At 38.9% G+C, this 72089-nt stretch overlaps 1 protein-coding gene and 1 non-coding gene across 2 annotated transcripts in view; one reads left to right on the top strand and one right to left on the bottom strand.

The window, feature by feature from the left end:
* Positions 1 to 36251: 36251 nt before the first annotated feature.
* On the bottom strand, positions 36252 to 36358 carry LOC121483755. Its single transcript, XR_005985845.1, has one exon. It is a non-coding gene; the product is annotated as a U6 spliceosomal RNA (small nuclear RNA).
* Positions 36359 to 58106: 21748 nt separating this feature from the next.
* Positions 58107 to 72089, top strand: part of LOC121482551 (ras-related protein R-Ras2-like) — a 14263-nt gene continuing 280 nt past the window's right edge. The window contains 3 exon segments of the mRNA XM_041740430.1: positions 58107 to 58117; positions 71132 to 71573; positions 71575 to 72089. The exon segment at positions 71575 to 72089 is cut by the window's right edge and continues 280 nt beyond it. Coding sequence (XP_041596364.1) covers positions 58107 to 58117; positions 71132 to 71573; positions 71575 to 71841 — 720 coding nt within the window. The 3' untranslated portion in view covers positions 71842 to 72089.

The raw sequence follows: 72089 nt of genomic DNA, 5'->3' as shown, positions 1-72089 counted from the left end.
TAACTAAGAAATGAAACAACTGGAGAAGGACAATGTAAAGATGCTTAGTACAATGCTTAAGGTGTGAATGAGGCTTTTAAAATCAGTATCTAGGTAAGTAGAAAAGAAACATTCAACATTGAATGGAAAGGATGTCTGGTCCACCTATCAGATTCAGTGGTTTCTGAATCTAAGACATCCCTTTCAGAAAGGAGAAAGATGTTTAAATCACCCTGCTTCTTTCAAAGATACCTGGTTTTACAGCACATAAGATAAGGCTTAGAATGAAAATTAGAAGAGGCCTTTTGTTTTTGACTCCCAGTGAGGAGGGTTGAAAGCTTAAAATGCTCTACTTGGATACCTGTAGCACTGACTAGAGTTTGCTGCCTACAGTTTTGAATGTACTAGTCCTTAATTTAATTTCCATAAAACTGAATGCACCTCTTTAGTAAATTACTGATTTATGGTGCTAAAGAAACTATTATCTCCATTGTTCTCCTCTCCCAAGCCCTTTAAACATTTAAGAAAATTTAAAATAAACATGTTAGAGGCCCTTTTTATGAATGTAACCTAAGTTTCTGTTTGACATATGACACTGCAACTTTAAAATGTTAGGAAATTGTTTGCCTTTTTTCTTTCAGAGTTAAGCTTTATAAATAACCTGTAGAGTCAATTGAAGTATAAAGCTTAAGGATCACTCTTAAGACGCCTACAAAATCTTGTATATTTTTAAGTGTGCCAATTTGTAACATATTTTGTAAGTGTATATTTTTCTTAGAAAAGTGCTGTGAAGTGTCTGTATGTGAGAGTTTTCCTTTTTCTGCACCACTGGGTGCTAATAAAAGGATATTTACTTCAAAGTTTCTGGTTTTAGAAACCATAATACAAAGAAAAAATACACTTTTGTTGGGAATTTTGTAACACAAAACATGTTGTGAAAGAGTGTAGTGATCTTGTGCAAATGAAAATGAACATTTGTGAGCTTCTTGCTGTTTTATAGATTTTCTTGTAAATTATTCTTGTAACACCTCTGGTTTTGTTGTTCTTGTTGCAAAAGTTTTAAATATTTGTGACTGAGTGTATGGTGAAACTGTCATAATGTACCTAGCTGAGTTTTGTTATTGTTTATGGAATAAATAAAAAGAAAAGCTTAAAAACACTGCTTTGGAATCATATGTAACAGAAATCAAAACATTTCTAAATAAATTCTATGTCCCAAATAAAAAGTTTTGTCTAGAAATTGATGGAGCTAGACACTATTATGCTACATGAAATCAGTCAGCCAGAGAAAGACAAATACCACTCATAGGTGGAATTTAAGGTGCAAAACCAATGAGCAATGGGGGAAAAAAGAGAGAAAGAGAGAGGCAAACTAAGAAACAGACTCTTAACTATAGAGAACAAACTGATGTTTACCAGAGGTTAGGTGGGTGGGGAGATGGGTTAAATAGGTGATGTGGATTAGGGAGTTCACTTGTGATGAGCACTGGGTGATGATGGAAGTGTTGAATCACTATATTGTACACCGGAAACTAATATTACACTGTATGTTAACTGACTGGAATTGAAATAAAAACTTTTAAAAAGTTCCTTGTTGTCTAGAGCAGTGTTTCTCAAACTATCTGTGGTGAGGGACCAATTTTTTTTCTGTACAGCACAAATAGGATATTCCTAAAACACAACAAGTATGAATTTCTTTAAAATTGAATGGAAAAAGATATACAAAATAAAAGCCCTAATGTTTTTTACTCAATATGTAAAATTACATTTCATAAAAAAAAAAAAAACAGGGAAAAAGGAAAGAATTGCAAACACTTGGTACTCTCTTTGAAACAAGTCCATTGATCAATATTAAATTGCCATAGAAAGTTCTAACTGTGCTTTGAGTAACACTTTGAGTAGGAGCAACAGCATTACTATCATCTGGAAACTTGTTAGGAATGCTGTATGTCAGGCCCTACACAAATTCTACTGAATCAGAATCTGAATTTTAACCAGCCTTCTAGATGATTTGTGTGCATGTTAAAGTTTGAGAAACACTGGACTAGAGTTTTTGCAGGGGATTCTTCTGCCCCTCAAATTGGGAAATCATTTTCTAGTATGTCCCATCTTCAAAGACCTTAGAAAAAGGGATGTCTTTGTTTTGTGGTCCAGATGGGTTCTGCAGAGATGTAGTCCTCTCAAAGTGTTAAAGTTGTTTATTGAAAGTCATAAATGCTAATTTGCTTGGTAACCACAAAATGTCAGATTTTCCATAATTCCCTACAATTGCTACATCATTTTACTTACCACTCACCCAAAGACCCTGTCTCCTTTAATATGGACTTTTCCAAGCTCTATCCCCACTATGCTCAGTATTTTAAAATTAGCTATGTATAGAAAAACTGGGCTTTGCTCCCAAGTGCCCAGATCATGGGAGCCATCCATCAGAGATCATTGTGGCATACACCAACCAATAGCCCCTTCCTTGGTTTTAAATATCATTACCAAAAGAAATTGAAAATTTTGTAAGGGAGAGTAGCCCTCTAGTCTCACTAAATGATCTCATTCAGAGATCATTTCTGAATACTACCACTGCAACTACCATCTAGATTTTTGCAAATCTCTCCTGAGCCCCTAGCCTATATTGCCAGTTATTGGCTGGCTATCTCCACTTGGACATTCTAAAGTTCCTCAGACTTACCTATTCAAGATCATTTCATAATCCTTTTACCCTGAGTGTGCTTTAACTCAGTGAATGATGCTGCCATTCATCCAATCAGTGATCCAAACCAGAGAACAAGGTTTACCAGCAACTCCTTTTTCTCCCATCCTCTCATTCAATTGGTAACTCTCAACTCTCCTGCCTTTCTATCCCCATTGGCAGTGCCTTAATGTAACCTTTCATAGTATTTCACCTGGACTATTACAACATTATCCTAATTCAGCAATTTCCAGACTTGGATTTCACATCCTGGAAATTTTCCATAAGGAGAAAGAAATGGAGAAGGAAGTCTCAGTAGAATTGTCAACTTTTTATTTTGCACAATAAAGCCTTTTAAAAAACTATGAAAAAAACTATTATCAATTTACAGAATATCATTTTAATACCAAAATACAATGAGATAGTACTATATTAAATATGCTCTATGTTGTCTTTTTTTCTTCATCATGGACCATAAGAGGCTGAACCCAAGCTTCCAAACTCCTACTTTAAGCGGTAAAAAGAAGTTTTGAATTTTAGGGCTAAAGGAGTGGAAGAGGACAAAGAATAAAGGGAAAAGCAGTTAAAGCCTCCAGGATTGGACCCCTCTAATGTTCTTAGGTGTTATTTCCCCCAATTTCAGTGAGTTCCCTATGTGATGGAGCCCAGAGTCCTTGTGATGGGCCAATCATGGAGGTCAGCTCTGGTGAAGGCCTTTGAAAACTAATAGTGGTGTGTTCTTGAGAAAATTTATTTCACCTGTGTCTCAATTTACTTAAATGTAGAATAGAGAAAGTACCTCCCTTGCAGGGTTATTGTGAGTAATGATAATTCATGTAAAGTGCCTGATACATAGTAGACAATAAATAAATGATAGTATTATCTTGGGTCAGTGGAGAAGAGGAGATAGACTAAGAAACTCCATTATGATGTGGGGAAGATTTTTTTGGGAAATTGATGCCCTTCATGCAGAAATTCCTAATCTGTGAATCTTCTGAAAAAATTTTTAAAATATTTTATTTATTTATTCTTGAGAGACACACAGAGAGAGGCAGAGACATAGGCAGAGGGAGAAGCAGACTCCCTGTGAAGAGCCTGATGCAGGACTTGATCCCAGAACCCCAGAATCATGACCTGAGCTAAAGGCAGACACTCAACCATTGAGACATTCAGGTACCCCACTCCCATAGTCTTATTTTGAAGATCACACTTGTGAACTCAGCACCAAGTGAGCAGTTGGGTGAAACCTAGCACTTGCTATTGCTTAACAGAAGTGAACAGCATTTTCCTAATAGCTCTTGTTTTGATTCCCTGGAAATCACGCCAGCTCCCTACCCTCAAGTATTTGATTTTTTATTAGACTACAAACTTAAAATGAGTAAGCTCATAGCTCAAAGAGTCTTTGATCTTTATTTGGAGAAAGATGTCATTTTAAAGATAAAATTTAGAGTCATATTTAACATAATATGTTTAATATTGCATATAATACATATAATGATATGCATAATGGTTTCATTAATAGACTTATTATCAGTGGCAGAGTGAGGTAGTTAAGGTTATAAATTATTAATCAAGATACCTGGGTTCTATTCCTGGCTTTGCCACTAAATTGTTTATAAGAACTTGGACAAGTCATTTCCTTTTTGGGCCTCAATTTCCTCATCTGGAAAACAGCTCAGCATTTAAGAGCATGGAGTGTGAACTAGACCACCTGTGACTAAATCCAAGCTTCTCCTCCTGCTCACAATAAGACCTATCTCAATTTCTCCATCAATAAAATGAGAAAAATTATGGTACCATTCTCATAGGACTTCAGGTAAAATTAAATGAGATGATGCATATAAAACATTTAAAATAGTGGCTGGTATATATACAAATGCTCAATAAATGTTAGCTATTATTATATTGGAAGGCCATTCTTTTTAATTTAAAACCCATGATTCAATATATCATCTGTGTTGCTGTACCAAGATTAGAAATTACTGAATTAACTATGGACATTTGTTCATGAATCAATTCATTAAATCAACAAACAATTTTTCAGTACCTACTATGTGTCAGGAACTATGTTAGGTACTGAGAATGTCATAGTGAGCAAAATAGGACTTTGGCTTTCTCCTCATGAAACTTATAGTACTCAGTAAAGCACTTTGATTATGAACATATATTTTAAAACTGAAATAAGAACTCTGAAAGACAGGAATATACTTTTTTGTGAGAACCACTGACAAAGAAACTTTACTCAATACTGGGGCTGGCACCCTAAGGATGAGTTAGATTTACCTAGTTAAAAAGGAAGACGGGGGGAAGAGGGGCAAGATGGCTAAAGAGTAGGGTCCCCAAATCACCTGTCCCCACCAAATTACCTAGATAACCTTCAAATCATCCTGAAAATCTACGAATTCGGCCTCAGATTTAAAGAGAGACCAGCTGGAATGCTACAGTGAGAAGAGTTCGTGTTTCTATCAAGGTAGGAAGACGGGGGAAAAAGAAATAAAGAAACAAAAGGCATCCAAGGGGGTGGGGCCCCGCGAGGAGCCGGGCTAAGGGCGGGGCGAGTGTCCCCAGGACAGGAAAGCTCCGTCCTGGAGAAGCAGGAGCTGCACCAATCTTCCCGGGCAGAAAGGGGCCCCCAGGGAGATAGAGCAGGACCCCAGGAGGGGCGGGGATGCCCTCAGGCTCCCTGGGACACTAACAGACACCTGCGCACCCAGGAGAGTGCGCCATACCCCGCGGCCAAGCTCCCTAAAAGACTGAAGTGCACACGGCTGGACCCGGAGCAGCTCGGAGCGGCTCAGGCGGTGGATCCGTGGAGGGGGCTGCGTGGCCGGGAGCCCGAATCCAACAGCGCAGGCCCCGGAGCACAGGGCGCCGGGACACAGCCCAGGATCCGGCCTCCCCCCGGGACAGGCAGAGGCCGGGAGGGCCCAGGACAGCAAGGACGCTCCTGCCCCAAGCTGAGCAGATCAGCGGCCCCGCCCCGGAGCCTCCAGGCCCTGCAGACGGAGAGCCCTGGAGTTACTGCGGGAGCTGAATCAAAGGCTCCAGAGCTGGCCGCCGCCACTACGGTTGTTCCTCCAGGGACCTCACGGGGTAAACAACTCTCACTGAGCCCTGCACCAGACAGGGGGCAGAGCAGCTCCCCCAAATGCTAACACCTGAAAATCAGCACAACAGGCCCCTCCCCCAGAAGACTAGCTAGACTGACACGTTCCAGGGCAAGTCAAGGGACTTAATGTATACAGAATCAGAAGATACTCCCCCGTGTTTTTTTTTTTCTTTTTGATTTCTGTTTGCTTCCCCCACCCTTTTATTTTTGCTTTCTTTCTTTTTCTTTCTCTTTTTCTCCTCTTTTTTTTCTTTTTTTCTTCCTTTTTTCTTTTTTCTTTTTCTCTTTTCTTTCTTTCTTTCTCTCCTCTCTTTTTCTCTTTTTCCCAATACAACTTGTTTTTAGCCACTCTGCACTGAGCAAAATGACTAGAAGGAAAACCTCACCTCAAAAGAAAGAATCAGAAACAGTCCTCTCTCCCACAGAGTTGCAAAATCTGTATTACAATTCAATGTCAGAAAGCCAATTCAGAAGCACTATTATACAGCTACTGGTGGCTCTAGAAGAAAGCATAAAGGACTCAAGAGACTTCATGACTGCAGAATTTAGATCCAATCAGCCAGAAATTAAAAATCAATTGAATGAGATGCAATCCAAACTAGAAGTCCTAACGACGAGGGTTAACGAGGTGGAAGAACGAGTGAGTGACATAGAAGACAAGTTGATGGCAAAGAGGGAAACTGAGGAAAAAAGAGACAAACAATTAAAAGACCATGAGGATAGATAAAGGGAAATAAACAACAGCCTGAGGAAGAAAAACCTACGTTTACTTGAGTTCCCAAGGGCGCCGAAAGGGCCAGAGGGCCAGAATATGTATTTGAACAAATCCTAGCTGAAAATTTTCCTAATCTGGGAAGGGAAACAGACATTCAGATCCAGGAAATAGAGAGATCCCCCCCCTAAAATCAATAAAAACCGTTCAACACCTCGACATCTAATAGTTAAGCTTGCAAATTCCAAAGATAAAGAGAAGATCCTTAAGGCAGAAAGAGACAAGGGATCCCTGACTTTTATGGGGGAGGAGTATTAGGGTAATAGCAGACCTCTCCACAGACACCTGGCAGGCCAGAAAGGGCTGGCAGGATATATTCAGGGTCCTAAATGAGAAGAACATGCAACCAGGAATACTTTATCCAGCAAGGCTCTCATTCAAAATGGAAGGAGAGATAAAGAGCTTCCAAGACAGGCAGGAACTGAAAAAATATGTGACCTCCAAACCAGCTCTGCAAGAAATTTTAAGGGGGACTCTTAAAATTCCCCTTTAAGAAGAAGTTCAATGGAACAATCCACAAAAACAAGGACTGAATAGATATCATGATGACACTAAACTCATATCTTTCAATAGTAACTCTGAACGTGAACGGGCTTAATGACCCCATCAAAAGGCGCAGGGTTTCAGAATGGATAAAAAAGCAGGACCCATCTATTTGCTGTCTACAAGAGACTCATTTTAGACAGAAGGACACCTACAGCCTGAAAATAAAAGGTTGGAGAACCATTTACCATTCAAATGGTCCTCAAAAGAAAGCACAGGTAGCCATCCTCATATGAGGTAAACTAAAATTTACCCCGAAAACTGTAGTGAGAGATGAAGAAGGACACTATATCATACTTAAAGGATCTATCCAACAAGAGGTCTTAACAATCCTCAATATATATGCCCCGAATGTGGGAGCTCCCAAATATTTAAATCAATTAAAAATAATACACTAATACTTGGTGACTTCAATCTAGCTCTTTCTACCCTCGATAGGTCTTCTAAGCACAACATCTCCAAAGAAACGAGAGCTTTAAATGATACACTGGACCAGATGGATTTCACAGATATCTACAGAACTTTACATCCAAACTCAACTGAATACACATTCTTCTCAAGTGCACATGGAGCTTTCTCCAGAATAGACCACATACTGGGTCACAAATCGGGTCTGAACCGATACCAAAAGATTGGGATTGTCCCCTGCATATTCTCAGACCATAATGCCTTGAAATTAGAACTAAATCACAACAAGAAGTTTGGAAGGACTTCAAACACGTGGAGGTTAAGGACCATCCTGCTAAAAGATGAAAAGGTCAACCAGGAAATTAAGGAAGAATTAAACAGATTCATGGAAACTAATGAGAATGAAGACACAACCGTTCAAAATCTTTGCGATGCAGCAAAAGCAGTCCTAAGGGGGAAATATATCACAATACAAGCATCCATTCAAAAACTGGAAAGAACTCAAATACAGAAGCTAACCTTACACCTAAAGGAGCTAGAGAAAAAACAGCAAATGGATCCTACACCCAGCAGAAGAAGAGAGTTAATAAAGATTTGAGCAGAACTCAACTAAATAGAGACCAGAAGAACTGTGGAACAGATCAACAAAACCAGGAGTTGGTTCTTTGAAAGAATTAATAAGATAGATGAACCATTAGCCAGCCTTATTAAAAAGAAGAGAGAGAAGACTCAAATTAATAAAATCGTGAATGAGAAAGGAGAGATCACTACCAACACCAAGGAAACACAAACCATTTTAAGAACATATTATGAACAGCTATACGCCAATAAATTAGGCAATCTAGAAGAAATGGACGCATTCCTGGAAAGCCACAAACTACCAAAACTGGAACAGGAAGAAATAGAAAACCTGAACAGGCCACTAACTAGGGAGGAAATTGAATCAGTCATCAAAAACCTCCCAAGGCACAAGAGTACAGGGCCAGATGGCTTCCCAGGGGAATTCTATCAAACGTTTAAAGAAGAAACCATACCTATTCTACTAAGCTGTTTGGAAAGATAGAAAGAGATGGAGTACTTCCAAATTTGTTCTATGAGGCCAGCATCACCTTAATTCCAAAACCAGACAATGACCCCACCAAAAAGGAGAATTATAGACCAATATCCCTGATGAACATGGATGCAAAAATTCTCAACAAGATACTAGCCAATAGGATCCAACAATACATTAAGAAAATTATTCACCATGACCAAGCAGGATTTATCCCCGCGTCACAAGGCTGGTTCAACACTCGTAAAACTATCAATGTGATTCATCATACCACCAAGAGAAAAACCAAGAACCATATGATCCTCTCATTAGATGCAGAGAAAGCATTTGACAAAATACAGCATCCATTCCTGATCAAAACCCTTCAGAGTGTAGGGATAGAGGGAACATTCCTCAACATCTTAAAAGCCATCTACAAAAAGCCCACAGCAAATATCATTCTCAATGGGGAAGCACTGGGAGCCTTTCCCCTAATATCAGGAACAAGACAGGGATGTCCACTGTCACCACTGCTAGTCAACATAATACTGGAAGTCCTAGCCTCAGCAATCAGACAACAAAAAGATATTAAAGGTATTCAAATTGGCAAAGAAGAAGTCAAATCTCCCTCTTCGCCGATGACATGATACTCTACATAGAAAACCCAAAAGCCTCCTCCCCAAGATTGCTAGAACTCATACAGCAATTTGGTAGCATGGCAGGATACAAAATCAATGCCCAGAAATCAGTGGCATTTCTATACACTAACAATGAGACTGAAGAAAGGGAAACTAAGGAGTCAATCCCATTTACAATTGCACCCAAAAGCATAAGATACCTAGGAATAAACCTCACCAACGAGGTAAAGGATCTATACCCTAAAAACTACAGAACACTTCTGAAAGAAATTGAGGAAGACACAAAGAGATGGAAAAATATTCCATGCTCATGGATGGGCAGAATTAATATTGTGAAAATGTCCATGTTACCCAGGGCAATTTACACGTTTAATGCAATCCCTATCAAAATACCACAGACTTTCTTCAGAGAGTTAGAACAAATTATTTTAAGATTTGTGTGGAATCAGAAAAGGCCCCGAATAGCCAGGGGAATTTTACAAAAGAAAACCATAGCTGGGGGCATCACAATGCCAGATTTCAGGTTGTACTACAAAGCTGTGGTCATCAAGGCAGTGTGGTACTGTCACAAAAACAGACACATAGATCAATGGAACAGAATAGAGAACCCAGAAGTGGACCCTGAACTTTATGGTCAACTAATAGTCGATAAAGGAGGAAAGACTATCCATTGGAAGAAAGACAGTCTCTTCAATAAATGGTGCTGGGCAAATTGGACATCCACCTCCAGAAGAATGAAACTGGACCACTCTCTTTCACCATACACAAAGATAAACTCAAAATGGATGAAAGATCTAAATGTGAGACAAGATTCCATCAAAATCCTAGGGGAGAACACAGGCAACACCCTTTATGAACTCAGCCACAGTAACTTCTTGCAAGATACATCCACGAAGGCAAAAGAAACAAAAGCAAAAATGAACTATTGGGACTTCATCAAGATAAGAAGCTTTTGCACAGCAAAAGAAACAGTCAACAAAACTAAAAGACAACCTACAGAGTGGGAGAAGATATTTGCAAATGACGTATCAGATAAAGGGCTAGCTTCCAAGGTCTAAAAAGAACTTATTAAATGCAACACCAAAGAAACAAACAATCCAATCATGAAATGGGCAAAAGACATCAATTGAAATCTCACAGAGGAAGACATAGACATGGCCAACATGCACATGAGAAAATGCTCCTCATCACTTGCCATCAGGGAAATACAAATCACAACCACAATGAGATACCACCTCACACCAGTGAGAATGGGGAAAATTAACAAGGCAGGAAACCACAAATGTTGGAGAGGATGCGGAGAAAAGGGAACCCTCTTACACTGTTGGTGGGAATGTGAACTGGTGCAGCCACTCTGGAAAACTGTGTGGTGGTTCCTCAGAGAGTTAAAAATAGACCTGCCCTACGACCCAGCAATTGCACTGCTGGGGATTTACCCCAAAGATACAGATGCAATGATATGCCAGGACACCTGCACCCCGATGTTTATAGCAGCAATGTCCACAATAGCCAAACTGTGGAAGGAGCCTCGGTGTCCATTGAAAGATGAATGGATAAAGAAGATGTGGTTTATGTATACAATGGAATATTATTCGGCCATTAGAAATGACCAATACCCACCATTTGCTTCAACGTGGATGGAACTGGAGGGTATTATGCTGAGTGAAATAAGTCAATCGGAGAAGGACAAACATTGTATGTTCTCATTCATTTAGGGAATATAAATAATAGTGAAAGGGAATATAAGGGAAGGGAGAAGAATTGTGTGGGAAATATCTGAAAGGGAGACAGAACATAAAGACTCCTAACTCTGGGAAACGAACTAGTGGTGGTGGAAGGGGAGGAGGGCAGGGGGGTTGGGGTGAATGGGTGACTGGCACTGAGGATGGCACTTGATGGGATGAGCAGTGGGTGTTATTCTGTATGTTAGTAAATTGAACACCAATAAAAAATAAATTTATTATAAAAAATTGGGAGCTTGGCTATGTGAAACTTTTTAAATAGTTCAAATAAAAAATTCGTTAGAAAGACCATAATTAATTTCAAAATGGACAGATTTGTGAAGAATAGGCTCTTATGTTATTGCCAACTTTCAGTATCATTTTCGCTGTCAAATGGAAATGCCTTCCATCTTTATCTGTATTATACCAACTTTGAATTATGCTAAGCCCCTCACAAACATACTCATAAAATGCATCTCACTTGCCTTTGGCTTTGAGTTAATCTCACTGGGCCTAATTTACATATTCTCCAATTTGGCCCCCCACGTGCCCACCTAGCTCAGGAATTGTTTCTAACTTTGAAATGCATAGAAGTTTATGTACAATAACATATCAATCTAACTTATTATATCAAGATATCCTGAACCTTACAATATTTAAAGCATACATTTGTTTCTCAAGCTTATAGAAAAAAAGAATGAAACTATCACTTTGCATTTTACAAGAGAATTACTCAACAACTTGATGCCCATTTCTTTTTTGATGTTCGTTTGCCTGATAAATGTTTCTCCATCACCTCACTTTCAATCTACAGGTGTCTTTAGATCTAAAATGAGTCTCTTTTAGGTAGCATATAGACGGATCTTGTATTTTTTTAAGATTTTATTTGTTTATTCATGAGAGACACAGAGAAAGAGAGAGAGAGGCAGAGACACAGAGGGAGAAGCAGGCCCCATCAGGGACCCCGATGTGGGACTCGATCCTGGGGCCTTCAGGATCATGCCCTGGGCAGAAGGCAGGTGCTAAACCGCTGAGCCACCTAGGGATCCCTGGATCTTGTATTTTTTATGTATTATAACATCCTATCTCTTTTGATTGGAGCATTTAGTCCAGTTACATTCAGTGTAATTGCTGATAGATATGTATTTAGTGCCATATTATTACTTGTTTTATCATTTTTTCTGGAGATTTTGTCTATTCCTTTCTAGCCTTTGTCACTTTTGGTGTTTCCTTCCCACTCAAGGATTACCCTTTAATATTTCTTGCAGGATTAGTTTAGTGCTCACAGACTCCTTTAGTTTTTGTTTATCTGGGAAACTCTTTATCTCTCCTTCTATTCCGAATGATAGTCTTGCTGAATAGAATATTCTTGACCATAGATTTTTCCCACTAAGCCCACTGAGTTTATCATGCCACTCTCTTCTGGATTGTTAAGTTTCTGTTGAGAGATCTGCAGCTAGTCTTATGAGTCTTTCCTTGTAAGAAGACTTCTTTTGTCTTGCTGCTTTTTAGATTTTTCTTTGTCACTGTATTTTGCAAATTTAATTACAACATGTCTTTGTGTTGGCTTGCTTTTGCTGGTTTTGATGGGAGTTCTCTGTGCCTCCTGAGTCTAGATACCTGTTTCCTTCACCAGATTAGGGAAGATTTCAGTTATTATTCTCTCAAGTAAGACTTCTGCCCCCTTTTCTCTCTTTTCTTCTGGGATTCCTATGATATGAATCTTATTATATTTGATGGAGTCACTGAACTTCTTAAATCTATTCTCATAATCCATATTCTTTGCTCTCTCTTTTGTTCAGCTTCATTATTTTTTCTATTATTCTATTTTCTATTACATGTTTGTTCTCTGCTTCCCCCACCCCCCCTTTTTTCTTTTTCTCCTTTCTTTCTTTTTCTTTCTTTTTCTTCTCTTTTTCCCCTATTTTTTTCTTCTTTCTCTTTTTCTTTTTCTCTTTTCTTTCCTTCTCTCTCTTTTTCTCCTTTTCCCAATACAACTTGTTTTTGGCCACTCTGCACTGAGCAAAATGACTAGAAGGAAAACCCCTCAAAAAAAAGAATCAGAAACAGCCCACTCTCCCACAGAGTTACAAAATATGGATTACAATTCAATGTCAGAAAGCCAATTCAGAGGCACTATTTTACAGCTACTGGTGGCTCTAGAAAAAACCATAAAGGACTCAAGAGACTTCATGACTGCAGAATGTAGATCTAATCAGGCAGAAATTAAAAATCAATTAAATGAGATGCAATCCAAGCTAGAAGTCCTAACGACGAGGCTTGACGAGGTGGAAGAACGAGTGAGTGACATAGAAGACAAGTTGATGGCAAAGAGGGAAACTGAGGAAAAAAGAGACAGGCAATTAAAAGACCATGAGGATAGATTAAGGGAAATAAATGATAGCCTGAGGAAGAAAAACCTACGTTTAATTGGGGTTCCCGAAGGCGCCGAAAGGGACAGAGGGCCAGAATATGTATTTGAACAAATCCTAGCTGAAAACTTTCCGAATCTGGGAAGGGAAACAGGCATTCAGATCCAGGAAATAGAGAGATCCCCCCCTAAAATCAACAAAAACCGTTCAACACCTCGACACTTAATAGTGAAGCTTGCAAATTCCAAAGATAAGGAGATGATCCTTAAAGCAGCAAGAGAAAAAAAGTCCCTGACTTTTATGGGGAGGAATATTAGGGTAACAGCAGACCTCTCCACAGAGACCTGGCAGGCCAGAAAGGGCTGGCAGGATATATTCAGGGTCCTAAATGAAAAGAACATGCAACCAAGAATACTTTACCCCGCAAGGCTTTCATTCAAAATGGAAGGAGAGATAAAGAGCTTCCAAGACAGGCAGGAACTGAAAGAATATGTAACCTCCAAACCAGCTCTGCAAGAAATTTTAAGGGGGACTCTTAAAATTCCCCTTTAAGAAGAAGTTCAGTGGAACAATCCACAAAAACAAGGACTGAATAGATATGATGACACTAAACTCATATCTATCAATAGTAACTCTGAATGTGAACGGGCTTAATGACCCCATCAAAAGGCGCAGGGTTTCAGACTGGATAAAAAAGCAGGACCCATCTATTTGCTGTCTACAAGAGACTCATTTTAGACAGAAGGACACCTACAACCTGAAAATAAAAGGTTGGAGAACCATTTACCATTCAAATGGTCCTCAAAAGAAAGCAGGGGTTGCCATCCTTATATCAGATAAATTAAAATTTACCCCGAAGACTATAGTGAGAGATGAAGAGGGACACTATCTCATACTCAAAGGATCTATCCAACAAGAGGACTTAACACTCCTCAATATATATGCCCCGAATGTGGGAGCTGCCAAATATTTAAACCAATTAATAACCAAACTCAAGAAATACCTTGATAATAATACACTTATACTTGGTGACTTCAATCTAGCTCTTTCTACCCTGGATAGGTCTTCTAAGCACAACATCTCCAAAGAAACGAGAGCTTTAAATGATACACTGGACCAGATGGATTTCACAGATATCTACAGAACTTTACATCCAAACTCAACTGAATACACATTCTTCTCAAGTGCACATGGAACTTTCTCCAGAATAGACCACATACTGGGTCACAAATCGGGTCTGAACCGATACCAAAAGATCGGGATAGTCCCCTGTATATTCTCAGACCATAATGCCTTGAAATTAGAACTTAATCACAACAAGAAATATGGAAGGACCACAAACACGTGGAGGTTAAGGACCATCCTGCTAAAAGATGAAAAGGTCAACCAGGAAATTAAGGAAGAATTAAAAAGATTCATGGAAACTAATGAAAATGAAGATACAACCGTTCAAAATCTTTGGGATGCAGCAAAAGCAGTCCTGAGGGGGAAATACATCGCAATACAAGCATCCATTCAAAAACTGGAAAGATCTCAAATTCAAAAGCTCACCTTACACATAAAGGAACTAGACAAAAAAGCAACGAATAGACCCCACCCCCAGCAGAAGAAGAGAGTTAATTAAAATTCGAGCAGAACTCAATGATATCGAGACCAAAAGAACTGTGGAACAGATCAACAGAACCAGGAGTTGGTTCTTTGAAAGAATTAATAAGATAGATAAACCATTAGCCAACCTTATTAAAAAGAAGAGAGAGAAGACTCAAATTAATAAAATCATGAATGAGAAAGGGGACATCACTACCAACACCAAGGAAATACAAACGATTTTAAAAACATATTATGAACAGCTGTACGCCAATAAATTAGGCAATCTAGAAGAAATGGACGCATTCCTGGAAAGCCACAAACTACCAAAACTGGAGCAGGAAGAAATAGAAAACCTGAACAGGCCCAATAACCAGGGAGGAAATTGAAGCAGTCATCAAAAACCTCCCAAGACACAAGAGTCCAGGGCCAGATGGCTTCCCAGGGGAATTCTATCAAACGTTTAAAGAAGAAATCATACCTATTCTACTAAAGCTGTTTGGAAAGATAGAAAGAGATGGAGTACTTCCAAATTCGTTCTATGAGGCCAGCATCACCTTAATTCCGAAACCAGACAAAGACCCCACCAAAAAGGAGAATTACAGACCAATATCCCTGATGAACATGGATGCAAAAATTCTCAACAAGATACTAGCCAATAGGATCCAACAACACATTAAGAAAATTATTCACCATGACCAAGTAGGATTTATCCCTGGGACACAAGGCTGGTTCAACACTCGTAAAACCATCAATGTGATTCATCATATCAGCAAGAGAAAAACCAAGAACCATATGATACTCTCATTAGATGCAGAGAAAGCATTTGACAAAATACAGCATCCATTCCTGATCAAAACCCTTCAGAGTGTTGGGATAGAGGGAACTTTCCTCGACATCTTAAAAGCCATCTACGAAAAGCCCACAGCAAATATCATTCTCAATGGGGAAGCACTGGGAGCCTTTCCCCTAAGATCAGGAACAAGACAGGGATGTCCACTCTCACCACTGCTGTTCAACATAGTTCTGGAAGTCCTCGCCTCAGCAATCAGACAACAAAAAGACATTAAAGGCATTCAAATTGGCAAAGAAGAAGTCAAACTCTCCCTCTTCGCCGATGACATGATACTCTACATAGAAAACCCAAAAGCCTCCACGCCCAGATTGCTAGAACTCATACAGCAATTTGGTAGCGTGGCAGGATACAAAATCAATGCCCAGAAATCAATGGCATTTCTATACACTAACAATGAGACTGAAGAAAGAGAAATTAAGGAGTCCATCCCATTTACAATTGCACCCAAAAGCATAAGATACCTAGGAATAAACCTAACCAAAGAGGTAAAAGATCTATACCCTAAAAACTATAGAACACTTCTGAAAGAAATTGAGGAAGACACAAAGAGATGGAAAAATATTCCATGCTCATGGATTGGCAGAATTAATATTGTAAAAATGTCAATGTTACCCAGGGCAATTTATACGTTTAATGCAATCCCTATCAAAATACCATGGACTTTCTTCAGAGAGTTAGAACAAATTATTTTAAGATTTGTGTGGAATCAGAAAAGACCCCGAATAGCCAGGGGAATTTTAAAAAAGAAAACCTTAGCTGGGGGCATCACAATGCCAGATTTCAGGTTGTATTACAAAGCTGTGGTCATCAAGACAGTGTGGTACTGGCACAAAAACAGACACATAGATCAATGGAACAGAATAGAGAACCCAGAAGTGGACCCTGAAATGTACGGCCATCTAATATTCGATAAAGGAGGAAAGACTACCCATTGGAAGAAAGACAGTCTCTTCAATAAATGGTGCTGGGAAAATTGGACATCCACATGCAGAAGAATGAAACTGGACCACTCTCTTTCACCATACACAAAGATAAACTCAAAATGGATGAGAGATCTAAGTGTGAGACAAGATTCCATCAAAATCCTAGAGGAGAACACAGGCAACACCCTTTTTGAACTTGGCCACAGTAACTTCTTGCAAGATACATCCACGAAGGCAAAAGAAACAAAAGCAAAAATGAACTATTGGGACTTCATCAAGATAAGAAGCTTTTGCACAGCAAAGGATACAGTCAACAAAACTAAAAGACAACCTACAGAATGGGAGAAGATATTTGCAAATGACATATCAGATAAAGGGCTAGTTTCCAAAATCTATAAAGAACTTATTAAACTCAACACCAAAGAAACAAACAATCCAATCATGAAATGGGCAAAAGACATGAAGAGAAATCTCACAGAGGAAGACATGGACATGGCCAACATGCACATGAGAAAATGCTCTGCATCACTTGCCATCAGGGAAATACAAATCAAAACCACAATGAGATACCACCTCACAACAGTGAGAATGGGGAAAATTAACAAGGCAGGAAACCACAAATGTTGGAGAGGATGCGGAGAAAAGGGAACCCTCTTACACTGTTGGTGGGAATGTGAACTGGTGCAGCCACTCTGGAAAACTGTGTGGAGGTTCCTCAAAGAGTTAAAAATAGACCTGCCCTACGACCCAGCAATTGCACTGTTGCGGATTTACCCCAAAGATTCAGATGCAATGAAACGTCGGGACACCTGCACCCCGATGTTTCTATCAGCAATGGCCACAATAGCCAAACTGTGGAAGGAGCCTCGGTGTCCATTGAAAGATGAATGGATAAAGAAGATGTGGTTTATGTATACAATGGAATATTACTCAGCAATTAGAAACGACAAATACCCACCATTTGCTTCAACGTGGATGGAACTGGAGGGTATTATGCTGAGTGAAATAAGTCAATCGGAGAAGGACAAACAGTGTATGTTCTCATTCATTTGGGGAATATGAATAATAGTGAAAGGGAATATAAAGGAAGGGAAAAGAAATGTTGGGAAATATCAGGAAGGGAGACAGAACATAAAGACTCCTAACTCGGGGAAACGAACTAGGGGTGGTGGAAGGGGAGGAGGGCGGGTGTTGGAGGGGAATGGGTGACGGGCACTGAGGTGGACACTTGACGGGATGAGCACTGGGTGTTTTTCTGTATGTTGGTAAATTAAACACCAATAAAAGTTAATTAAAGAAAAAAAAAAAAAAGAAAGAAAACCAGAGCTGGAGGCATCACAATTCCAGACTTTAAATTATATTACAAAGCTGTAGTGATCAAAACAGTATGATACTGGTACAAAAACAGAAACAGATCAGTGAAACAGGATAGAGAACCCAGAAGTGGACCCATATCTATAAGGTCAACTAATCTTTGACAAAGCAGGAAAGAATATCCAGTGGAAAAAAGACAGTCTCTTAAATAAATGGTGGTGAGAAAATTGTACAGTAACATTCAAAAGAAGGAAATTGGGCTACTCTTTAACACCATACACAAAAATAAATTTGAAATGGATGAAAGACCTAAAAGTGAAACAGGAAACCATCAAAATCCTAGAGAAGAACACAGGCAGCAACCCCTTTGACCTTGGCCTTAGCAACTTCTTAATAGATATGTCTTTGGAGGCATGGGAAGCAAAAGCAAAACTGAACTATTGGACTTCATCAAGACAAAAAGCTTTTGCACAGCAAAGGAAACAGTCAACAAAACTAAAAGGCAGCCTTCAGAATGGGAGAAGATAGTTGCAAGTGACATATCTAATAAAGGGTTAGTATCTAAAATATATAAAGAACTTATCAAAACTCAACACCAAAATGACAGTTAATCCAGTTATAAAATGGATAAAAGGCATGAATAGACATATTTCCAAAGAAGACATCCAGATGGCTAACAGACACATGAAAAGATGCTCAACAACACTCACCATCAGAGAAATACAAATTAAAACTACAATGAGATATCACCTCAAACCTGTCAGAATGGCTAAAATTAACAACATAGTAAACAACCTGTGTTGGCAAGGATGCAGAGAAAGGGGAACCCTCTTCCTCTGTTGGTGAGAATGAAAACTGGTCCAGCCCCTCTGGGATACAGAATGGAGGTTCCTCAAAAAGTTAAAATTTGAGCTACCCTATGACCCAACAATCACACTACTAGGTATTTACACTAAGGATACAAAAATCCTGACTTGAAGGGATACATGCACCCTGATGTTTATAGCAGCATTATCAACAATAGCCAAATTATAGGAAGAGCCCAAATGTCCATCAACTGGTGAATGGGTAAGAAAAGTTGTGGTGTATATATATGATAGAATACTAGCCATAAGAAGGAATGAAATCTTGTCATTTGCAATGACATAGATGGAGCTAGAGGGCATTACATTAAGCAAAATAAGTCAGTCAGAGAAAGACATATACCATATGATTTCAAGCATATGGGGAATTTAAGAAACAAAACAGATGAACATGGCGGGTGGGGGAAGAGAGGCAAACCAGGAAACAGACTCTTACCTGTGGATAACAGGTAAGAGTGAGGGGCACTAGAGGGGAGGTGGGGGGGATGGGTTAAGTGTGTGATGGGTAACAAGGAGGGCACTAGTTGTGATGAACACTGAGTGTTGTTTGTAAGTGATAAATAAGTTCTAATATCAGACTGTATTAATTACTGGTATTTAAATAACTGTTTAAAAGTAAAAATAATATAAAAATTAAATCAAATTGCTGAACAAACCAAATTTAGCTTTGTTTATGTTGACGTCTAATAAATTTGTTTGAAAATTTTTAAAATCACATATTAAAATTACCAAAAGGAGAAAAAATTCTAATGGATCAAAGTAATTACAAAGCAGCACCTATTCTGCAAATCTGTAACTCTGCATTTACTTACTCTTTCCAGGTATGTCTTATCGGCCAGTTAAAAGACCTGACCATTTTAGCCTTTCTTATTGATGGAGTAAAAATAATAAATAAATAAATAAATAAATAAATAAATAAATACATAAATTTCAAAAAGTTTCCTCTTCTACACTTACACTTGAAAATAAATTGAAAATGACACAAAGTAGTGGAAAAGTATTGCATGCTCATGGGTTGGAAGAACAAATACTGTTAAAATTTTTGCATTATCCAAAGCAATCTACACATTTAATGAAATCTCTATCAAAATACCACCAGTGGGGATCCCTGGGTGGCTCAGTGGTTTAGCACCTGCCTTCGCCTCAGGGCATGATCCTGGAATCCCAGGATCAAGTCCCACATCAGGCTCCCTGCATGGAGCCTGCTTCTCCCTCTGCCTGTGTCTCTACTTCTCTCTGTGTGTCTCTCATGAATAAATAAATAAAATCTTTTAAAAAAAATACCACCAGCATTTTTCACAGAGCTGGGAAAAAAATCCTAAAATTTGTATGGAACCACAAAAGACTCTGAATAGTCAAAGCAATTTTGAAAAAGAAAACCAGGGATCCCTGGGTGGCGCAGCGGTTTGACGCCTGCCTTTGGCCCAGGGCACGATCCTGGAGACCCGGGATCGAATCCCACGTCGGGCTCCCGGGGCATGGAGCCTGCTTCTCCCTCTGCCTATGTCTCTGCCTCTCTCTCACTCTTTCTGTGACTATCATAAATAAAAAAAATTAAAAAAAAAAAAAAAGTTGAAAAAAAAAAAAAAAAAAAAAAAAAAAGAAAAAGAAAACCAGGGGGAGGGGCAAGATGGCGGAGGAGTAGGGTCTCCAGGTCACCTGGTCCTCAGCAAATTACCTAGAAAACCATCCAATCATTCTGAAAACCTACGAATTCGGCCTGAGATTTAAAGAGAGACCAGCTGGAACGCTACAGTGAGAAGAGTTCGCGCTTCTATCAGGTAGGAAGACGGGGAAAAAGGAATAAAGGAACAAAAGGCCTCCAAGGGGGAGGGGCCCCGCGAGGAGCCGGGCTGAGGCCGGGGCGAGTTGTCCCCAGGACAGGAGAGCCCCGTCCCGGAGGAGCAGGAGCTGCACCGACCTTCCCCGCGGAAAGGCCTCCCGGGGAATTGGAGCAGGATCCCCAGAAAGGCGGGGACGCCCTCGGACTCCCTGGGACAGTAACAGAGGAACTGCGCCCCGGAGAGTGCGCCGAGCTCCCTAAGGGCTGCAGCGCTCGGCGGGACCCGGAGCAGCTCGGAGGGGCTCGGGCGGCGGCTCCGCGGAGGGGGCTGCGGGGCTCCGGGAACAGCTCAGCGGCGGCGGCTCGGGCGGAGGAAGAAGCTCCGCGCGGAGGGGGCTGCGCGGCTCCGGGAACAGCTCAGCGGCGGCCGCTCGCGCAGAGGAAGAAGCTCCGCGCGGAGGGGGCTGCGCGGCTCCGGGAACAGCTCGGAGAGGCTCGGGCGGAGGCTCCGCGGAGGGGGCTGCACCGCCGGGAGCGCGAATCCAACAGCGCAGGCCCCGGAGCACAGGGCGCCGGGACACAGCCCAGGATCCGGCCTCCCCCGGGACAGGCAGAGGCCGGGAGGGCCCAGGACAGCGAGGACACTCCTGCCTGGAACTGAGCAGATCAGCGGCCCCGCCCCGGAGCCCCCAGGCCCTGCAGAAGGAGAGCCCCGGAGCTACTGCGGGGGCTGACTCCAGGGTCCCAGAGCTGCCCCCGCCACTGTGGCTTCCTCCCGGGGCCTCACGGGGTGAACAACCCCCACCGAGCCCTGCACCAGGCAGGGGCAGAGCAGCTCCCCCAAGTGCTAACACCTGAGAATCAGCACAGCAGGCCCCTCCCCCAGAAGACCAGCGAGACGGACCAGTTCCAAGGGAAATCAAGGGACTTAAACTACACAGAATCGGAAGATACTCCCCCATGGTTTTTTTTTGTTTTTTGTTTTTTTGTTTTTGTTTTTTTTGTTTTGTTTTGTTTTGTTTTGTGCTTTTTTTTTCTCTCTTTCTTCTTGATTTCTGATTGCTTCCCCCACCCCCCCTTTTTTCTTTTTTCTCCTTTCTTTCTTTTTCTTTCTTTTTCTTCTCTTTTTCCCCTATTTTTTTCTTCTTTCTCTTTTTTCTTTTTCTCTTTTCTTTCCTTCTCTCTCTTTTTCTCCTTTTCCCAATACAACTTGTTTTTGGCCACTCTGCACTGAGCAAAATGACTAGAAGGAAAACCCCTCAAAAAAAAGAATCAGAAACAGCCCACTCTCCCACAGAGTTACAAAATATGGATTACAATTCAATGTCAGAAAGCCAATTCAGAGGCACTATTTTACAGCTACTGGTGGCTCTAGAAAAAACCATAAAGGACTCAAGAGACTTCATGACTGCAGAATGTAGATCTAATCAGGCAGAAATTAAAAATCAATTAAATGAGATGCAATCCAAGCTAGAAGTCCTAACGACGAGGCTTGACGAGGTGGAAGAACGAGTGAGTGACATAGAAGACAAGTTGATGGCAAAGAGGGAAACTGAGGAAAAAAGAGACAGGCAATTAAAAGACCATGAGGATAGATTAAGGGAAATAAATGATAGCCTGAGGAAGAAAAACCTACGTTTAATTGGGGTTCCCGAAGGCGCCGAAAGGGACAGAGGGCCAGAATATGTATTTGAACAAATCCTAGCTGAAAACTTTCCGAATCTGGGAAGGGAAACAGGCATTCAGATCCAGGAAATAGAGAGATCCCCCCCTAAAATCAACAAAAACCGTTCAACACCTCGACACTTAATAGTGAAGCTTGCAAATTCCAAAGATAAGGAGATGATCCTTAAAGCAGCAAGAGAAAAAAAGTCCCTGACTTTTATGGGGAGGAATATTAGGGTAACAGCAGACCTCTCCACAGAGACCTGGCAGGCCAGAAAGGGCTGGCAGGATATATTCAGGGTCCTAAATGAAAAGAACATGCAACCAAGAATACTTTACCCCGCAAGGCTTTCATTCAAAATGGAAGGAGAGATAAAGAGCTTCCAAGACAGGCAGGAACTGAAAGAATATGTAACCTCCAAACCAGCTCTGCAAGAAATTTTAAGGGGGACTCTTAAAATTCCCCTTTAAGAAGAAGTTCAGTGGAACAATCCACAAAAACAAGGACTGAATAGATATGATGACACTAAACTCATATCTATCAATAGTAACTCTGAATGTGAACGGGCTTAATGACCCCATCAAAAGGCGCAGGGTTTCAGACTGGATAAAAAAGCAGGACCCATCTATTTGCTGTCTACAAGAGACTCATTTTAGACAGAAGGACACCTACAACCTGAAAATAAAAGGTTGGAGAACCATTTACCATTCAAATGGTCCTCAAAAGAAAGCAGGGGTTGCCATCCTTATATCAGATAAATTAAAATTTACCCCGAAGACTATAGTGAGAGATGAAGAGGGACACTATCTCATACTCAAAGGATCTATCCAACAAGAGGACTTAACACTCCTCAATATATATGCCCCGAATGTGGGAGCTGCCAAATATTTAAACCAATTAATAACCAAACTCAAGAAATACCTTGATAATAATACACTTATACTTGGTGACTTCAATCTAGCTCTTTCTACCCTGGATAGGTCTTCTAAGCACAACATCTCCAAAGAAACGAGAGCTTTAAATGATACACTGGACCAGATGGATTTCACAGATATCTACAGAACTTTACATCCAAACTCAACTGAATACACATTCTTCTCAAGTGCACATGGAACTTTCTCCAGAATAGACCACATACTGGGTCACAAATCGGGTCTGAACCGATACCAAAAGATCGGGATAGTCCCCTGTATATTCTCAGACCATAATGCCTTGAAATTAGAACTTAATCACAACAAGAAATATGGAAGGACCACAAACACGTGGAGGTTAAGGACCATCCTGCTAAAAGATGAAAAGGTCAACCAGGAAATTAAGGAAGAATTAAAAAGATTCATGGAAACTAATGAAAATGAAGATACAACCGTTCAAAATCTTTGGGATGCAGCAAAAGCAGTCCTGAGGGGGAAATACATCGCAATACAAGCATCCATTCAAAAACTGGAAAGATCTCAAATTCAAAAGCTCACCTTACACATAAAGGAACTAGACAAAAAGCAACGAATAGACCCCACCCCCAGCAGAAGAAGAGAGTTAATTAAAATTCGAGCAGAACTCAATGATATCGAGACCAAAAGAACTGTGGAACAGATCAACAGAACCAGGAGTTGGTTCTTTGAAAGAATTAATAAGATAGATAAACCATTAGCCAACCTTATTAAAAAGAAGAGAGAGAAGACTCAAATTAATAAAATCATGAATGAGAAAGGGGACATCACTACCAACACCAAGGAAATACAAACGATTTTAAAAACATATTATGAACAGCTGTACGCCAATAAATTAGGCAATCTAGAAGAAATGGACGCATTCCTGGAAAGCCACAAACTACCAAAACTGGAGCAGGAAGAAATAGAAAACCTGAACAGCCCAATAACCAGGGAGGAAATTGAAGCAGTCATCAAAAACCTCCCAAGACACAAGAGTCCAGGGCCAGATGGCTTCCCAGGGGAATTCTATCAAACGTTTAAAGAAGAAATCATACCTATTCTACTAAAGCTGTTTGGAAAGATAGAAAGAGATGGAGTACTTCCAAATTCGTTCTATGAGGCCAGCATCACCTTAATTCCGAAACCAGACAAAGACCCCACCAAAAAGGAGAATTACAGACCAATATCCCTGATGAACATGGATGCAAAAATTCTCAACAAGATACTAGCCAATAGGATCCAACAACACATTAAGAAAATTATTCACCATGACCAAGTAGGATTTATCCCTGGGACACAAGGCTGGTTCAACACTCGTAAAACCATCAATGTGATTCATCATATCAGCAAGAGAAAAACCAAGAACCATATGATACTCTCATTAGATGCAGAGAAAGCATTTGACAAAATACAGCATCCATTCCTGATCAAAACCCTTCAGAGTGTTGGGATAGAGGGAACTTTCCTCGACATCTTAAAAGCCATCTACGAAAAGCCCACAGCAAATATCATTCTCAATGGGGAAGCACTGGGAGCCTTTCCCCTAAGATCAGGAACAAGACAGGGATGTCCACTCTCACCACTGCTGTTCAACATAGTTCTGGAAGTCCTCGCCTCAGCAATCAGACAACAAAAAGACATTAAAGGCATTCAAATTGGCAAAGAAGAAGTCAAACTCTCCCTCTTCGCCGATGACATGATACTCTACATAGAAAACCCAAAAGCCTCCACGCCCAGATTGCTAGAACTCATACAGCAATTTGGTAGCGTGGCAGGATACAAAATCAATGCCCAGAAATCAATGGCATTTCTATACACTAACAATGAGACTGAAGAAAGAGAAATTAAGGAGTCCATCCCATTTACAATTGCACCCAAAAGCATAAGATACCTAGGAATAAACCTAACCAAAGAGGTAAAAGATCTATACCCTAAAAACTATAGAACACTTCTGAAAGAAATTGAGGAAGACACAAAGAGATGGAAAAATATTCCATGCTCATGGATTGGCAGAATTAATATTGTAAAAATGTCAATGTTACCCAGGGCAATTTATACGTTTAATGCAATCCCTATCAAAATACCATGGACTTTCTTCAGAGAGTTAGAACAAATTATTTTAAGATTTGTGTGGAATCAGAAAAGACCCCGAATAGCCAGGGGAATTTTAAAAAAGAAAACCTTAGCTGGGGGCATCACAATGCCAGATTTCAGGTTGTATTACAAAGCTGTGGTCATCAAGACAGTGTGGTACTGGCACAAAAACAGACACATAGATCAATGGAACAGAATAGAGAACCCAGAAGTGGACCCTGAAATGTACGGCCATCTAATATTCGATAAAGGAGGAAAGACTACCCATTGGAAGAAAGACAGTCTCTTCAATAAATGGTGCTGGGAAAATTGGACATCCACATGCAGAAGAATGAAACTGGACCACTCTCTTTCACCATACACAAAGATAAACTCAAAATGGATGAGAGATCTAAGTGTGAGACAAGATTCCATCAAAATCCTAGAGGAGAACACAGGCAACACCCTTTTTGAACTTGGCCACAGTAACTTCTTGCAAGATACATCCACGAAGGCAAAAGAAACAAAAGCAAAAATGAACTATTGGGACTTCATCAAGATAAGAAGCTTTTGCACAGCAAAGGATACAGTCAACAAAACTAAAAGACAACCTACAGAATGGGAGAAGATATTTGCAAATGACATATCAGATAAAGGGCTAGTTTCCAAAATCTATAAAGAACTTATTAAACTCAACACCAAAGAAACAAACAATCCAATCATGAAATGGGCAAAAGACATGAAGAGAAATCTCACAGAGGAAGACATGGACATGGCCAACATGCACATGAGAAAATGCTCTGCATCACTTGCCATCAGGGAAATACAAATCAAAACCACAATGAGATACCACCTCACAACAGTGAGAATGGGGAAAATTAACAAGGCAGGAAACCACAAATGTTGGAGAGGATGCGGAGAAAAGGGAACCCTCTTACACTGTTGGTGGGAATGTGAACTGGTGCAGCCACTCTGGAAAACTGTGTGGAGGTTCCTCAAAGAGTTAAAAATAGACCTGCCCTACGACCCAGCAATTGCACTGTTGCGGATTTACCCCAAAGATTCAGATGCAATGAAACGTCGGGACACCTGCACCCCGATGTTTCTATCAGCAATGGCCACAATAGCCAAACTGTGGAAGGAGCCTCGGTGTCCATTGAAAGATGAATGGATAAAGAAGATGTGGTTTATGTATACAATGGAATATTACTCAGCAATTAGAAACGACAAATACCCACCATTTGCTTCAACGTGGATGGAACTGGAGGGTATTATGCTGAGTGAAATAAGTCAATCGGAGAAGGACAAACAGTGTATGTTCTCATTCATTTGGGGAATATGAATAATAGTGAAAGGGAATATAAAGGAAGGGAAAAGAAATGTTGGGAAATATCAGGAAGGGAGACAGAACATAAAGACTCCTAACTCGGGGAAACGAACTAGGGGTGGTGGAAGGGGAGGAGGGCGGGTGTTGGAGGGGAATGGGTGACGGGCACTGAGGTGGACACTTGACGGGATGAGCACTGGGTGTTTTTCTGTATGTTGGTAAATTAAACACCAATAAAAGTTAATTAAAGAAAAAAAAAAAAAAGAAAGAAAACCAGAGCTGGAGGCATCACAATTCCAGACTTTAAATTATATTACAAAGCTGTAGTGATCAAAACAGTATGATACTGGTACAAAAACAGAAACAGATCAGTGAAACAGGATAGAGAACCCAGAAGTGGACCCATATCTATAAGGTCAACTAATCTTTGACAAAGCAGGAAAGAATATCCAGTGGAAAAAAGACAGTCTCTTAAATAAATGGTGGTGAGAAAATTGTACAGTAACATTCAAAAGAAGGAAATTGGGCTACTCTTTAACACCATACACAAAAATAAATTTGAAATGGATGAAAGACCTAAAAGTGAAACAGGAAACCATCAAAATCCTAGAGAAGAACACAGGCAGCAACCCCTTTGACCTTGGCCTTAGCAACTTCTTAATAGATATGTCTTTGGAGGCATGGGAAGCAAAAGCAAAACTGAACTATTGGACTTCATCAAGACAAAAAGCTTTTGCACAGCAAAGGAAACAGTCAACAAAACTAAAAGGCAGCCTTCAGAATGGGAGAAGATAGTTGCAAGTGACATATCTAATAAAGGGTTAGTATCTAAAATATATAAAGAACTTATCAAAACTCAACACCAAAATGACAGTTAATCCAGTTATAAAATGGATAAAAGGCATGAATAGACATATTTCCAAAGAAGACATCCAGATGGCTAACAGACACATGAAAAGATGCTCAACAACACTCACCATCAGAGAAATACAAATTAAAACTACAATGAGATATCACCTCAAACCTGTCAGAATGGCTAAAATTAACAACATAGTAAACAACCTGTGTTGGCAAGGATGCAGAGAAAGGGGAACCCTCTTCCTCTGTTGGTGAGAATGAAAACTGGTCCAGCCCCTCTGGGATACAGAATGGAGGTTCCTCAAAAAGTTAAAATTTGAGCTACCCTATGACCCAACAATCACACTACTAGGTATTTACACTAAGGATACAAAAATCCTGACTTGAAGGGATACATGCACCCTGATGTTTATAGCAGCATTATCAACAATAGCCAAATTATAGGAAGAGCCCAAATGTCCATCAACTGGTGAATGGGTAAGAAAAGTTGTGGTGTATATATATGATAGAATACTAGCCATAAGAAGGAATGAAATCTTGTCATTTGCAATGACATAGATGGAGCTAGAGGGCATTACATTAAGCAAAATAAGTCAGTCAGAGAAAGACATATACCATATGATTTCAAGCATATGGGGAATTTAAGAAACAAAACAGATGAACATGGCGGGTGGGGGAAGAGAGGCAAACCAGGAAACAGACTCTTACCTGTGGATAACAGGTAAGAGTGAGGGGCACTAGAGGGGAGGTGGGGGGGATGGGTTAAGTGTGTGATGGGTAACAAGGAGGGCACTAGTTGTGATGAACACTGAGTGTTGTTTGTAAGTGATAAATAAGTTCTAATATCAGACTGTATTAATTACTGGTATTTAAATAACTGTTTAAAAGTAAAAATAATATAAAAATTAAATCAAATTGCTGAACAAACCAAATTTAGCTTTGTTTATGTTGACGTCTAATAAATTTGTTTGAAAATTTTTAAAAATCACATATTAAAATTACCAAAAGGAGAAAAAATTCTAATGGATCAAAGTAATTACAAAGCAGCACCTATTCTGCAAATCTGTAACTCTGCATTTACTTACTCTTTCCAGGTATGTCTTATCGGCCAGTTAAAAGACCTGACCATTTTAGCCTTTCTTATTGATGGAGTAAAAATAATAAATAAATAAATAAATAAATAAATAAATAAATACATAAATTTCAAAAAGTTTCCTCTTCTTGAAATATTTTCTATTAATTATTTAGAAAATTATATGAGAGGTGAGTGATTTTCCTTTGATTCTACAATGAGTAACATAAAACTTTTGGGAATCAGTAGTTCTTAATCTCATAGCCATGGCTTACTGTCCTGTTGACTAGGTGATAGAAAAATGGGGATCTGAATGATATATTCTTTTAAAAAGTATATTGTGGGCAACCCGGGTGACTCAGCAGTTTGGCGCTGCCTTCAGCCAGGGTGTGATCCTGGAGACGCGGGATTGAGTCCCTCATCGGGCTTCCTGCATGGAGCCTGCTTCTCCCTCTGCCTGTGTCTCTACCTCTGTGTGTGTGTGTGTGTGTGTGTGTGTGTGGTAAATAAATAATCTTTAAAAAATAAATAATAAATAAAAATAATTTTAAAAGTATATTGAGATTAATTTACATGGTGAAGATTTTATGGTATGTAAATGTTATAGATATATCACTCTTGGTTATCCACTCATTAATTGACATTTGGGTTATTTTTACTTTTTGGCTATTGTGAAGTGTACTTCTGTGAATGCTTAAGTTCAAGTTTTTGTTTAAACACTGACTTTCAATTACTCGGGGTATACTCTAGGAGTGGAATTGTAGGTTTGCACTGTAGTTTTATGTTTAATTTCTGAAGAACCACTATTATGTAGAAATTTAATTGAAAAATTTTTATGTTGTTTCCTGCAATCTTGCTCTACCTGTTTGTTGTTCTAGAAGATTTTCTGTGGATTCCTTGGGATTTTCAATATTTGACTTCGGGTCTATATAGAGAGATAATTTTACTTTATCCTTTGTGATCAGATGCTATTTATTTCTTTTTCTTGCTTTGTTCCCCTGGCTAGAACCTCCAGTAAAATGTTGAAATAGAAATTATGAGAGCATAAATATTTGTCCTGTTCCTGATCTTAAGGGAAAACCATTCAGTCTTGCATCCTAAGTATGTTAGCTGTAAGGCTTTATATAAATGTTCTGTCTGGTTGAGGAAGCACACTTCCATGCATAGTTTGTTCATTTTTTCTATCATAAATGGACGTAGGATTTTTTCAAAATGCTTTTTCTTCATCTTTTTAGATGATTGTGACTTTTTGTCCTTTATTCTATTAATATGATACATAAATTGATTTTTGGATGTTAAACTAACCTTGCATTCCTGGAATAAATCCCACTTATTTATTTTGTTTGATTCTATTTACATGTTGTTGCATTGGGTTTGCTAATATTTTATTGAGGAATTCTGCACTTATACTCATGAAGTATACATTGGCCTGTAGTTTTTTTCTCTTGTGATGTCTTGTCAGGCTTTAAAAGGAAGCTAATACTGCCTTCATAGAATAAAATGGAAAGCGTTCCTTCTCATTTGTTTTTGTTTTTGTTTTTTTGGTGGGGGGGGGGCAGAAGTTTGTAGTTTTTTGCTATTTCTTCTTCTTTAAATGTTGTTTGAATTTTCCAGGGAAGCCATTTAATTCTGGGCTTTTCTTTTTGGGAAAATTTTAGTTACAAATTCAGTTTCGTTAGTCATTTTAAATCTATTTAGATATTCTGTTTCTTTTTGGGTCAGTTTGGTAATTTGCATCTTTCTAAGAATTTGTCCTTTTCATCTGAATTTTCTAATTTGTTGGAATAAATTCATTCATAATATTTCTTTATAATCCTCTTAATTCCCATGTGAATTAGCAAAAATAATTTTGGTAATGTTTTTCTTCTCTCTTGTCTTGATCAGTATAGGTAAAAGTTTATCAGTTTCACTGATCTTTTCAAAGAGCCAACTTTTGGTTTTATTATTTTTGTCAATTGTTTTTCTCTTTAACATTTTATGTCTGCTCTTTTTATAAAGATTTTATTTTTTATAAAAGACACAGAGAGAGAGGCAGAGACATAGGCAGAGAGAGAAGCAGGCTCCCTGTGAAGAGCCTGATGTGGGTCTCAATCCCAGGACCCCAGGATCATGACCTGAGCCAAAGGCAGATGCTCAATCACTGAGCCACCCAGGTACCCCTTACGTCTGTTCTAATCTTTATTATTTTTTCCTTCTCTTTCTCTCAGTTCAGTTCATACTTCTTTTTCTAGGTTCTGAAGGTAAAATCTTAGATTACTGATTTGAGAACTTCTTTTTTAATATATGTTGCTCTAAGTACTACTTTAGCTACCTCCCATAAATTTGTATCTTTTTTCAGTTTAAAATATTTTCTAATCTCCTTTGTGATTTCTTCTTTCCTCTATGGGCTATCTTGACTTATGCTGTTTAATTTCCAAGTATTTTTGTATTTTCCCATGTCCTTCTGTTGTTGATTTCTAATTTAATTTCCTTGTGGTCAGAAACCATACTTTCCATAATGTCAATTCTCTGAAATTGTAGAGACTTGTTTTGTTGCCTTGCATATGGTCTATCCTGGGAGAATATTTCATGCATTTCAAAGGAATGCAAATTGTACTGTGGTTGGGTGGAATGTTCTATAGATATCAGTTCATCAAGGTGATTGAAAGTGTTTTTCAAGTTTTTAAAAATCTGCTAATTAACTGTCTAGCTATTCTATCAATTATTTAGAATGTGGTATTGCCATTTCTGGCTATTTTTGTTGAATTTTATGTTTCACCAATCATGTCAGTTTTGTTTTATGTATTTTAGGGCTCTGTCATAGAGGTACAAATATAGTTATAATAATTATATCTTCTTGATGAATTAACAAATTTACCATTATAAAATATTCCTCTGTGTCTCTAGTAACCATTTTTGTCTTAAAGCCTATTTTGTGTGATATCAATGTAGCCATTTCAACTCTCTGGTTGTTGCTATTTGCATGGTATATCTTTTCCCACCCTTTTGCTTTCAATATCTTTTTGTCTTTGCATTTAAAGTATGTCCCTTGCTTTAAATACATATTTCAAATACATATTTTATTTTTCAAGTATACCTCAAAAACCTGGAAAAAATAAAATGTCTTGTACACAGCATATAGTCAGATCATGTTTATTTTATCCAGTCTGATCATCTCTGCTGTTTGATTGGTTGTTTGATTTATTTATTGCAATTTTTATGAAGTAGATTTATGTGTACTATCTTGGTATTTTTTTCATACATGTCTTACGTCTTGGCCCTCTGTTCCTCCTGCTTTTGTTTTTTTAGATGTTTTTCTTCACCATTTCCATTAATTTGTATTTTAAAAATATTTTAAAAATTGTTTTCTCAGTGATTGTTCTGAGGATTACAATTTGCATTCTAACTTAAAATACTCTACTTTAAATTAATACTAATTTAATTGCAATAACACGTAGAAACTTTGTTCCACTACAGCTCCTTTCCATCTTCTGTCCTTCATATTATGATTTTCCTACAAATTGCACTTTCATATGTTATAAGCCAGAAATACAATTTTTAAATGACTATTTTAAGTAGGGTTTTTAAAAATCAGTTAAGGGGCGCCTGGGTGGCTCAGTGGTTGAGCATCTGCCTTTGGCTCAGGTCGTGATCCAGGGATCCTGGGATCAAGTCCCTCATCAGGCTCTCTGCGGGGAGCCTGCTTCTCCCCCTGCCTATGTCTCTGCCTCTCTCTCTGTGTCTACCATGAATAAATAAATAAAACTTTTTAAATAAATAAATAAATAAAATTTTAAAATAAGAGAAAAAAAGTAATAAAATATATATTTATTCTCTCTTATTATATTTACCTTTGTAATAACCTTACTCTGTACTCTTTATAGCTGTTTCATAAAGATTTAAGTTACCATCTGATATCATGACTTTCAGCCTGAGAACTTCCTTTAGAATTTCTTGTAAGGCAGATCTACCAGCAATTAATTATGGTTTTGAGTAGAAATGCTTTTTAAATTTTTAAAAAGATTTTATTTATTTATTCATGAAAAACACAGAGAGAGAGAGAAAAGCAGAGACACAGGCAGAGGGAGAAGCAGGCTCCCTGCAAGGAGGCCGATGTGGAACAAGATCCACCACCCCAGGATCACGCCCTGAGCCCAAGGCAGATACTCAACCGCTGAGCCACCCAGGTGTCCTGAAAAGCCTTTTTTTTTTTTATTTTGAAAGACAGATTTCTTGGTTGACAGGTTTTTTTTTTTTTCTTTCTTTCTTTTTTTTTTTTTTAAGATTTTACTTACTTATTCATGCTCAGAAAGAGGCATGAGAAAGAGGCAGAGACACATGCAGAGAGAGAAGCAGGCTCCACGCAGGGAGCCCAATGTGGGACTCAATCCCGGGACTTCAGTATCACAACCTGAGCCAAAGGCAGACGCTCAACTACTGAGCCACCCAGGCATCCTTGTTTTTTCTTTTGCAACTTTAAATATGTCATCCCACTGACTTCTGGCTTCCACTGTTTCTGATGAAAGGTCAACTGCTATTCTTATTGAGGTTCCTGTGTGAGTCATTTTGTCTTGTTGCTTTCCAGATTTTTTCTTTTTCTTTGTCTTTAACAATTTCTTTTGCTATGTCTAGGTCTGGGTCTTTTTAGGTTTATCCTAGTTAAATTTTGTTCAGCTTCCTGAAAGTGTAGAATAAATGTTTTGTCATATTTGGGTAGTTTTCAGCCATTATTTCTTTGACTATTTTTTTCTGTCCCTTTCTTTCTTCTTCTGTTACTTTCACAATGCATATTAGTGTGTTGAATGGTGTGCCACACTTTTCTGTGTCACTGTTCATTTTTCTTTATTCCTTTATGTGTTCTTCAAATTGCATACTTTTATTTTTTTAAGATTTTATTTATTTATTCATGAGAGACAGAGAGAGAGAGAGAAAGGCAGAGACACAGGCAGCAGGGGAAGAAGGCTCTCTGCAAGGAGCCAGATGTGAGACTCAATCCTGGATCCTGGGATCATGCCCTGAGCCAAAGGCCAACGCTCAACTGCTGAGCCACCCAGGCGTCCCTGCATACCTCTATTGATCTCTGTTCCAGTTCACAGATTCTTTCTTCTTTCAGACTAAAGTTGCTGTTGTGCCTGTCTAGTGACCTTCTCAATTCAGTTATTTTACTTTTCAACTTTAGAATTTCCATTTGTTTTTTTAAATAATTTCTTTCTATCTCTTTATTGATACTCTCTATTTGGTGAGTGATTGTTGTCATACTTTCCCTTATTTTAATCATGGCTTCCTATGCTTCTTTGAATTTATTTGTTGTAGGAGCTTCCTAGAGATGGTCCTTGGGTAAACAGTGCATATTGTTCAACCAATGTTTGGTCACAATCTACGCTTAAAGAGCCTGATCCTTGAAGCTGCTAAAGCTTCTACCCTGTGCTGAGGCAATTTTTAGGTTAGGTCATGCATTAGAAGTTCAGGCAGTTAATCGTTTTTGCTTTGGCTTTTAATTTCTGTTTATGCAGAGCCTCACTATCAGCTGGAAAGAAATAGATCATTGGGGCCCTCTCTGGTCTTAATATTAGAATGCTCTTTGTCCTACACATGTACATCAACTTCAAGATCCCCAAGAATATGTCAGTCTTTTTAAAACTTTCTACAGTCGTCTTTCTCTCCTGATCTTTGTTTTAAAATTTTGGGTGTTCTAAAATCTTGCTTCTTCAACTGGTATTGCAGCCTCATGAACTTATAATATTGGCCTTTGATTTTTTTGACACTGCTGCCTATTGTTTTCAACAATGTCACATGTGCATGTGGATTTCAACAGAGCTCTAAATCAGGTCTGTCTCTTTCTTTTTTTTTTTTTTTCGACAGTTACTTTATTTTTTTTCACTTTTCATTCTGTTGACATTATTTTATTTTTTTTAATTAATTTTTATTGGTGTTCAATTTACCAACATACAGAAAAACACCCAGTGCTCATCCCGTCAAGTGTCCACCTCAGTGCCCGTCACACATTCCCCTCCAACACCCGCCCTCCTCCCCTTCCACCACCCCTAGTTCGTTTCCCCGAGTTAGGAGTCTTTATGTTCTGTCTCCCTTCCTGATATTTCCCAACATTTCTTTTCCCTTCCTTTATATTCCCTTTCACTATTATTCATATTCCCCAAATGAATGAGAACATACACTGTTTGTCCTTCTCCGATTGACTTATTTCACTCAGCATAATACCCTCCAGTTCCATCCACGTTGAAGCAAATGGTGGGTATTTGTCGTTTCTAATTGCTGAGTAATATTCCATTGTATACATAAACCACATCTTCTTTATCCATTCATCTTTCGATGGACACCGAGGCTCCTTCCACAGTTTGGCTATTTGTGGCCATTGCTGATAGAAACATCGGGGTGCAGGTGTCCCGACGTTTCATTGCATCTGAATCTTTGGGGTAAATCCGCAACAGTGCAATTGCTGGGTCGTAGGGCAGGTCTATTTTTAACTCTTTGAGGAACCTCCACACAGTTTTCCAGAGTGGCTGCACCAGTTCACATTCCCACCAACAGTGTAAGAGGGTTCCCTTTTCTCCGCATCCTCTCCAACATTTGTTGTTTCCTGCCTTGTTAATGTTCCCCATTCTCACTGTTGTGAGGTGGTATCTCATTGTGGTTTTGATTTGTATTTCCCTGATGGCAAGTGATGCAGAGCATTTTCTCATGTGCATGTTGGCCATGTCCATGTCTTCCTCTGTGAGATTTCTCTTCATGTCTTTTGCCCATTTCATGATTGGATTGTTTGTTTCTTTGGTGTTGAGTTTAATAAGTTCTTTATAGATTTTGGAAACTAGCCCTTTATCTGATATGTCATTTGCAAATATCTTCTCCCATTCTGTAGGTTGTCTTTTAGTTTTGTTGACTGTATCCTTTGCTGTGCAAAAGCTTCTTATCTTGATGAAGTCCCAATAGTTCATTTTTGCTTTTGTTTCTTTTGCCTGTTCAGGTTTTCTATTTCTTCCTGCTCCAGTTTTGGTAGTTTGTGGCTTTCCAGGAATGCGTCCATTTCTTCTAGATTGCCTAATTTATTGGCGTACAGCTGTTCATAATATGTTTTTAAAATCGTTTGTATTTCCTTGGTGTTGGTAGTGATCTCTCCTTTCTCATTCATGATTTTATTAATTTGAGTCTTCTCTCTTCTTTTTAATAAGGTTGGCTAATGGTTTATCTATCTTATTAATTCTTTCAAAGAACCAACTCCTGGTTCTGTTGATCTGTTCCACAGTTCTTTTGGTCTCGATATCATTGAGTTCTGCTCGAATTTTAATTAACTGTCTTCTTCTGCTGGGGGTGGGGTCTATTTGTTGCTTTTTCTCTAGTTCCTTTATGTGTAAGGTGAGCTTTTGAATTTGAGATCTTTCCAGTTTTTGAATGGATGCTTGTATTGCGATGTATTTCCCCCTCAGGACTGCTTTTGCTGCATCCCAAAGATTTTGAATGGTTGTATCTTCATTCTCATTAGCTTCCATGAATCTTTTTAATTCTTTCTTAATTTCCTGGTTGACCTTTTCATCTTTTAGCAGGATGGTCCTTAACCTCCACGTCTTTGTGGTCCTTCCAAACTTCTTGTTGTGATTAAGTTCTAATTTCAAGGCATTATGGTCTGAGAATATACAGGGGACTATCCCGATCTTTTGGTTCAGTTCAGACCCGATTTGTGACCCAGTATGTGGTCTATTCTGGAGAAAGTTCCATGTGCACTTGAGAAGAATATGTATTCAGTTGAGTTTAAAAATATGGAACGCTTCACGAATTTGCGTGTCATCCTTGCGCAGGGACCATGCTAATCTTCTCTGTATCGTTCCAATTTTAGTATATGTGCTGCCGAAGCGAGCACAGGTCTGTCTCTTTCAACCAGCAGCTAGGTTGATGGTCTTCGGAGGACCACCATAACCACAGTTAAGCAGATTGGGGGGGAGGGAATGAGAGCAGCCTGAAATGAAAAGATAACACTGTTTTATTAAGGTGCAGTAGTTTTTCATGAATATATACTTTTCAGTTTGCTACATGCTTCTGGTTGATGTCCAGAGTTCTGAAAATATTGTTTAAATAATTTTACCCATTTCACATTACTTTTAGGAGAATAAGCTTTGTCAACATTCTCACTGTTCCTGAATTATATACATTGTTTTATTTTTTAAATCCTTTATGCCATGAATAGCCCCTTAAACTTATTTAATGTTTCTCACATTGCCTGTACAGTGACGAACAAATCAGACATGATTGAAAGGCTTTTGATCACTTGGAAACCATTATAGATTACTTTTATCAATGAGGAATTGATACATGTTGCTGTACAAATAACTGCACAGGAGTGGAAAAATAATGTCTGACTGAGTACTTCTGCATATTTTTCTCAACACCTTACATTTTACCTTTGAAAAAGGCCTATAGGCCATTCCATACACGGCCTAGATTCGTTGCACAAGTTCATGTATTGTTTGTGTCCTACTTTAGAGTTGCCAAAACACTTTCTTATCCGTGATCCCACTGACCTTTAAGACAATTCGTTAGGTATTCAGGCATATATCGTTGTTGTATACTTGAGGAAATTTTAGACAGTTCAGTTACATAAAGTTAGTGCTGGAACCAGAACTTGAAATCAGATTTTCTGTCTTCTTGACCCTATGATTAGTCTTTTTCTCCTACACAACACAATCTCACATATTCCAATGTAAATATGAAAACTATAAGAATAAGAATAAGAATAAATAGTAATAATAATTTAACAGAATGCAAAATATTAGTCTGTCTGTCTTCTTGAATTTCACAAAGAAGGCATAAGACCAAGAAAAATAAATGTCAAATACATTACTGTTAGGCTGGACTAGGTTCTGCTGTAAAAACTACCACACCCAAAATATGTGGGATTTGACACACAAAAGTATATTTCTCATTCACACAAGATGTCCAATGCATATCACCAAGGGGGCTCTGCTCATCCTGATCATTTAAGGTCTCAGCTTGATGGAGGCTCAGTCTCACCACTAACTTCTGTGACTACTGCAGCAGTGGCTCTTTAAACTACTATCTGGAAGCTTTCTGCTCAACTTATTGGACAAAGTAAGCCACATGGCCTTATCCGGCTTCATGGCAGTCAGAGATGTGCATTCCTATTATGTGCCAAAAGGGAGGAAAGCTGTATATATTTGATGAACACAAATGACTATATCACTACCACAACCAATGTCCTTAAGTGAGGTGCCAGACCACTCACAAAGACATGATAAGAGACTGAAAGATAATTAGGCCATAACCCAGCTCTCATCTATATATAAGGAATTGAGTTCAGAGAGTCTTAGTGGGAAGATTTCATTGGAGAATTGGTGTGCTCTGATTCTCATGGGTAATGAAATTGGATATTTTTCTTCACCTCAAGCTAAGTGAGAGAAAGCTCAATGTGGGGTCTTCTTCATAACAAGTGTTCCCTGGAGTTTGAGAAACATAAGGACTAGTATTTAATTCACAATTGGGGACGCCTAGGTGGCTCAGCAGTTGAACATCTACCATCAGCCCAGGGCATGATCCTGAAGTCCTGGGATTAAGTCCTGCATCAGGCTTTCTGCAGGGAGCCTGCTTATGTTTCTGCCTCTCTCTGTCTCCCATGAAAAAAAAATCTTTAAAAAATTCACAGTTGGGAAGACTAGAGGTACAGAAGCATGGTTGTACTGCCTGCTCTACAACAGAGTCAAAGGGGGCTTCATAGAGAGAAAACAGCACCTCCTCCAGGTGGCAAGAAAACAGTGTGTGCTTTTCTGAGGAAGAGATGTTTTCTAAGACTTAGGATCGTTTTCTAGGAGAATACTGCCCAGGAGAGGTGAAATAAACAAAAGAAAATTGTGTGGATAAATTGAGGCTAAGGGGAAGTAGAAAGTGAAGACTGAGAAGTGTCTTGCCATAATGGGAGTTACAGTCAAAGATCCTCAGTAGGACGCTCTTCAAGGAATGCACAGAAGTGTCCCATGAGAGAAAAAAATGACCAAAAAGCTGATTGACAATAGCTGATTCTTACTAAGGTTTTTACATGCACTACTTAATTTCTCACAGTATCTTATAAGGCCAGCTTTGTTATTACCTTCATTTTACAGGTCTTGAAACTGAGGCATAGAGAGATTACGTAACTTGCCCAGAGTCACAGATATTTTTTTTTTAATACATTTATTTTTTTTTTAATTTTTTTATTTATTTATGATAGTCACAGAGAGAGAGAGAGAGGCAGAGACACAGGCAGAGGGAGAAGCAGGCTCCATGCACCGGGAGCCTGACGTGGGATTCGATCCCGGGTCTCCAGGATCGCGCCCCGGGCCAAAGGCAAGCGCCAAACCACTGCGCCACCCAGGGATCCCAGAGTCACAGATATTAAGTGACAGAGCCAGAATTTGAACCAAAACTATACAATTCCATAGCACAATATTTAATTCTCTAGCTGTCCCACCTGCTTTCTATAATTATGGCCCATATGTGTCACCAGTGAAAAATTAAGAGCTTTATACAGACACATTTTAAACAGGTGGCCAAATAAATAAATAAACAAACAAACAGGGGGCCTGAATTTTTAACTATAATTTTTGTTAAATTTGGACTAAAAATTCAATTTTGTGAGGCCAAAGCAAAAGCCAAGACTAAGTAATCAAGAAATACACATTTTTGGAGGATCTGATGTCTTTTTATACTATGATATTATTAAAAATTATTTTCTTACTACCTTTTTTACTTGGAAAATTGAATAAAATGGCTTTATAAGATACAGTACAAGCCTTAATAGATTATGATTGACTTTAATTGAATAATTAAAGAGGAAATTTTTAAAGAAGAAGTTAATATAGATAAGTACTAAAGTATTTAGTTGCATATGAGCCTGAACAGTTACACACATGTGTCCATGTGCAATGCCATACATGGCAAAATGGACAAGATATAGTGTAGGGTCTTTCATTAAATTCATGACCATGAATGTCATAATGCAAATGCATACTCAATACTTCTTTTATCCATTCCTAGAAATCCAACCTATTCCCCTAATGACTTCTTCTCCCATTCTCCAAAATATTATTTTCTTTCATTTTCTCTTCTCAGACTTTCCTCTCCCTTCCCTTTACCACTCTCACTCCACAAACAGAATCTCAAATGCCTATAGGACAATAATAAAATATCCAAAATGCATATCATCAGAGCCTCAAAAGAGAAAAGAAAAAAAGAGTGAAACTGAAAAAGTATTTGAATAAATAATGACTGAAAATTCCCCAAATTTGGGGAAACAAACTTACAGATTCAAGAATCTAAATGAATAATAGAACCTGAAGAAATCTACGTTGAACTTCTGAAAACTAAAGACAGAAAAATCTTTAAAGCAGCTGAAGAGAAATGACACATCACCTATGAGAGGAAAACAATTGAGTGGTAGCCAATCTCATCAGAAATAATGGAATCCAGAAAGAAGTGGCACAAAATCTTTAATTTCTCAAAGTAAAGAACTGTCAGCCTTAAATTTGATATTTGCATCAAAACTATCCTTCAGGAATGAAAAGTAACCAAAAACATTCTCAGATGAAGGAAAACTAAAAGAATTTGTTTCTGGCACAGCTGCCTCTACAGAATATCTAAAGGATATTCTTCAAATAGAAAGAAAATTACAATAGAAAAAGTTGGAGAATGAGGAAGAAAGGTCAAAGGAAAGAGCAGAAATGTGGATAATAGACTACAGTTCTTTTGTGAGTTTTATAATCATATGCTTTATTAGTGTCCTAGGGTTGCTGTAACAAAGTACCATGAACTTGGTAGCTTAAAACAATGAGAATTTATTTCCTCGCAGTTCTGAAGGCTAGAAGTCTAAAATCAAGATGTTGGCAGGGTCGTGCTCCCTCCAAAGCCTGTAAGGATAAGATTCTTCTTTGCCTCTTCCAGCTGTTGGTTGCCTCAAGCTTTCCTATGGGAGCATAACTCCATGTTCTACCTCTGTCATCACATGGCATTCTCCGTGTGTGTGTGTGTGTGTGTGTGTGTGTGTACGTGTATGTCTTTGTCTGTGTGTGTCTGTTTCTCTTGCCTCTCTTCTCTTCTTTTTTTTTTAATTTATTCATAGAGATGCAGAGAGAGAGAGAGAGGCAGAGACACAGGCAAAGGGAGAAGCAGGCTCCATGCAGGGAGCCCGATGCGGGACTTGATCCTGGGTCTCCAGAATCACGCCCTGGGCTGCAGGCGGCGCTAAACCGCTGCGCCACCGGGGCTGCTCCTCTCTTCTCTTCTTATAGGGAAACTGGTCATATTGGATTAGAGCCCACCTTAATCCAGTATGACCTCATCTTGGTTTATCTTACTGTATCTGCAACAACTTTATTTCCAAATAAGGTAACATTCTGAAGTACTGAAGGTTAGGACTTCAACATATCTTTTGGGGATAACAATTCAACCCATAAAAAATATGCCCTCTTGACCCCAAAGTTCATGTCCTTCTCACATGCAAAATACATTTACCCTACCCCAACATCCCCAAAAGTCTTAACCAGCATCAACTCTAAGATCAAATACTCATATCTAAATGCCATCTAAATCATGTATAGGTAGGACTCTTAAATATAGTATAATCTAGGGTAAAATTCTAAGTTTCTACCTCAAGAAATTAGAAAAAGCAGGCAGCCAGGGTGGTTCAAGGGTTTAGCGCTGCCTTCAGCCCAGGGCCTGATCCTAGAGACCCAGGATCGGGTCCCATGTCAGGCTCCCCGCATGGAGCCTGCTTCTCCCTCTGCCTGTGTCTCTGCCTCTCCCTCTCTCTTTTTCTATCTCTCTCTCTCTCTCCCTCTCTCTCTCTCTCTCTGTGTGTGTGTCTCTCATGAATAAATAAATAAAATCTTCAAAAAAAAGAAAAAGAAATTAGAAAAAGCAAAGCAAAACAAAACCAAAGTAAGGAGAAGAAAGAAATTAGAAAAAGCAAAGCAAAACAAAACCAAAGTAAGGAGAAGAACAAAGTAAGGAGAAGAAAGGAAATAATGAAAATAAAAGCAGGGATCAACAAAATTGCAACATCTAGATTAGTATTTGACTAAATGACTGCATAATATAGCCTAGCCAAGTTGACAATTAAATTAACTATCACAACACTGTTTATTCTCTTTCCCTGCATTACTTTCCTCTAACTTATCTGCATATTATATACTCTGTATTTTATTTAGACATTTAGGTATTTTGGATTTGTCTGTTTTCCCCCAACTTCAACATAATCTCCAGAAGGCAGGAAATTTTGTCTATTTTGTTCTTTGTTGTGTACAGCTCCCAGAATAGTGTCTGGTACATATTATAGAGTAATTAAATATTTGTAAACTAAATTGTTATTCAGAAAGTAATTTGGTAATGTCCAGTAAATTTCAGGATATATACAAGGATATAGGTTAGAATACCAGAAAGTTGGAAATTAGTCAAATATCCATTAATAGTGGAATGGACTTTTGAAAACTGTAATTATATTCATACAATGGAATTCTCTCATTCACTTAAAGTGAATGAAATAAAATTACACATAGAAACATAGATAAGGGGGAATCCCTGGGTGGCTCAGTGGTTTAGCGCCTGCCTTTGGCCCAGGGCATGATCCTGGAGTCCCATGATCAGGTCCCACATCGGGCTCCCTGCATGGAGCCTGCTTCTCCCTCTGCCTGATTCTCTGCCTCTCTCTCTCTCTCTCTCTTTCTCTCTGTCTCTCATGAATAAATAAATTTTTAAAATATTAAAAAAAGAAACATAGATAAGTTCCAAAAACAAAATATTGAACAGGTAAAACGAGTCACAAAATGACATATAGACTATAATAACTATAAAATTTAACAATGTACAAAATAATTTTATATGTTTATATGAATCTAAAGATAAATACTCACCTATATCAGGTTACCTGTAGGGGAGAAAGGAAATTAATGAAATGAATGGGGGACTTTAATTTTATACATAATTTTAGCTATTAAAAAACAATGATCTGTTGCAAATATGAAAAACCTTAACATTCATTAACTCTAGATGGTAGGAATATGGGTGTCTGACTTTAAACTCCTTCTGTATATTTGAGATACCTAATAATTGGCAATAAAAGCATAATGGTAGAGAAGATACAATTTTAAATACCAACCACAGAAAACATCAGGACTAAAAAATAAGAAACAGAAAAAATCTGTAAAAATAATTCTTTCATACACTTTTGAAGGAGAGTCTTAAATAAATGTCCTTTTATTGGATGGCACAAGTTATTTATTGTCATTTATTTGTTTATATTAATTTATAAGTTTAATTTGATCCTATGGAGACAATAATATTTTTAGAACTGAACAAATGAATCCTACATTTCATATGAAAAAAATGTTCATATCAAGAAAAGCCAGAAAACTTGTTAAAAAGAAGAGTAATGAGAAATTGGTCTTATGAGACATTAAAATGTATTATAACAATACATAAATTAAGAGAATTGTGTGGTACTGATATATGAATTAAGTGCCCAAACCATACTTCATTTCTGATCACTTCTCTCTATTCTTGCAACCACTGGGGCTTAAAACCTTGAGTTTTAGTGGTCCTTGGGCTTTGCTGTGATAGAGCTTGGAGGGCATTTGAATTTGAATGTTTTCCTTCTTTTTCTTTTTTTCAGCCCAGAGCCTGTTGTTTCAGATAGTGTCTCTAATGCATGTTACATGTGCTCTGCTGTTGTGTTTTGGTTGCTTTGGCCTTCAGGCCAGTTGTCTGCAGAAGCTCAACATGCTTGTGGATGGTGTTTGATCCCTGGCCTGAATGTCGTGAGATTTAACTAAGTTTGCTCTGGTCTGCTCATGAAACGAGACCTGATACCACCTCCACCACAACTGAGGCCCAGCAGAACTCTGTCTGAAGACGAAATGTGGGCAAGGACTTGTGCTGCTCTACTGGAAGAAGGGCCCACCATGATGAGACTTAGGCAAGATTGACTGAGAAAGGGAATCCCACCAGATGGCAGGGAGTTAGTGCTTGTTGTAAGCAAGTTAGGCAGCCAGTGTCAACCATGATATCAGAGAAGAAATTTAAAATATATAAAAACAAATGAAAATGAAATTCAAAACACAATGATCCAAAACCTTTGGAATGCAGCAAAAGCAGTGATAAGAGGGAAGTATATACCAATACAGGCCTACCTCAAGAAGCAAGAAAAATTCCAAGTAACAACCTAAACTCACACCTAAAGGAGCTAGAAAAAAAAACAGACAATGAACCCTAAAACCAACATAAAGAAGGAAATCATAAGGATTAGAGTAGAAATCAATGATATAGAAACTAAAAAAACAATACAACAAATATATGAAACCAGGGCTGATTCTCTGAAAAAAAAAATTAATAAAACTGATAAATCCCTAACCAGATTTATCAAAAAGTAAAGAAAAAGGACCCAAATAAATAAAATTACAAATGGGAGAGGAGAAATAACAACCAACACCACAGAAATACAATTATAAGAGAATATTAAAAAAAACTATATGTCAACAAATTGGACAACCCAGAAGAAATGAATAAATTCCTATAAATATATAAACTACCAAAACTGAAAAAAGAAGAAATATAAAACTTGAAAAGACTGATAACCAACAAAGAAATTGAATCAGTAATCAAAAACTCCCAACAAACACCAAGTCCAGTACCAGATGGCTTCACAGGTGAATTTTACCAAATATTTAAAGGAGAGTTAATACATATTCATTATATAAGGTCAGCATTACCCTGATACCATAACCAGGTGGAGACACCACTAAAAAAGGGAACTATAGACCAATATCCCTGATGAACATAGATGCAGAAATTCTCAAGGAAATACTAGCAAATTTGTCGAACAATACATTTTTAAAAAATCATTCACCATGATCAGGTGGGATTTATTCTTGGGTAGCATCAGTGATTCAATATTCATAAATTGATGTGATACACACAATAATAAAAGAAGGGATAAGAACCACATGATCAAAAAAAAAAAAGAACCACATGATCATTTCAATAGATGCAGAAAACCCATTTGACAAAGTACAACATCCATTTATGATAAAAAAAAAAAACTCAACAAAGTAAGCTTAGAGGTAACATACATCAGCATAATAAAGGCCATCTAGGAAAAATATCCAACTAATATCATCATTAATGTGAAAAATGAAAAGCTTTTCCTCTAGGTTCAGGAACAAGACAGGGATGTCCACTCTCACCACTGTTATTTAACATCCTAACCACAGCAATCAGATGGTGAAAAGAAATAAAAGGCATCCAAATTGGCAAGAAAGAAGTCAAACTTTCACTATTTACAGAACTGCTAGGACTGATATACAAAATCAATCAATTCACAGGGTACAAAATCAGTGTGTAGAAAGCTGCTGCATTTCTATACACAAATAATGAAGCAGCAGAAATAGAAATTAAGGAATCAATGCCATTTACAATTGCACCAAAACTCGTAAGATACTGAGGAAGAAACCTAACCAAGGAGGTGAAAGACCTGTACTCTGAACCCTAAAACCAACATGGCAAAACTATAAAACACTGATGAAAAAATTGAAGCAGACACAAAGAAATGGAAATATACACCATTCTCATGGATTGAAATATATTATTAAAATGTTTATATTACCCAAAGCAATCTACCCATTTGATGCTATCCTTATCAAAATACCAACAGTATTTTTCGCAGAGTTAGAACAAAAAATTCTACAATTTGTATGGAACCATAAAAGACTCTGAATACCCAAAGCAATTCTGAAAAAGAAAAGCAGAATTGGAGGCATCACCCTTCCAGAGTTCAAGTTATATTATGAAGCTGTAGTGATTAAAATAGTATGATACTGGCAAAAAAATAGACACATAGATCAATGAAATAAAACAGAAAGCCCAGAAGTGGAGGGCGGGGCAAGATGGCGGAAGAGTAGGAGTCCCCAACTCACCTGGTCCCAACAACTTACCTAGATAACTTTCAAAACACCCTGAACACCTACGAATTTGATCTGAGATTTAAAGAAAGAACAGCTGGAATGCTAAAGAGAGAGAAGTTTTTGCTTCTAGCAAGGTAGGAAGGTGGGAAAAAAAGAAAAAAGAAAGAAAAGAAAGAAAGAAGAAAGAGAGAGAAAGAAAGAAAGAAAGAAAGAAAGAAAGAAAGAAAGAAAGAAAGAAAGAAAAAAGGAAAGAAAGAAAGAAGAAAGAAAGAGAGAAAGAAAAAGAAGAAAAAGAAAGAAAGAAAGAAAGAAGAAAGAAAGAAAGAAAGAAAGAAAGAAAGAAAGAAAGAAAGAAAGAAAGAAAGAAAGAAAGGCAGCCCCAGCGGCGCAGCGGTTTAGCGCCGCCTGCAGCCCAGGACGTGATCCTGGAGACCCTGGATCTAGTCCCAGGTCAGGCTCCCTGCATGAAGCCTGCTTCCCCCTCTGCCTGTGTCTCTGCCTCTCTCTCTCTGCATCTCTATGAATAAATAAATAAAATATTGAAAGAAAAGAAATAAAGGAAAGAAAGAAGGAAAGAAAGGAAGAAAGAAAGAAGTGGGGGGAGAGGACCCGTGCGCAAGGAGCCAGGCTAAAGCAGAACTGTGGCGAATGCCTCCGTGTCAGGAAAGCCCAGTCCTAGAGAAACGGGAAGTTTAAAAATCGGTGCTGGATTTTTCCCGGATGGAAAAGTGCTTAACAGGGAAATCAGGCAGACTCTCAGGAGGGGCAGTGAAGCCTCCAGATTCCCGGAGTCACAAATAGAGGAAGTGCGCCCGGGGGAAAGCACACCTCAAACCTTGGATGCATCTTGGTAAAGGGCTGGAACTTGTAGCCCTCGGGGTATTTGGGAGAAGCCAGTGGGTTAGGTGGGCCGGCTCTGGATGGAGGTGGCTGTGCCCTGTTGCCTTCAGGAGCCGCAGTCCCAGGGAGCATGGTTCCAGCAGCACAGGGCCCCAGATCCCAGGCACCCAAGTGGACAAAGCCGGCGATCCTGCGTTCTCCCTGGGACAGGCAGAACCGGGGAGGGCACAGGACAGCGAGAATTCTACTGCCGCTGGGCGCCCCGCAAGCTGTGCAGATCAGTGCACCCACACTGGCCCCAGGAGCATCTAGGCCAGTACGGACTGGGAGACTGCGGCAGTTACTACCGAGGAGCTGACTCCACAGTTGGAAATCTGGCCGCCGCCATTGCTGTTTTTCCTACTTGCTTCACCGAGTGCCTGGGAGAGGCAGGGCTGCCAGGGAACAAAGGCCTCACAGAATAAACACCTCACACTGAGCCCAGCACCTGGCAGGTGTGGGACATCTCCCCCAGGCACACACACCTGAGAATCAGGGCAACAGGCACCACCCCCAGAAGAACTGCTGGAAGAACAGAGGAAGAAGAGCAAGTTCTTGACCAACCAGCGCTGGAAAGGTCCAGGACCAGGGGAAATAGTATATAGAACTAGAGGGTCCCCCCCCCCCACCTTTTTAAACTTTTTTCCTTTTTCCATTACAACTCATTTTTCTATTAAACTAAAAATTTCCATTATTTTTTCTCTTTTCCCACCTTAAATACAATATTTTACCAGCTCTTCATTTTTACATTTTTTTCTTTTTGACTTTCATATTTCTATAATTACATGTCTTGGATATATTTTTCATGTCTGTATTCCCTTCAACATACTCAATTTAATTTTGGGAGAGATATGAGATATGGGTTTTTGGTTTTGTGTTTTTTGTTTTCTCTGACTCATTTTGTTCTACAATGGCAGAAGTTAATACCTTCTAAAACATGACCAGCATGTACCCAGAACCACATGGAATACCATGCTGGTTCATTCTGTGAGATTATATTCTCTCTTCATTTCCATTCTGCTACCCATCTTTTATCACATTTATGTTTTGGTGGTCAATGTCGGAGCTTTCTACAAGTATTGCTGGTTTATATAAATTTTGGATTGAGCATCTTCTAACATACAGAACTTAATACACCCAGAACCAAGAGGATCACCCTCTAAGACCCCTCAGGTAGACCACATTCTCCCTCCACTACAACTTCTTCACCACCACCATCTCCCAGTTCCCCCTTTTTTCTTTTTTTCTCTCTTTCCTCCTTACTTTTGATTTTTTCTCTTCTTTTTTTCTTCTTTGGGATTCTTGGCCTTTTATTTTTTACTAATTTGTTTAAAAATTTGTTTTTCACTTGAGTGGTCCTTTTGTTTTATTTCACTCTGATCTTTGTTATCATTTTCTTGTCTCTTACCTCATCAGAATCATCTAGGGTGAAATTTACTTAGGTTGTGGTTGATATTCTTGACTCAGCCTGCTCATACAGCCACTCTGCACTAAACAAAATGACTAGGAGGAAGAACTCACCACAAAAGAAAGAATCAGAAACAGTACTCTCTGCCACAGAGTTACATAAGGATTACAATTCAATGTCAGAAAGCCAATTGAGAAGCACAATTATAAAACTACTGGTGGCTCTGGAAAAAAAGAGTAAAGAACTCTAGAGACTTCATGACTGCAGAACTTAGATCTAATCAGGCTGAAATTTAAAATAAATTAAATGAGATACAATCCAAACTGGATGTTCTAATGGCTAGGGATAATGAGGTGGAAGAAAGAGCGAGCAACATAGAAGACAAGTTGGTGGTAAGCAAAGAAGCTGAGGAAAAAAGAAAAAAAAAACAATTAAGAGACCACGAGGAAAGGCTAAGGGAAATAAATGATAGTCTCAGAAGGAATAACCTACGTATAATTGGGGTTCCAGAAAACACCGAGAGGGACAGAGGGCCAGAAAGCATATTTGAACAAATCATAGCTGAGAACTTCCCTAATTTGTGGAGGGAAACAGGCAGATCTAGGAGATAGAGAGGTCCCCTCCCAAAATCAATAAAAACCGTTTTCAAGACCTCGATATTTAATAGTGAAACTTGCAAATTCCAAAGATAAAAAGAAAATCCTTAAAGCAGTGAGAGACAAGAGACTCAACTTAGAAGACATAGATAAAGGAAAAGAAATAGATAAAGGAAAAACAGAAGGAAATGGAAGAATTGGAGACATACGCTACTGCTACTAGGAAAAAAGTAAGACAGCCAAAAGAATGTTGTACTACAGGTTACACAAGACCTAGAAAATAAAAACCCTATGGAAAGCAAGGTTTGGGGAAAGAAGATATAACTAAAGACATACTGGTGTTCACTGAGTGGCACAACTTTTGGAAGCATCAATAATAGCTTCAGTTCAGGGATTTGTTGAGCATGCTTCACTTGTTGAGTTATTTGTGAGGACAAGAGGTGAACCTTTCTGAAAAGGCAGCTATTGTAGTCCTAAGGAACATGGAGCAAACAGCCACTGTGGCACAGAACTAAACCCTTGAGAGTGGTTGTTAAGTAAAGTGAGAATGAAAAGGAAAGGATTACAGCTCCTCACCTGCACTCCCTCCTTCAAGGAGGACATAGTAATAGGATTGGCCCAGATCCCTTGAGCCACATTTGCTACTGTGTCTGGGTTGGTCACTATGGGTTAAAAAGTTATATACTGCAGATGTTTTTCTATCTTTTAGAGAAATTAAAACACTAAGCCAGTCTCCTGCATGCCCAGCGACTTTGCTTTCTTGCTTCCTTCACTTAGTATTTCAAGTACTTAATAGTACTTAATATCAATCTAGTGGTCAATTACTAATAAGTTTGGGGCTTGGCAGGAAAAGGTGAAGCCATTTTTGGACCTTCAGTCTAAATCGTGTACTAAAATTCAGCTTTACCAGACAGCCCTGTATCAGAGTACTGAGTTTGAAATCCAGTAATCACAAAGTAGTGTTTTAATTCCTATCTATCCTTGTCCCTTGTGTGTATGGTTCCTTTGTGGCTTTTATTATGGGAGACATAATGAGATTAAGTCAAACCTGGGTATTCCTGAATCCCTATCCATAACACCAAATTACTATGATCAAAATATTTATCCTAGCTTTTAGCTATCAGGACTTGGCATCAGGGCCTACAGAGCTGACCACATCCATTAGGATATGATCAAGTAACAGACTATATGTGAGGCAACATTTGGCTAGTCCCTGGGAACACTGTCACGAATAAATTATTTTCTGATCTCTAGCTAAAACTTGCTGTAGAACCCTTTTCATTCACAGTGCATTCCTTTTATGACCATTTAGTATCTCCCTCTAAAAGTCCCCACATCAATGAAATCCCTGTGGAAATGAAGTTAGCTTCTTATTGCTAAGCCAATCAATCAATAGGGGGTAGAGGAACAAAATGTTGATTTCTCAATAACTGAAAATAGTCTTTCATTGTCATGTTTACTATTTCAGGTGGCTTCTTGCTGGGAAGATGATGGGTGATTTTTTCTTTACATAGGCTTTCTGTGCTTCCCAAATTTTCTATTTCTATTTCACCACCTTGATAATCAGGGAATTTTTTTAAAAAAGGAAATCCCATAAATTGAAAGGATTGAATTAGGAGAAAGAGATTTTTGCCCATAATTCCAGACTGATCTTGATAATCAAAGCTATAGCCTTCAGAGGAGAACTGTCAATATTGAAATTATGAGGAATGATGCCTATCATAACAAATGATAAATAATATATAAATAATTTACTATTTGCATGTTTTACATTTTTAGGCCAACACATTTCTAAATTGTTTTTTATTTTTTAAATTTTGTCTCTGAACAACAAAACTAATTATTTGATTTTATCTTAGCATCCCTCAGTCTTAATTGCCCTTTCTACAGGTGATGGGATTATAAAAAAAAGTTATTTTCAATTATCCTGTATGCTTTTAGGGCAAACATGGTCCTTAAAAGTTTGGTGAAAGATCTCAGATTCTGGTAGGGTACGAGGCCCTGATAATCTTAGGGAGTAAAACAGGAATAGTAACATTTTCCCATAACAGAACAAGACTGAGTCATATTCCAAAAAGAGTTTTGACATCCAGGAGAAAAAATTGAGTTTGTTATTATCTGTTCTTATGAACATGGAGCAGATAATATCTTTAGCTGATATCAGAAAGAACAATGCCCAATCTAAGTTTGGAGGTCCTTGTTAGTGTGGATAAAGACTCGGGCTACAGTGCATCCCTAGAAGACAGTCTCTGCAGTGCCCTCAGAATTCTTCAACCTATTTTTTTTTGTCTTTCACTAAGTAGAGATGAAGCAGCCCTCATTCTCATAATTGAAGGTAAAATAGTCTCTCTGGTTTTCATGAGAGCCTGTGATATAGTCTTCCTTGACAGTTTTTAAATCAACTTACCAACTTGTTTTTTTAAGATTTTATTTATTCATTCATGAGAGACCCAGAGAGAGGCAGAGACACAGACAGAGGGAGAAGCAGGCTCCATGCAGGGAGCCCAAGGTGGGACTCTATGCCAGGTCTCCAGGATCACACCAGGCTGAAGGCAGCGCTAAACCACTGAGGCACCCAGGCTGCCCATCAACTTACCAACTTTTAATGTCCATAGACATTAAAAGTCACATTAAAGTGAGAATTGAGAAATATATACACCCATTTAACTGCCACCCCAATTAAGAAATAGAATATTTTTATCACTCCAAAATATTGTCTCACGCTCCTTATACAAGTCTCAGCCTCAGGGGTGCCTGGGTGGCTCAGCAGTTCTGTGGCTGCCTTCGGCTCAGGTCGTGATCCCCGGGTCTGGGATCAGGTCCTGCATCGGGCTCCTGCGGGGAGCCTGCTTCTCCCTCTGCCTGTGTCTCACTGCCTCTCTCTGTGTGTCTCTCATGAATAAATAAATCTTTTTTAAAAAAGAAACTCCCAGCCTCAGGAAACCACTGATCTGTGTTTGGTCATAACTGGTTAGTTTTTTCTTTTGCAGAATTGCAGTGAGTGAAATCATGCAATATGTACTGTTTTATGTCTAGCTTTTTAAACTCAGCATAGTTTTTTTGATTCACCCATATTTTTTCATCCATGTTGTTATTTGTATCAGTATTCATGCTTTGTAAAAACAGGTGTGTTGGAGTATTCTTTATATACCATGAAATAGGTAAACTATGATGCATTCATTTGATTGGAATACTGTACAGCAATAAAAAGGAATGAACTAGGAAGAAAGAGAATTTACCAAGTTCCCCATTCCACCATTCTGAAAGTCTAACTCCTTCTATTTCATTACTTTATATTGCTGTATATATCATTTTGTATGTGTATGGTGTGAGGTAGAGGTTATGGTTTGCTTTTCTTCCCATATAAATATCCAGCAGTTCCAGTACTATTTGTTAAAAACACTAACAGCTCTCCATTGAATTTCCTTTGTACTTTTTAAAAGAGATTTATTTATTTATTTATTCATTTATTCATTTATTTATTTAAGAGACAGAGAGAGTGAGCACATGTGGGAGGGGCAAAGAGAGAAAGCAGCTCAAGCACACTCCATGCTGAGCATGGAGCCCAACAAAGGGCTCAGTTTCACAACACTAAGGTCACAGCCCGAACTGAAATCAAGAGTCAGGCGTTTAACCAACTATACCACTCAGGTGCCCCTCCTTTGTAATTTTGTCAAAGATCAAGTGAAATAAAATATTTACAAATCATATATTCACCAAAGAATATACAGATAACTTTCTAAACTCAACCATGAGAAAACAACCCTATTTTTTAATGGACAAGAGACTTTAACAGATGCTGCATCAAAGAAGATATACAGTTGGCAAACACACAAAAAAAGAGGTTCAACATTAATAGCCATTCGTAAAATCTAAACTAAGAACATAGAATATGGGGGTGCCTAGGTAGCTCAGTTAGTTAAGCATCTGACCGTGGCTCAAGTCATGATCTCAGGGTCCTGGGTTTGGGCCCCATTTCTGGTTCCACGATCAGCAGGGATTCTGCTTCTCCCTCTGCCTCTCTCCTTGCTTGTGCTCTCGCTCTCTCGCTCTCTCTCTCTCGCTCTCAAATAAATAAAATCTTTAAAAAAACAAAAAAGAACATGGAAAATGTACAAATGACTAAAAAGCACATGCAAACATTCATCGCTTATCAGAGAAATGCAAATAAAGACCACTACATATCTATCAGGTGGCTAAAATAAAAAGTATTTATGTCAAATGCAAGTGGGAATGCAGAGAATATGATAAATGTTAAATGCTGGTGAGGATGTATCAACCTAACATCTCTCCTATATTGATGATTAAAATGTAAAATGGTACAGCCACTCTGGGAAATATTATTAAACTTTTGTAAAACATTAAGCAGAGAGACTACTTCCAGAATGAAGGCATGAAATGCTCCATGAATCCTCTTCCCAGAGAAACAATCATAACTGGCAAAGATTATTTTTTTTAAAATAACCATTTAAAAGTCTGGAAATTTTCTTAAGGGCATAGAGCAAATGAAGAGATATTTATTCAAGAAAATCTACTAAATCTTGGTAAAAGCAGTGAGAATCTAAGCTCAGTGAAATAAGCTCCACTGTGAGCATGTAAATCAAAGATGATAGGGTTTCTTTTCAGGAGGGGTAGGCAACCAGCATGTCTCATTTTCCCCAGATTCATGTTGTAGCTCTATGCTAACCAAGCATGATTGAGAGGATGGAGTTTCCTTCTCTCAACCAGACTTAACTAATAGTATGGAAGCTCTAACCTAAGCATGACAGGCCAAAAACACTTGTCTCCTATAACCCACACCCCAGCTGACTTATAGAATATTTTCCATACCAAGAAAGGCAAGACATACTGCTTATAAAGCAGGTGTGTCACTCTGATACAGATCACTGTTCCAACCCCAGCTCTGGATCAGTGACACAGATTTTGTTCAAGGACAGTCAAAAGAATAGAGAACTCTAAACTCTCCCAAAGGGAACTGACTTTATTTGGAATACATTGTGGGGAAGTTCAAGCCAAAGGATACTCTTGAGGAATGCCTGAGTGGCTCAGCAGTTGAGCACCTGCCTTTGGCTCAGGCTGTGATCTGTGGTCCCAGGATAGAGCCCCTCATCGGGCTCCTGCATGGAGCCTGCTTCTCCCTCTGCGTGCATCTCTGCCTCTCTCTGTGTGTCTCTCATGAATAAATAAATAAAATCTTTTTTAAAAAGGTGCTCTTGAAACACTGGAGATTTTTGTGGTAAGCAAAGAAGAAGCTAGTAGCTTCATGAGAACACAACAAACTAACTATATAGACCAATTTACTAGAGAGATTGAGGGAAAGACAGCTAAGAAAAGCCCTCCTGGAGTCAAAGCAAAACTCAAAGGCTGGCCTCAAAGCTACCTCTGCAAAGGGGTCCAAGTTTAATTGGATCAGATTGAGGAGCAACGTATGCCACAGGGCATTGTTGAAAACAGTAGGGCAATTAGCCAGCAATTAGTGGTGCCTAACAGCTCTCTATGTTACTAAAAAAAGGCAGACAGCTTAACAGATCAGAGAAAGAGACAAAAGGAGCTCCGCAAAATCACTGTTATTTCAGAGTGACTGCTTGCATGCCTAAAACTATGCCTTCAGAAGAATTACATTAAAATTTGCACATTATATGGGAAACAGACTTCACTAAAATAGGACATCCATATCACTAAACAAAAATATAAACAACAATAACAAAAAAGCCTAAGCAAACAACAGTAACAATAAACCTCAGAGAGGGTCAGTATACAGTTGTCACAATATCTTAGCTCAAATAGCCAGTTTAAAATATAAATACATATTAGAAATGAAAAAATAGGAAAGTATAACTTGTACACAAGAAAGGAGGCAGAAACTGAAACTGACAGTGAGAGAGGCTTGATGTTAGATTTGGTAGACAAAGATTACAGATTTGCTATTATAATAAATATGCTCAAAGAACTAGAGGAATTAATATCCAAAATCTATAAAGAACTTATAAAACTCGGGCAGCCCCGGTTGCTCAACAGTTTAGCGCCGCCTTCAGCCCAGGGCCTGATCCTGGAGACCCAGGATCAAGTCCCACATCAGGCTCCCTGCATGGAGCCTGCTTCTCCCTCTGCCTGTGTCTCTGCCTCTCTCTCTCTCTCTTTCTCTCTCTCTCTCTCTCTGTCTCTCATGAATAAATAAATAAAAATAAAATCTTTTTTTTAAAAAGAACTTATAAAACTCAACACCCCAAAAATGAATAATCCAATTTAAAAATGGACAGAAAACATGAATAGTTTTTGAAATAAGACATGCAGTTCACCAACTGACACATGAAAAGATGCTCAACATCACTAATCATCAGGAAAATACAAATCAGAACTATCATGAGCTATTACCTCACACATATCAGAATGGCTAAAATCAACAACACAACAAACAACAGGTGTTGGTGAGGATACAGTAAAAGGGGAACCCTCCTCCACTGTTAGTGGAAATGTAAACTGGTGCAGCCACTTTGGAAAACAGTATGGAGGGTCCTCAAAAAGTTAAAAATACAGCCACCCTATGACCCAGCATTTGCATTACTAAGTATTTAAAGTAAGGATGCAAAAATACTGATTCAAAGGGATACATGAATCCTGCTGTTTATAGCATTATCAACAATAGGCAAATTACAGAAAGAGCCCAAATGTTCATTAACTAAAGTAATGGACAAAAAGATACGGTGTGAATATACAATGGAATATTACTCAGCCATAAAAATAATGAAACTTTGCCATTTGTAATGACATGGAAGGAACCAGAGAGTATTATGCCAAGTGACATAAGTCAGTCAGTGAAAGATAAATACCACGTGATTCCACTCATAAGTAGAAATTAAAAAACAAAACAGATGAACATAGCAGGGGAAAGAGGCAAACCATGGTAGACTCTTAATCATAGAAAATAAACTGAGGGTTACTGGAGGCGAGGTTTGTGGGGGAATGAGTAAAACAGGTGATGGGAATTAGGGAGTGCACTTGTGATGAGCACCAGGAGTTGTGTGGGAGTGCTGAATCACCATATTATACACCTAAAACTAATATTATACTGTTTATTAACTAGCTAGATTTTTTTAATTTTTAAATATTTTATTTATTAACTCATGAAAGACATACAGAGAGAAGCAGAAACATACAAAGAGGAAGATTGAGGGAGCCTGCTGCAGAACTCAATCCCAGGACACCGGGATCATGCCCTGAGCTGAAGGCAGATGCTCAACCACTGAGCCACCCAGGCATTCCAACTAACTGGAATTTAAATAAAAACTTAAAAAAAGAACTAGATCTTTCATCCATTTTGAGTTTATCTTTGTGTATGGTGAAAGAGAGTGGTATAGTTTCATTCTTCTGCATGTGGATGTCCAATTTCCCCAGCACCATTGATTGAAGAGACTGTATTTTTTCCAGTGGATAGTCTTTCCTCCTTTGTCGAATATTAGTTGACCATAAAGTTGAGGGTCCACTTCTGGATTCTCTATTCTGTTCCATTGATCTATGTGTCTGTTTTTGTGCCAGTACCATGCTGTCTTGATGACCACAGCTTTGTAGAACAACCTGAAATCTGGAATTGTGATGCCCCCAGCTATGGTTTTCTTTTTTAATATTCCTCTGGCTATTCAGGGTCTTTTCTGATTCCACACAAATCTTAAAATAATTTGTTCCAACTCTCTGAAGAAAACGCTTTTCATTACTATGTACATATGACAATGCTCATGCTCTTTGGCTGTAAACACTCATTAATTTTTGAAGATTTTTATCTTTACTCAAAATGGATGAAAGATCTAAATGTGAGACAAGACTCCATCAAAATCCTAGAGGAGAACACAGGCAACACCCTTTTTGAACTTGGCCACAGTAACTTCTTGCCTGATTCATCCATGAAGGCAAGAGAAACAAAAGCAAAAATGAACTATTGGGACTTCATCAAGATAAGAAGCTTTTGCACAGCAAAAGATACAGTCAACAAAACTAAAAGACAACTTACAGAATGGGAGAAGATATTTGCAAATGACATATGAGATAAAGGGCTAGTATCCAAGATCTATAAAGAACTTATTAAACTCAACAGCAAAGAAACAAACAATCCAATCATGAAATGGGCAAAAGACATGAACAGAAATCTCACAGAGGAAGACATAGACATGGCCAACAAGCACATGAGAAAATGCTCCTTATCAGTGGCCATCAGGGAAATACAAATCAAAACCACAATGAGATACCACCTCACACCAGTGAGAATGGGGAACATTAACAAGGCAGGAAACCACAAATGTTGGAGACGATGTAGAGAAAGAGGAACCCTCCTGCACTGTTGGTGGGAATGTGAACTTTCTAGAGTGGTGCAGCCACTCTAGAAAACTGTGGAGGTTCCTCAAAGAGTTAAAAATAGACCTGCCCTATGACCCAGCAATTGCACTGTTGGGGATTTACCCGAAAGATACAGATGCAATGAAACGCCAGGACACCTGCACCCCAATGTTTATAGCAGCAATGTCCACAATAGTCCAACAGTGGGAGGAGCCTCGGTGTCCATCGAAAGAAAAATGGATAAAGAGGATGTGTTTTATGTATACAATGGAATATTACTCAGCCATTAGAAACGACAAATACCCACCATTTGCTTCGACGTGGATGGAACTGGAAGGTATTATGCGAAGTGAAATAAGTCAATTGGAGAAGGACAAACATTATATGGTCTCATTCATTTGGAGAATATAAAAAAAAGTGACAGGGAATAAAGGGGAAAGGAGAAAAAAAAGGGTGGGAAATATCAGAACGGGAGAGAGAACATGAGAGACTCCTAACTCTGGGAAATATACTAGGGGTGGGAGAAGGGGAGGTGGGCGGGGGGTGGGGGTGACTGGGTGACGGGCACTGAGGGGGGCACTTGATGGGATGAGCACTGGGTGTTATTCTATATGTTGGCAAATTGGACACCAATAAAAAATAAATTTACAAAAAAAAGTAGATTATCAATCAAGAAGATCCAACAAATATAAATGCTTATGCCTCCAACATGGGAGTACCTAAATAAATAAACCAATAAAAAAAAAGAACTAGAGGAAACCTTCCTTAATGAACTAAAGGAAAGTAAAATGACTATGTCTCAATACAAAGATAAATTATTTTTGAAAATCAAAATTCTGGAATTTGAAAGTACAGTAATAAAAGTGAAAAATTCACTAGAAATGCTCTATTAGATTTGAAAGACTGTATTTAACTAGCGGGGAAAGAATTAGTGAACTTGAAGATAGATTAATACATATTTGCAATCTTAAGAATAAAGAAAAAAGAATACAGAAATGTGAATACAACCTCAGAGATGCATACAATAACATTAAGTCCATGAACATATATGGGAGAGAGAGAAGCACAAAAATATTCAAATAAACAATGGAGAACAGAAGCATGATATATTCAAAATGCTGAAAGAAAAATCCTGTAAATCAATAATTATATATCCAACAAATCTATCTTATAAGAATGAAGACAAAATGAAGATATTACCATAAGGAAAACCTGAAAGAACTGATTGTTAGCAGATCTGCTGTACAAGGTATATTAAAGGAAGATCTTCAGGTTGGCAGGAAGTGGCCCCAGACAAAATTAACTGGTCTAAATATCTTCTGTGATACAGAAATCCTCAACAAAAAAACTAGCAACTTGAACCCAGAAGTATATAGAAAGGGTTATATATAATAATCAAATAGGACTTAGCCTGAGAATGTAAGTTTGTTTTAAATATAAAAATTGAGAGGCGGCAAGATGGCGGAAGAGTAGGATTCCCCAAGTCACCCGTCCCCACCGACTTACCTAGATAACTTTAAAATCACCCTGAAAACCTACGAATTCGGCCTGAGATTTAGAGAACAGCTGGAATGCTACAGTGAGAAGAGTTCCTGCTTGTATCAAAGTAGGAATACAGAAAAAAAAATAAAGAAATAAAAAAGCATCCAAGGGGGAGGGGTCCCGCGAGGACCCGGGCTAAGGCCGCATGGTAAGAGCCCCCAGGACAGGAAAGCCCAGGCCCGGAGAAGGAGGAGCTCTACCAACCTTCCTTGATGTAAAGGCGCTCCCAGGGATCTCAGGCAGGACCCCAGGAGGGGCAGTGGAGCCCTCAGGCTCCCAGGGGCACTAACAGAGGAACTGCACCCTGGGGGAGAGCGCGCCACACCGCCGGCACCTGAAAGGGCTGGAGAGGACGCCCGTTGGAACCACAGGAAAGCCCCCACGGCACCGGGGGACACAGCCCAAGATCCGGCACTCCCCCCGGAACAGGCTGAGGCCGGGAGGACGCAGGACAGCGAGGACGCTCCTGCCACCGAGCGCTAAGAGCTGTGCAGATTGGCGCCCCTTACCCCCAGAGCATCCAGAGCCCTGCGGACTGGGAGACTGCGGTAGTTACTGCGGGAGCTGACTCCAGGGCTTAAGAGCTGGCCCAGGTCACTGTTGTTGTTCCTCCTGGTGTCACATTGTGCCTGGGACTGAGCAGGGCAGCCAGGGAGCAGGGGCCTCACAGGATAAACAGCTCCCACTGAGCTGTACACCTGGCAGGGGGCTGGACAGTTCCCCCAGGTGCACACACCTGACAATCAGCACAGCAGGCCCCTCCCCCAGAAGACCAGCTGGAAGAACAGAAGAGCAAGTTCCTGACCAAGCAGTGCTAGAAAGTTCCAGGGGAAGTCGAGGGATTTACAGTATATAGAATCAGAGGATATCCCCCCTTGTTTTTTGTTTTCTGTTTGTTTCCCTCCACCCCTTTTTTTCCTTTTTTTCTCTCTTTTTCTCCTTCTTCCAGTACACCTTGTTTTTAGCCACTCTGCACTGAGCAAAATGACTAGAAGGAAAAACACAAAAGAAAGAATCAGAAACAGTCCTCTCTCCCACAGAGTTACAAAATTTCGATTACAATTAAATGTCAGAAAGCCAATTCAGAAGCACTATTATACAGCTACTGGTGGATTTAGAAAAAAGCATAAAGGATTCAAGAGACTTCATGACTGCAGAATTTAGATCTAATCAGGCTGAAATTAAAAATCAATCAAATGAGATGCAATCCAAACTGGAGGTCCTAACGAGAAGGGTTAACGAGGTAGAAGAACGAGTGAGTGACATAGACAAGTTGATGGCAAGGAAGGAAGCTGAGGAAAAAAGAGAAAAACAATTAAAAGATCATGAGGCTAGGTTAAGGGAAATAAATGACAGCCTCAGAAGGAAAAATCTATGTTTAATTGGGGTTCCTGATGGCACTGAAAGGCACAGAGGACCAGAAAGTGTATTTGAACAAATCATAGCTGAGAACTTCCCTAATGTGGGAAGGGAAACAAGCATTCAGATCCAGGAGATAGAGAGATTCCCCCCCCTAAAATAAAAACTGTTCAACACCTCGACATTTAATAGTGAAACTTGCAAATTCCAAAGACAAAGAGAAGATCCTTAAAGCAGCAAGAGACAAGGGATCCCTAACCTTTATGGGGAGAAGTATTAGGTTAACAGCAGACCTCTCCACAGAGAACTGGCAGGCCAGAAAAGGCTGGCAGGATATATTCGGGGTCCTAAATGAGAACCTTCAGCCAAGAATACTTTATCCAGCAAGGCTCTCATTCAGAATAGAAGGAGAGATAAAGAGCTTCCAAGACAGGCAGAAACTGAAAGAATATGTAATCACCAAACTAGCTCTGTAAGAAATATGAAGGGGGACACTGTAAAAGAAAGAGGAAGTCCAAGGAAACAACCCACAAAAACAGGGACTGAATAGGTATTATGATGACACTAAATTCATATCTTTCAATAGTAACTCTGAACATGAATGGGCTTAATGACCCCATCAAAAGGCACAGGGTTTCAGACTGGATAAAAAGCAAGACCCATCTATTTGCTGTGTACAAGAGACTCATTTTAGACAGAAGGACACCTACAGCCTGAAAATAAAAGGTTGGAGAACCATTTACCATTCAAATGGTCCTCAAGGGATCCCTGGGTGGCGCAGCGGTTTGGCGCCTGCCTTTGGCCCAGGGCGCGATCCTGGGGACCCGGGATCGAGTCCCACATCAGGCTCCTGGTGCTTGGAGCCTGCTTCTCCCTCCGCCTGTGTCTCTGCCTCTCTCTCTCTCTCTCTCTCTGTGACTATCATAAATAAATAAAAATTAAAAAAAAAACAAATGGTCCTCAAAAGAAAGCAGGGGTAGCCATCCTTATATCAGATAAATTAAAGTATATCCCAAATACTGTAGTAAGAGATGAAGAAGGTCACTCAATCATACTTAAAGGATCTATCCAACAAGAGGACCTAACAATCATGAAAATTTATGCCCTGAATGTGGGAGCTGCCAAGTATATCAATCAATTAATAACCAATGTTAAGACATACTTAGATAATAATGCACTTATACTTGGTGACTTGAACACAGCGCTTTCTACAATCGACAGATTTTCTAAGCACAACATCTCCAAAGAAACAAGAGCTTTAAATGATGCACTGGACCAGATGGATTTCACAGATATTTACAGAACTTTACATCCAAACACAACTGAATACAAATTCTTCTCAAGTGCACATGGAACTTTCTCCAGAATAGATCACATACTGGGTACAAATCAGGTCTTAACAGGAACCATATGATCCTCTCAATAGATGCAAAGAAAGCATTTGACAAAATACAGCATCCATTCCTGATCAAAACTCTTCAGAGTATAGGGATAGAGGGACGTTCCTCAGTATCTTAAAAGCCATCTACGAAAAGCCCACAGCAAATATCATTCTCAATGGGGAAACACTGGAAGCCTTTCCCCTAAGATCAGGAACAAGACAGGGATGTCCACTGTCACCACTGCTATTCAACATATTACTAGAAGTCCTAGTTTCAGCAATCAGACAACAAAAAGATATAAAAGGCATTCAAATTGGCAAAGAAGAAATCAAACTCTCCCTCTTCGCAGATGACATGATACTGTACATAGAAAACCCAAAAGACTCCACCCCAGGATTGCTAGAACTCATACAGCAATCGGCAGTGTAGCAGGATACAAAATTAATGCTCAGAAATCAGTGGCATTTCTATACACTAACAATGAGACTGAAGAAAGAGAACTTAAGGAGTCAATCCCATTTACAATTGCACCCAAAAGCATAAGATACCTAGGAATAAACCTAACCAAAGAGGTAAAGGATCTATACCCTAAAAACTAAAGAACGCTTCTGAAAGAAATGGAGGAAGACACAAAGAGATGGAAAATATTCCATGCTCATGGATTGTAAGAATTAATATTTTGAAAATGTCAATGTTACCCAGGGCAATGTACACATTTAATGCAGTCCCTATCAAAATACCATGGACTTTCTTCAGAGAGTTGGAAAAAATCATCGTAAGATTTGTGTGGAGTCAGAAAATACCCCGAATAGCCAGGGGAATATTAAAAAAGAAAACCATATCTGGGGGCATCACAATGCCAGATTTCAGGTTGTACTACAAAGCTGTGGTCATCAAGACAGTGTGGTACTGGCACAAAAACAGACACATAGATCAATGGAACAGAATAGAGAATCCAGAAGTGGACCCTCAACTTTATGGTCAACTAATATTCAACAAAGGAGGAAAGACTATCCACTGGAAAAAAGACAGTCTCTTCAATCAATGGTGCTGGGGAAATTGGACATCCACATGCAGAAGAATGAAACTAGACCATTCTCTTACACCATACACAAAGATAAACTCAAAATGGATGAAAGATCTAACTGTGAGACAAGATTCCATCAAAATCCTAGAGGAGAACACAGGCAACACCCTTTTTGAACTTGGCACAGCACCTTCTTGCAAGATCCACCCATGAAGGCAAGAGAGACAAAAGCAAAAATGAATTATTAGGACTTCATCAAGATAAGAATCTTCAAAAAAAAAAGATAAGAAGCTTCAGCACAGCAAAAGAAACAGTCAACCTACAGGCAGATTAGAAACGACATTATATGGTCTCATTCATTTGGGGAATATAAAAAAAATTACTGAAAGGGAATAAAGGGAAAGGAGAGAAAATGAGTGAAAATATCAGTGAGGGTGAGAAAACCTCAGAGACACCTAACTCTGGGAAATCAACAAGGGGTAGTGGTAGGGGAGGTGGGCGGGGGGTTGGAGTGACTGGGTGATGGGCACTGAGCGGGACACTTGGAGGGATGAACACTGGGTATTAAGCTATATAGATATTGGCAAATTGAACTCCAATAAAAAATAATAAATAAATAAATAAATAAATAAATAAGTCAATTTAATACATCATACTAATAGAATGAAGGACAAAAACTACATAATCCATCCGAGAGATGTTGAAGAGCATTTGACAAAATCCAATACCTTTCAAGGTAAAAGAAATACTCAACTCATTAGAAATGGAAGTAAAATTCTTCAGTATGATAGAGAATATCTACAGAAAAATCCCCACAGGTATCATCGTATGTAATAGTGAAAAAAAGAAAGCTGTCCTCCTAAGGTCAAGAACAAGATAATGATGTATGTCCCTCTCATTGCTTCTATGCAACACTGTACTGGAAGTTCTAGCTAGGGCAATTAGGCAAGAAAATGAAATAAAAGACATGTATATTTATTTTTTTTAGACATGTAGATTTTAAAGGAAGAATAAAACTAAATCTGTTTGCAGATAACACAATCTTGTACATAGTAAATGTCAAAAATTTCTAAAAAACTACTAGAGGTAATAAATGAGTTTATCAACTCTACAGGATACAAGATCAGTGTAAAAACTGTATTTCTTGGGATCCCTGGGTGGCGCAGCGGTTTGGCGCCTGCCTTTGGCCCAGGGCGCGATCCTGGGGACCCGGGATCGAATCCCACATCAGGCTCCCGGTGCATGGAGCCTGCTTCTCCCTCCGCCTGTGTCTCTGCCTCTCTCTCTCTGTGACTATCATAAATAAATAAAAATTAAAAAAAAATAAATAAATCAATTTAAAAAAAAAACAACTGTATTTCTTTACACACAAAACAAGCAATCTGAAAATGAAATTAGGAAAATTCCTGTTACAATAGCATCAAAAGGAATAAAATACTTAGGAATAAATTTAACAAAGAAGTGCAAAATTTGTATAATGAAAACTATAACATGTTGAGGAAAGAAATTTAAAAAGACCAAAATATAGAAAGACAACCAATGTTCCAGGATGGAAAGACCTAAATATTAAGATATGAATGCTCCCCAAGTTGAGGTACATATTCAACACAATCCCCATCAAAACCCAAGCTTGCTTCTTTGCAAGAATTGACAAATTGACCCTAAAATTCATATAGGTAGTCAAGAGATTCAGAATAGCCAAATTAATCTTGAAAAAATAACAAAATTGAAAGACTCACACTTCCTAATTTCATAACTTACTACAAAATAGAGCAATCGAGATAGGGCAGTTCTAGCATCCAGACAAACATATAGATTGGTGGCATTGGATTGAATGTCCACGTATAAACCTTCAAATTTATGGTCAATTGATTTTTGACAAGAAAAATAGGACAACTCCATGGGTGGGGGGGATACCTCTTTTCAACAAGTAAACTAGGACAATTAAATGTCCACATGCAAAAGAATGAAGTTGTGTTCTTTGCTCAGATCACACATAAAATAAACTCAAAATGTATCATGGACCTAGATGTAAGAGCTGAAATCATAAAGCCTTTAGAAAAAAATATAGATGTAAATCTTTCTGGCCTTGAGTTCGACAAAAGTTTCTTAGATATAACACCAAAGCACAAACAACAAAAGACAAAGTAGGTAAGTTGGACTTCAAAATCTAAAACTTTTGTGCTTCAAAGGACACCATTTAGAACATGAAAAACCAATACAGGGATGCCTGGGTTGCTCAGCAGTTCAGCGACTGCCTTCAGCTCAGAGCATGGTCCCAGAGTCCCTGGATGAGTCCCTCCCCTGCAGGGAGCCTGCTTCTCCCTCTGCTTATGTCTTTGCCTCTCTCTGTGTCTGTCTCCCATGAATAAATAAATAAAATCTTTAAAAAAAAAAAAAGAAAAAATAACACAAATGATGGGATAAAATATTTTCAAATCATATATCTGATAAGGAAGTGTATCCAGAATGTATAAAGGAACTTATAACTCCACAATTAAAAGATAAATAACTCAGTTAAAAGACAGGCAAATAATTTGAATAGGTGTTTCTCCAAAGAATATAAACAGCCAAGAAATGTGTGAAAAGACTTTCAAAATCTTAGTTTTCCGGGAACTGCTAATGCAAACTACAATGAGATACTACTTCCCCCTTACCAAAATGGCTTTAATTTAAAAAATGGAAAATTACAAGTATTGGTGAGGATGTATAGAAATATGAATCTTCATAATATTGCTCGTGAGAATGTAAAATGATGCAGACACTTGGAAAAACGATTTGGTAGTTCCTCAAAAGGTAAAATATTGAAGTACCTTATGATCCAGCAATTACAAGAGAATCTAAAACATATTCCCACACAAAAGTCTGTAGACAGTGTACCAGGCAGCATTATTCATAATTGTGAAAAAAGTGAAAACAAGTAAATTGTTCATCAATTGATGAGTGGATATACAACATGTGGTATATCTACATAATAGAATATTGTTCAGCCATAAAAGTGCAGAAAGAGCTGATACATGCTACAAAATGGATGGACTTCCCAAACATTACATTAAGTGAAATAATCCAGTCACAAAAGACCACATTTGATTCCATTTGTGTTAAATGAGTAAGGAAATCCATGAAGACAGAAAACAGATTAATGATTGCCTAGGGCTGAAGAAAGGGAATGGTGAGCAAGTAGGAGGGAACATGCTAATTAGTATGAGGTTTCTTATTAGGGTGACGAAAATGTTCTAAAATTAGTGGCAATGGCTGCACAACTTTATGGATATACAAAAACTACCAAACGTCTTAAATAGGTGAATTTTATGGCATGTGAATTATATCTTTAAATGTTAAAAACACCCATATACAATGAAGTATCAACTATGGTAAACTAAATAATCTTCCCTCTCCCCCACGATGCCTACATCCTAAACCTTGAAACCTGAGAATATGTTATATTGTAAAAGAGGCTTTTCAGATGTGATCAAGGACCTTGAAACCAGGAGATTATCCTGGATGTGGATGTCCAATTTTCCCAGCACCGTCTATTGAAGAGACTGTCTTTCTTCCAGTGGATAGTCTTTCTTCCTTTATCGAATATTAGTTGACCATAAAGTTCAGGGTCCAGTTCTGGATTCTCTATTCTGTTCCATTGATCTATGTGTCTGTTTTTGTGCCAGTACCACAATGTCTTGATGACCACAGCTTTGTAGTACAACCTGAAATCTGGCATTGTGATGCCCCCAGATATGGTTTTCTTTTGTAAAATTCCCCTGACTATTCGGGGTCTTTTCTGATTCCACACAAATCTTTTTTTTTTTTAATTTATTTATGATAGTCACAGAGAGAGAGAGAGAGGCAGAGACACAGGCGGAGGGAGAAGCAGGCTCCATGCACCGGGAGCCCGACGTGGGATTCGATCCCGGGTCTCCAGGATCGCGCCCTGGGCCAAAGGCAGGCGCCAAACCGCTGTGCCACCCAGGGATCCCTCCACACAAATCTTAAAATAATTTGTTCTAACTCTCTGAAGAAAGTCCATGGTATTTTGATAGGGATTGCATTAAACGTGTAGATTGCCCTGGGTAACATTGACATTTTCACAATATTAATTCTGCCAATCCATGAGCATGGAATATTTTTCCATCTCTTTGTGTCTTCCTCAATTTCTTTCAGAAGTGTTCTGTAGTTTTTAGGGTATAGATCCTTTACCCCTTTGGTTAGGTTTATTCCTAGGTACAGGAGATTATCCTGGAATATTTGTATGGGCCCAAAATAATCACCAGGGTCTTTTTTTTTTTAAAGATTTTATTTATTTATTTATTCATGACAGAGAGATTGAGAGAGAGAGAGAGAGAGAGAGAGAGAGAGAGGCAGACACAGGCAGAGGGAGAAGCAGGCTCCACGCAGGGAGCCTGATGTGGGACTGGATCCTGGGTCTCCAGGATCACACCCCGGGCTGAAGGCGGCGCTAAACCACTAGGCCACCGGGGCTGCCCAACAGGGTACTTTAAGGAGAGATGCAGAAGCATCAGAGTTAAGGAAATGTGACAACAGAAGTCAAAGTTGGAGTGATGTGCTTTGAAAATGGAGGAAGAGGCCATGCATGACCTAAGGAATGTATGTGGCCTCTAGAAGATGGAAAAGGCAAGGGAATGGAGTTCCCTTGCAGTCTCCAGAAGAAATGATCTTGCTTTTAGTCCCATAAGACTCATTTTAACCTTCTGACTTCCAAAACTGTAAAATAATGAATTTGTGTTGTTTTAATCTATTAAATTCATGGTAATTTGTACAGCAGCAATAGAAAATTAATACACCATTCCACATCCAATAGATAAATATGACTTATCTAAATGTTAAACTTATCTAATGACTAAACAAAAATTGTTAACCATACTACATGTTGGTGAGAATGTGGAACAGTTTCATACGTTTCTGATGGGGATATAAACTAGTATAATCACTTTGGAAAAGAGTGGCAGTTTCTTATAAAGGTAAAACACATCTACCATGTGATCCAGCCGTTTCATTTCTAGGTATTCACCTAACAGAACTGAAAAGGTAAGTCCATACAAAGATACATACATGAATATTCATAGCAGTGTTATTAATAACAACCAAAAAGTGAAAACAACCCAAATGTCCATTAACAGTTATGCAGCTAAACAAAATGTGCTATGGAATACAATGGAATACTATTTAGGAATAAAAAGAAACAAACTATTTATAAACACTAGCACATGAATAAATCTCAAAATAATTCTGCTGAGTGAAAAAAGCCAGGAAAAAATAGCACTTTACTGTTTGATTCCGTAAAACTCTCAGAGAAAGAGAAATGCCATATGAGTTCACTCATCTGTGGAATTTAAGAAACAAAATAAACGAACAAAGAAAAACCGGGAAAAAAACTCAGATTCTTAAATACAGAGAGCAGGGGCACCTGGGTGGCTCAGTGGTTGAGCTCAGGTCGTGATCCTGGGGTTCTGGGATAGAGCCCCACATCAGGGTCCCCACAGGGAAGCTTCTTCTCCCTCTGCCTATGTCTCTGCCTCTCTCTGTGTGTGTCTCTCATGGATGGATGGATGGATAGATAGATAGATAGATAGATAGATAGATAGATAGATAGAATATCTATACAGAGAGCAAACTGGTAGTTTCCAGGGGGAAGGTAGTGGGTGGAGAGGTAAGATAAAGAGGATCAAGAATACACTTATCTTGATGAGTACTGGGTAACATATAGACTGTCAAGTCATTTGGCAAATTGAACTCCCATAAAAAAAATATACAAAAAAAAAAAAAAAAGAAAGTCCTTTCTGTTAGGCCTTCCTACCTTGGTATGAGTTAACATAAAAAAGAAAAGATGGTCAAATCATTATACTGTATACCTGAATCTAATATAACATTGTATGTTAATTATATTTCAATATCAAAATGTACTCTAAAGAAACTCTCAAAAATACAAAATAATGTAAAATTATGACAGTGATTGCCTATAGACAGGAGATGGGAGTAGGTGTTGGGAAGTGGTGAGGATTGGGAGGGAGGAAATAAAATGTAGAATGAGGAAACTCTCCTTTTTCAAATTTTATTTAAATTCTAGTTAACATATAGTACAATATTGGTTTCAGGAGTAGAATTTAGTGTTTCATCACTTACATATAACATTCAATGCTCATCATAACAAATGCCTTCCTTAATGCCCATCAACCATTTCCCTTCATCAACCCTCAGTTTGTTCTCTATTGTTAAGAGTTTCTTATGGTTTGCTTAACTCTCTCCTTTTTTTTTTCCTGGAGTGAGGAAACTAAGAGGATGGATATATTCATTATCTTGATTTTGGGTTTCATGGTGATATAGCTATGTCAAAACGTAAAAATTTTTAGATGTGTACTCATCATTGTGTTAATCATTTCTCAACAAAGTATTTTTTCAAAAAACTACATAAATCAAAATGACAAATATAACTCTTCCTCTTAAACATTCTGAGGATTGTGAGAATAATCTGATTGCTTTTTTATCTTGTGCCCAAAGAGCAGTTAGATATATCAAGGTAACTGCCTCTGTGTGTATTACCTCTTCCTCTTTCTCCTAATGTTTTAGTTCTCTTTTAAGTTCAGTCTTATGTTTCTAATGTTGGACTCCAGGTTCCCTTAGAAGAATTGTTTTTCTGAATTTAATGTGTAAATAAGTCTTGTGAAAAGTTTATTAGTAATATTCTATTGGCTTAGTAAATCATTCTTTTAATGCCCCCCCTTTAGATTTAGTTCTTTGTTTTAAACTTTTATGTGGTAAAATACACATAACATAAAACTTGCTATCTTAACCATTTTAAAATGTACAAGTCAGTGACATTAACTACATTTACATTGTTGTGCAACTATCACCACCATCCATCTCCAGAACTTTTTTATCTTGCAAAACTGAAACACTATACCCATTGAACAGCAACTCCTCATTTACCTTCCCCACAGCCCAGTCCATGAGAGATATCTAATATCAATGGAATCATACAGGATTTGTCTTTTTTTTTTTGACTGGCTTACTTCACTTCGCAAAATGTTCTCAAAGTTCTTTTATATTGTGGTGTATGTCAGAATTTCCTTCTTTTTAAGGCCCAATAACATTCCATTGTATGTATATACCATGTTTTGTAATGGCACTTTTAAAATTCCAATCATTGCAAATAATGGAGCTATGAATTTTTAGACCTTTTGACCCTGGACTCCAATGTAATCTCAAAAAATAAAGTAGTTCTATCTTACTTACAGATTGTTGAAATTGAACCCAAGGTTAGAGAAGATGACCAAAATATTGTCCTATACTTCCAAATAGAAAAGGAGAAGATGTGGTTTCCAAATTGTTCTAGGAAGATTCCTAGAACACCATTTTTTCCTAAAAATTGGTGGAGAATACTATTCAATGAGACTAACTTGGTACTTGAACAGTTAAACAGGCTTCTTCTTAAATTAGGAATGATATAAATAGCTGAATAGAAAGTGTCTCCTTTACAGTGTACAAAACTCAAGAAGGGATGCACAAGAATGAAATACCTACTAAGTCAGCTGGATCAACCAACTCAATCCTGGTGACAAATGGAGTGACTATTCATAGAGCAAGATCATCCTCACAGCTTTTTGGGTTCCTGTCATATGTGCACCTGTAGCATGGACCATACCATTCCAAAGCTCATGTCCATTGCCAGTGACATCTTTAACTACAGCTCTACTCAGGAGTTTCAGCCAGAAAACCATGGGAGGAGCCACAATGGCAGAGTTTAGAGAATATAAGGGACATGGTGCTAGAATTAAATGAAAAAGAAGCTGTGGTCCTTTTAGTTCACAGAGAATCCTATCCCTTTTACTTCTGCTTGGAAAAACTGTACTTTTCGGAGAAGCCTAGAATTCTGAATGCTATTAGTATCTGGGTTGAGAGAGCCTAGTCCTGTCATGACTTAGGATTCACTGGACAAGTGAATTCACTGACAAATTCACTTTTCCTTTTTCATTTCCCTATGATTGCCATTGTCCGCAATGCCTTTCATACATATCCAGCAGCCCAATGAATGCTTCTAAAATTGATTTGCATTGTAAGAATAAAAACGAAACTAAGTCCCTAAATAACATTATATAAAAAGGTGGACAACAGATGTATTAGGGAACTAAAAGTGAAAGGTAACACTACAATTTTAATAAAAAGAAAATATTTTAAAAATACATTTGTGACCTAAGATAGAGGATGGATTGGGGAAAGAACTATTTATTTATTTATTTATTTATTTATTTATTTATTTTTAAGTAGGCTTCACTCCCAGCATGGAGCCCAATGCAGAGCTGGACACAAGGCCTGAACTCACAACCTGGAGATCAAGACCTGAGCTGAAATCAAGAGTCAGACACTTAGTTGACTGAGTCACTCAGGCACTCCAGGGAAAGAACTTTTTATTTATTTATTTTAAATATTTTATTTATTCATGACAGACACAGAGAGAGAGAGGGGGAGAGGCAGAGACACAGGCAGAGGAAGAAGCAGGCTCCATGCAGGGAGCCCGACGTGGGACTCGATCCCGGGTCTCCAGGATTGCACCCTGGGCCGAAGGCAGGTGCTGAACCACTGAGCCATCCAGGGATCCCCCCAAGTGCTGGTATTATGTAGATTTCTACATGCAGGTAGGAATGCAGACTTGTGCCATCATTCTGAAGAACTAACTGAAAGTAGTTAATTAAATTTAATGTATGTCTCCATTCCCCAGCAATTTTGTTCCTGAGTCAATATCCCCCAAAAATGTTTACATGGATTCAGGCAGGGCTATTCATTGCAGCACAGTTTGTGGTGGTGGGTAGTTGGAGATGCTAGGAAAGTAATGCAGCAGGAAAAAAGCAATGAGCTAGATCTACATACAGCAAAATGGATGAAGCTTTAAAATTTTAAATACAGTGCTGGGGGGAAATGAATATACAACATAATTTTATTTACATATAGATGAAAAGTATGCACATAAGATAATAGGCATTTTGCGGGCAGGCGCTGCGGAGACGTGCGCAGGAGCGGGCCCCGGCCGCCGCCGCCGCCGGCCCCCGGTCCTCCCGCCTCGCCGCGCCTCGGGCGGGACCCGGCCAGCCGGGGCGCCGCGCTGCCGCCCGGAGCGCCCCCCGCCCCCGGAGCCCCGCCCGCCGCCGACGCCGCCGCCGCCGCCGCCCGCAGCCCGCAGCCCGCAGCCCCGGCCGCACGCGTCCCCGAGCCGGGCCTAGGGCGGGCGGCGCTCCGCGGGTGCCCAAGGCCGCGGCCGGCTGGCGGGACGGCTCCGGCCAGGAGAAGTACCGGCTCGTGGTGGTCGGCGGAGGCGGCGTGGGCAAGTCGGCGCTCACCATCCAGTTCATCCAGTCCTATTTTGTAACGGATTATGATCCAACCATCGAGGATTCCTACACAAAGCAGTGTGTGATAGATGACAGAGCAACCCGGCTAGATATTCTGGATACAGCAGGACAAGAAGAGTTTGGAGCTATGAGAGAGCAGTATATGAGAACTGGCGAGGGTTTCCTGTTGGTCTTTTCAGTCACAGATCGAGGCAGTTTTGAAGAAATCTATAAGTTTCAAAGACAGATTCTCAGAGTGAAGGATCGTGATGAGTTTTCCAATGATTTTAATTGGTAATAAAGCAGATCTGGATCATCAAAGACAGGTAACGCAGGAAGAAGGACAGCAGTTAGCACGACAACTTAAGGTAACATACATGGAGGCGTCAGCCAAGATTAGGATGAATGTAGATCAAGCTTTCCATGAACTTGTCCGGGTTATAAGGAAATTTCAAGAGCAGGAATGTCCTCCTTCACCAGAACCAACACGGAAAGAACGGAAAGAAAAAGACAAGAAAGGCTGCCATTGTGTCATTTTCTAAGAATCCCTTGAATTTTAGCTACCAACTGCCAGGAAAAGCCCTCATCTTCTCCTTTTCTCCTTATGGTTTACATCACATCACGTTGGTACCTTTTCTAGCCTTAGACAAATGATCACCGTGGTAGCCTTAGACCAAGAAGCTGGCTAATCCTTTCTGTGAAGCTAATCCTATGGTCATTTCAAGACAGATTTAAAGGAAACACTAAGGCTGCTTCAAAGATTATCTGATTCCTTAAAAATAATTGATCT

The sequence above is a fragment of the Vulpes lagopus genome, chromosome X (genome assembly GCF_018345385.1).
Source record: "Vulpes lagopus strain Blue_001 chromosome X, ASM1834538v1, whole genome shotgun sequence".
Classification (NCBI taxonomy): Eukaryota; Metazoa; Chordata; class Mammalia; order Carnivora; family Canidae; genus Vulpes; species Vulpes lagopus.
Note: the sequence above shows the minus strand (reverse complement) of the source record. Positions and strands in the feature narration are given on the sequence as shown.